At 36.2% G+C, this 72,089-nt stretch overlaps 1 protein-coding gene across 2 annotated transcripts; it reads left to right on the top strand.

The window, feature by feature from the left end:
• Nucleotides 1–49,269: 49,269 nt before the first annotated feature.
• LOC131062614 (pentatricopeptide repeat-containing protein At4g13650-like) lies at nt 49,270–52,540 on the top strand. Of its 2 annotated transcripts, XM_057996319.2 has the most exons (2): nt 49,410–49,542; nt 49,673–52,540. In XM_057996319.2, exon 2 carries the CDS (start codon nt 49,759–49,761, stop codon nt 51,763–51,765), a length of 2,007 nt encoding a protein of 668 aa, XP_057852302.2. In that variant the 5' UTR covers nt 49,410–49,542; nt 49,673–49,758; the 3' UTR covers nt 51,766–52,540. The 2 variants fall into 2 exon arrangements, with proteins under 2 accessions (XP_057852301.2, XP_057852302.2); XM_057996318.2 differs by having other exon boundaries at nt 49,270–52,540.
• Nucleotides 52,541–72,089: the final 19,549 nt, after the last annotated feature.

Here is a 72,089-nt window from a genome sequence, read left to right as displayed (position 1 = left end):
CATCATGTTCCATTTCGATGAAAGTATTCTTTCAGTGAAACTCCTTTTGAGATGCTCGATATGATATTTTGGCCAATGATCTTTTAGTTTTCACGCTTATGGGAAGATTTTTTTTATTTCAAATATAGTGTTCAACAGGTGACACATACCTAAAATCTATCAAAGATTTTAAACTGTTCAATGATCGTAGATCAATGGATGAAGTTTTATTTCGGCCCAATTTTTTGAAGAGAACATAGCTCACCAGAAAGTGCCCAGAATAAAATTGGATTCAATAGACACATATCAAATGTCATGAATCATGATCGATAATTTCGTTCATTTAATATATATTTTTTCACTAATTTCAATCCACTTTGTCCCCACGACTTCCAATGTGATACTTGCCAATTTGGTACCAGTTCATAGTTGTTTCCATTTTTGCACAATAGTGCATTTATGGGAAAGATTTGCAGAGATACGAAAGATTTAAAAAAAATTATAGCAGTTAATACTGTTAAAGAAGTAATTATTACAATCAAGAGCTTCAAAAATTTATATATGATCTTTGCTTCTTTCATCTTCAATTAGCCTTTTCCATTTGGTATATAAATCATCAGAGCTCACGGTATTTTAGGTTTATAGGCTCACTACTCAGGTTGTTTAATTTGTTAATCTATTTTCTCAAGATGGACACTCCCATCCACTTGAGAAGTATTTCTACAAAGGACCAAAGGGCCTTTCTAGGCTCCGTTAGAGACCCAACCCTCCAATCAGTCTGCAAGGAGGTTGGGTCATTCACCAATGAGGCTATACGGATGGTGCTGGGTAGAGAATTTCTGTGAAATGAAAATAGGTACCATGTTAACACAGACCTTACATCCCACTTCTTAGCATCTCTTCTAGACCTAGGAGGAGACAAGGTGGATATGCTGATGCTATTAAGGAAGGTTTTTAAGGAAGATTTCCTTGGAGATGACATTACTCTTATCGTTCTTGCAAAAGTAGGGGTGGGGATCCCTTGGGTGAGTGATTTATCTAAGCTTCTCCTCCCTCACCAAACAATGTCACTGGCCAGGCAACCGTTTCTCCTAAACGTGAATGTAGAGCAGCTGACGCATCACAAAAAATGGGAGTGGGTTGGCAGGGACTTCCTCCAAAAATGGTTCCTCCTGGACAACTTTCCAAACTACATGTGGCTTGAAGAATTTTCTCAGCTTATGTAGTCTGGAGAATTCTACATGGAAGGAGGGTCGGATTCTTAGGGCAAAATTGTAAACAATTCCATTACCTGTGCCTTAGCCCCGCCCCCCTATAGTTTTTTTTTCCTATGTCCTCGAACCCTAACAGGCTCAGTGTCAGTGGCTCACTCATTTTGGCTTTTAAGTTTTTGGGGGACTCAAGTCTCAAACGAAAAAATTGTAAATTTCAAAAGCATAAATATTAATGATAATTTTTCAAATTCCAGTTTGTTTTAGTTTGCCTCTTACAGTCTTATGGATATAAAAATGCTTTCTATAATTATATTTCATTTTTATTAATTTATTTATTTCAAATTTTTTTTGTATATGAGATACATTATTTCAGTTATTTGTTAAACAATGGAAAAAATTTAATATTGTGATCTTTTTTATGTAATGCTATAAAAAAAAAATTCAGTTCATTCTGTTAATTATTTGTACATTGATTATGGTTGATTATAATTTTATAAATATATACTATATAGTCATTCAAAATACAAAATTTCAAAAGTTTCAAGATACAAAATTTGCAGTCATTCATGCATAAACGCAGATAGAGAGAAAACCATACTGCCCACAATTTATAACAAGCAGACAAAAAAACTAGTTCATTGTCGATAGGCTGATCACTCAATCTCACTATCCCCCTGGGTCGCCTCCTCCCAGTCCCTTCCCTCCTCGGAGGTCGATGCTTTGGCTTTCCCTTTTGCCACTTCAACTTTCATTTTTGGAATGCAGTTTATGCACCCGAAGCTGGGGTCGCCCTCCAAGCCTGCCAGTAGTTGTATGGCCCTTCCTTCTTCAGCCCTATCTCTCAATTCCCTACCAACCTCCATCCTTGCCACCACATGCAAAGCCTTCAGGACTTCATCCACCCTGGTTAATTTCACAAAGATTTTCATTGCTTCCCACCCCACTCGGGCACGTTCACGGCACTGGTATTTGATTTCATCCTCTGGGCCATGAATAAAAGGAAGCAATTCCTCCTGGTCATCTCCTTCCTTAATTTGAATGTCAATTCTCGGCACCACCCACTCCAAGATTGAATCCAGGTTAATCAAAAAGTCCCCATCAATCAATTTGACCAATTTGAGTTTTACCTTTTCCACCTCTGATTCGAATTCATAGGCCTACGCCAGAATTAGAGAGTAAACCTCCATGTTAGTTCGATACTAGTTATTGATATGTGCCACCTCCTCCGCAAGCATCAGTCGAGCTGCCGCCTACAACTTCTCCTCCTTAAACCTGAATAGTCCTTGCATTTGTTTATCAAATACTTTGCCCAAAAAGGGCACCAACTTCTTGTTTGTTCGAAGTGTGAAATTGGCCTCCATGGTCAACTACAATTTCAAAATCACTTCCAGCAAAAAATGTCTTACAGAAGGTATGATTCTACGAACTACAAATTTGTTCTGCTTCAAAGCAAAAACTGGTACACAAATCAAAAGGTAATAAATTCTTCCTCCGTCTTATAGGTCGGGTAATGAATGTGCATGATAAGGCATTAATTCCATGAGATCAAGAAAAAGATTTCCTACCATCCTCCCCTTCCTCCATTCGTGCGACATGTCGCAGACAACTCCTTCTGCAACAATTAATCGCCACCTTGGCATTTGTACTTCCCAAATTTGCTCACCTTAACAAGTTGAGGACTGCACATTTTTTTAAATTAATACACTAAATTTATGTTGAACTTTTATATATATTTTTAAACTATTTTTTAAAATTATATATCGTAAACATATTTTCAAAGAATTTTGTTAAACTTTAAATTAATATTTTAGATTTAATATTGAATGTTCTCTTTTTTATATTAAACTTTTACCTTTCAAATTGTATATCAAAATTTATATTTTTATTTAGTTATTTGTTTTATTCTAGAAACTAAGTTTCATGTTTTATACTATTTTTTGATTTCAAATTTTTACAAATAATATTGACATTATATTTAATAGTTATCTCAAACTATTGCACATCTTTAAAATTTAAATGTCTCTTATTATGGGACCGACGACATCTGACAACACTCAAGTTCTCAATAGGTATCATCGTCCATTAGATGAGAAAAGATCAACGGCTTAGGGTGGATTTCGGCCCAAATGTGGGTAGTGAACACATTTGTGAGAACTTCGCCTGGAATTGAACATTTTAAATTTAATTAAATAGAATTAAGTCTATAGTCTATAGACTATAAATCTCATTTTTCGGGTGGAATTTTAAAATGATTAAATAGACTTTAAAAATAGACCCAGAAAGTGACACGAGTATGGTGGTGTGCCAGAAAATGGCAAAAGTCATGGGACCCACTTCATCTAAAACCAAGTACCATCGACCACTGGATGAACAAAGATCAACGGCTAGGGTGGATTTCGGCCCAAATGTGGGAAGTGAACACCTTTCTGAGAACTTCGCCCAGAATTTGACATTTTAAATTTAATTAAATATAATTAAGTCTATAAAACTTTTTTTTTGGGCGGAGGTTTAAAATGATTAAATAGACTTAAAAATCAAACTCAAAAAAGTGACACGAGTATGGTGACGTGCCAGAAAAATGGCAGAAGTCATGGAACCCACTAGATCTAAAAACAATTACCATTGATCGTTGGATGAACAAAGATCAACGGCTTAGGGTGGATTTCGAGGCGAATGTGGGAAGGGAACTGATTTCTAAGAACTTTGTCCAAAAAAGTGACACGAGTATGGTGACATGCCCGAAAACTAGCAGAAGTCATGGGACCCACGACAACTGACAATAGGTACCATCATCCGTTGGATGAGAAAAGATCAACGGCTTAGGGTGGGATTCGAACCGAATGTGGGAAGTGAACACATTTGGGAGAACTTCGCCTGGAATTGAAACATTTTAAATTTAATTAAATATAATTAAGTCTATAAAGCACTTTTTCAGGCGAAAGTTTATAATTATTAAACAAACTTAATAAATGGACCTATAAAGTCACAACAGGTACCTTGGTCCCTCGTCTGTTGGATGAGCAAAGATCAATGACTTAAGGTGGATTTCGGCCCAAATGTGGGAAGTGAATACATTTGGGAGAACTTTGCCCAAAATTGAAACATTTTAAATTTAATTAAATATAATTAAGTCTATTAAGCACTTTTTCGGGCGGAAGTTTAAAATTATTAAATAAACTTAAAAAATAGACCTGTAAAGTCACAACAGGTACCTTGGTCCCTCGTCCATTGGATGAGCAAAGATCAATGGCTTAGGGTGGATTTCGGCCCGAATGTGGGAAGTGAACACATTTGGGAGAACTTCACCTGGAATTGAACATATTACATTTAATGCCCTCAAAATTTATATTGAAGTAGTGAATGTTTTGTCCTTCAGCATCGAATAGCTATTAATAATAATTAATAAAATTACAACATGATTCTTAATGTCCTCAGAATTTATACTGAAGTAATGAATGTTTTGTCCTTCGGCATCAAATAGTTATTAATAGTAATTAATAAAATTACAACATGATTCTAGATATTTTGCCCTTTAGGTTTTACTTTTCTACTTTTTAGAGTTTTCAAAATAAGAGACTCGTAAATCATAATCATCTTTCATTTCTTGGACAAACCTGTAAATCAAGGGAGATTCAAAAATAGCTACTAGATTGAGGAATGCAAGTTGGAACAGAGACTATCTGCGCCAGTCTAGTGAAATAGAAATTCCAATTTTCGGGTAAAATCTAGAACACCTACATCCCACCTGTTTTGCTTTTGGTAATCTCATGGTCCAATTTGAGGGTTAGCATTTTCAAGTTTTTATCTAGCATTATTTTGAATTATTAACAATAATAGTGATGGGGAAAACGGGAAGCAGTAGTTCAACAAGAAGCCAAATGAAAAACAAAATGTACCTAACCAAACTGGTTAAAACACCAGGTTTCACTGATGAATACCATGATATTTATGACCCTGCTATCCATGGTGAAAAGTGTATAATAGATATTAGATATACATTGTCTAGTAAGGTGAGAGATGCATCCAGGGAAAAATTTACTATTTTCAACCCAATGTTACAACAAAAAACAAATAAAATCGCATCGTGGGATGTTGGATTGGGAAGCATAGTGTTACCTGAAGTATTCCCTTGCCCTGATTTTGTCATAGTCTGCACCGAAAATTATGATGAAGATAAAAAAGCAATTGTCAATAAAAATACAAAAGAGGAAATTCTATCCATAAATGAGGGAGAATTTGCTCGTTTGTTGAACCTAGGATTTGAAGCCCAAAACTCAAACATCCAAATTGACCTTGAAAAGCTGACAGGGAATTATTAGAGCCTTGATCCAAGTCGCAGAGATTCATTTGTCAAAGCTCTAATAAAGTGTGGTACTGGTATTGTGTTGGATCAGAATCACAAGCCTCCTTATAATTCTAAAATTTTTGTTCCATGGGTTGGGGATACTATTTCCTTGTTGTCCTTTTGCCTAGGATTGGAAAATGATAGGGAAGTGGGTGCAAGCCTTCTTGAAATTATTTATAATATCCATTGTGCAGGTCAACCAGTAAGATATAATTTTATTGAGCACATTGTAAAATCCATACAAAAACAATTACTAATGATCAAAAAATGTTCATGTAAGACATTTAGGTTCTCATCCTACTTGTGCTATCTCCTTCTATCCAAGTATCATGTAATATTCGAGACCAACAAGCTTCAAATTGTGAGCTATAAGATTGATGAGAAGACTAGGAAGAGAACAGAGTGTCCAATATATGATTGGACACCAAAGATAAGGATGCATGATAACAGAAAGAACTACAACCATTTTGTAGACTTATTTTTGGCACCAATGTATAATGAAATTACAAGCACTCCAATGCCTAGGTTGCCTGTGTCTTGTAGAGATTGCATTCAACTCAGAAGTCAAATAGAATTGGCTGACTGGTTCTTCATGGAAGAATTCATTGTGTTAAGGTTTTACGAATCGGCAGTAAAACCATACAAACTTCCAATACATGTGACAGAGAGGGTATTTGCATTAGAGTATGTACGGCAATTGGAGAGCACAGATAGACACTTCCATGGTCAGCAAAAGAAGAGCATATTTCCTTCCTTGCCTTTCTCATGTGGAGGGTTCACATTTGAGAGAAAGCATTCAATGTGGCACATGGTTTTTTGATAGTTTTTAACTTTGTTGATGAGGGTCTCTGGCAGTATGATCCAATCGGTGTAGTTCAAGCAAGGCTTAAGAAAAATGGGAACTCTTTAGCATTATGTCAACATGAAAGTAAACCATTGCTAGAAAAGCTTAGAAACATGGACTCCTGGGATGAGGTTAAAAAAGAGATGGAGAAAATTGCAGCTGACAATAACATTTCAACAGAAGAAATTTCATCACAAATTATGGCATTGCAAATGCACACAGAGAGGACAACAAAGGAGGGCCAGGGCATCCAAAGTAGGAGGTCCTACAATTTCTACCTAAAATCTACTAATCCATCTAACAAATCTATTCCCAAATCAATTTTGCATGAATGTAAAGAGAATTATTTCACTCAAACCAAAATAAATGTTTTTTGGAATATGAGGAGGAATCTCGGTGAACCAAAGACAAGTGCAGAATTTGAGAGCATCGACGAGGATGCAAAGTTTAGAAAATTGTGAGATATGGAGCATGGCAAGACTGAAGATGATGATGAGCATGAGGTTGTTGTTGAGCCCCCTCCAACAACTACTATAGTCCCTAAAATATTAGGTGGAGTCAATGAGTCCATGAAAGAAAAATATAGCAAAGGGGCAAACCTTGTGGAAAAAATGGGTTTTGAAGGTGGTGGTCTAGGTCCCAGAGGAGAGGGCATTTGATATCCACTTCAGGTAGAACTTCCATCACTATCAAAATAAAAAGGTCTTTATAAACCATTCATTGGACTTGATTCTTCAGTTTCATCAGGGATAGGTATTACCCATTACCCTCAGGGTCCACCTACATTTGTTTTAGGTTCAAATCCACAACCACCACCACATCATGGTATTCCCATTGGTGGTTAATCAAGTGCCACTGCCACTGGTGGGGAATCTGGGGATAGTATTCTTATTATTGTTCAGTCAAGTGCTGCTATGATTGGTGGGGTTGGCATGGGTACTACAACTGATACTAGTTGTCTTGGTGTTGGACAAGGGCAACAACAAAATATCTCTCGCAAGAGGCCACTAGAGGTAGATACTCAATCTCATACTATTGAGAATCCTATATCAAGTGCCACTGACACTACAAATCAATCATTTGTAGCTTCAGATCACACACCTCAAAAGACTATGAAAACTACACATGAAAGTGTTAGTAGGAGTGGGACAACATCAGGAACTATTGTTGGTAATCCTCATCAAGCATTAGTTAAAACCATAGGAATAAGTGGAACTGGAGCCTATGGTATTCCTATGTCACCTTTTAAACATTCAATTGCTTCAGCAAACCCCGATTTTCAATTTCATGATTACTATGAAAAATATGAACACACAACAAAAGCAAATAAAGAAAAAAAAAAAATTTCATAGGGTTTCCGTGTCTGAAGTTGTAAACAAACAGCCTGCAAGGAACAGGGTATTTCCAACATATGACCCATAGAAAGATATGATGGAGTTCATGGTTGTTATGCCCCCAGGCCCATTTAAAGATAAAAATCCACCACACAGTCAGATAGATCCCTCTCAATTTCAAGTTAGCACCCTCCAAATGGATTTTTCCAAAGTACATAATGTGGACAAAATTAGTGTGTCAAAAAGGACTAATGAAGTGGTCTACACTTCACTGCTAAAGGTGGAGAGAGAAAAAAATAAACTGGAGAAACAAATAGAAAAGTTATAGGTAGACCTGGAAAATGAAAAATCAAGGAGGAAAGCAGCAGATAGCAAGTGTAATGATTTATAGAAAAGGATAAAAAATTTGGGCTCTGCAGTAGAAATTGCAGAGCAGGAGAAGAAGGATGCAGGATTGAAGGACCTGACAGAAAAACTGGTTAAAAGCAGTAAAACAATTGTTGAGGAAAAAGCTAGTTTTCAAAAATTATACAAAAATTATGAGTCTACTGCCACTGAAATGAAAAAATTACAGGACCTATTGGATCATGGGAAGGAAAAAGAAAAACATTTGCAAGAGGAAGTAGAGGAAGAAAGAAAAAAATGTGCACAAATGAAAGAAGACCTGCACATAGCAAATGATAAAATAAAAACTTTGGAGGATAGATTGAAAGATAATATGAAAAATACAATGAAGTATATACAAGAAAACAATTTGCGACAAATAATGTAGAGGAGTGAGAAGTTGTATGAATGGTTTCAATCGACTGAAAGTATGAGACTATTTTTTATAAAAATCAAAGGGCACTATGAGAAGAGCACACATTTTTATTCAAAAGAGGAAAAGGCAAAAAAGATTTTGAAAGTAGTCTATAGTTCAAGTGACAACTACTTGGCATCCAAGGGAATTAAGATCTGCATTGATGCCACAGTTAAGACATAATCTATCATTCAAAAATGCCAGAAGCTAAGGAAAACAGCAGAATTTGTGGAAAGTTGTGGAAAAAAGATATTGAAGCTGCAAGAAAAGAAAAATAATTTGATTAAACTTGGTTTGCCTAAGCCTTTTGACACATCAAATAAATTCATTGGAGAAGAAGCTTACAAAAAAATCATGGAGATAAAAATGAAGTCTGATTTAGACTTGCTTCCAAAGGACACAACTCCCAAAAGCTTTCTGGATTCATCCAACCATTTACAACTCTAAATTCGGTATTGGATGAAACAGTGATGTCAAGTAAATCTTCTAAATATGGAATGTTGACAAATTTGGAGTTGAATCTCCATAGTTTACAAAATATTGACCTTCCATCAGATGAAGAGTGGAGCACCCTACAAAAACTAGCACAGAATTCTTAAGAATTATAGTATGTATTGCACAATTTTCTTCTTTTATTCTTAATTTCAAGGTTTTATGTTTTTTCTATTTGCTATTTTGCTAATCCAGCCTATGAAACTATGATGCAATTGCTATTGCTATTTTGCTAATCCATCCTATGAATATATTTTATGAATAGGGAAAAACAACACTCGTTATTGCTATTTTGCTAATCCAGCCTATGAATTTATGATGCATAGTGCAAAACTTCAGCCAATAAATTTGTATTCTCAAATTCTCCCTTGCTTTAACATTTATGCATTTCTCTATTTCTGATTAGTAGGTTTTAGGCACTGCTATTATCTATGTTTAATTTGTCATGGCATGAATTAATATTTAATTTTGAACTCTGTTTTTTGAACAGGAGACATCAAACATGTAGCAGATGTTAAATTGCTAATACGGCCTATGATGGCCATATAAATTTGTGCTGAGTTTGTGATTTTGATGTTCAGTCTTCACATGTTGCAAACTTGAAATTTGACTTGAAGTTGTTGTTGGTCCCTTGTTTCTATAAAAGGTAATTCAGGGTCATTTGCAAAGGGTTCTGAAACTTTGTATTCACGTTTACAATTGGCATGGAGAATCACACAGATTGGTATATTACTATAGAATGAATTGTATCATATGGCTATATTTTGAAAGAATTAATGAAAATCTAAGTTCTCGACATGTGTATTACTATTGAATTAATTGTATCATATGGTTCTAAAATGTATCACACAGATTTGAAACTCAAACATGTATAAATAAACAAAAAACATCTCTATATCAATAAACACATTATGGTTTTTTTTTTATTATGCTATTTTAAATCTAGAAATAGAAAGTTGAAAAATACAATTACAAATAAATATTAAATTCTAATTGCAAAAAGTAATATGCTTTTGTAATATGAATGATGAGATACAGTAATAATATTAATAAATACCAATCTCTTACAGTTGCCATTCATCCTCATCAAATTCAGTGCTTTCTTGATTCTTGTCTATGGTTTCTTCACTCTGAGTCTGCATACCTTCACTGAACTACATCTCAATGCTACCAGTAGGTGCAGTACATGAGTCAATAGTCCCACTTTGGTTTGAAGTGTTGCCCAAACCTCTTCTTTCACATTTGGACCTCCAGATTTGCAGTGCCCTATCATAAGGAAAAGTGTGGACATCATACCTAGATATATAGAGCCTCAAGCAATTTTCTAAATCTTTGTCTAGTTTGTTTCTTAGCTTTGATTTTAGGAAACCCAAAGCACTGAAAAATCTCTCATCTTCCACAAAACCCAATATCATGGTAAGACATAAATCGGCAAGCTTCACATATTATGGCATTGAATCATGCAACGTTGAGTTCTCAGCTATAGATTTCTGAAGCCTTGTTACTGATCCCTCTTCGCGGGGGTTCTCCATTTTGGCATATTGTTCTTTCATAGTGTATGCAAAATGAGATTATTTCTCTTGAAGATTATTTTGGTCTAATATTCCATTTATAGTTACTCCATTCAATTCTCTAGATATGCAAAATTGTTTTATTAAAGTCAGTAGCTTACTTTGAAAATCAGCTGCATTATTGAAGCTCCAATAATGAGGAAACACAATAGACATGGCTTCGAGTAGGTTGTCAGGAGGGAATATGCTTCTAATTTATGAGGAAAGATCATATGCAATTTTCTTCACAGAAGTAGTTACAGTCTCAACAATCTTGTCAAAATCTTCCCTAGTAACTCTTGCTTTTTGCTTCCTAGGGCGCTTTCTTGGTTCCTCGGGGTCGACCGTGGCATAGAAGTGCATTGGTATCTCAACTCCCCATACATTGGCACATACCTCCTCATCTGCACCGATTTGTAAAAAGTTATCAAGATTTTTCAAATCTGTGAGTGTCCACCACTTATCAAAGTTTTCATTAGATAGTGTTGGTTGATTTCGATAGAGATTGTCGAGGGTCATGCATGTCATCTTACACAGCGTAGCATATTCTGCAATATACATAGCTCTTTTTTGGGCAGCCTTCATAATATTCCTCATTTCCTCTAGCATGGGTAGAAGAGCTGCTAAAGTTAAGAGTGTCTCTAAATTACTTAACCTGCCAAGAAGTTCAAGAAATTTCGGTTGATTTGATTCATCGTGAGTTGTGTGAAATAGTCCAATCAAGGATGGATATTCTGAAAACACTCGATGCACTGGCCCATCCAAAGAGATCCATCTGGTATCATTATCCTTGAGAAGCTTGTTCCCATTAGTTAATCCATCAGCAAAGTGTTGAAATTCCATAAATCACTTGGGACTTCGACAAAAGTGTGAGTAGAGCTCTCTGATTAAAATTTCAATTTTTTAACTGAAGCAAACTTGCTCAGAATTCCAAAAGCTAGATTCATTCTGTGAGCCATGCGGTGAATTGCAGTAATGTACAATGCAAATGAAGTTTCAATCTTTGTACAAAGACCATTCCTGTGACCTTGCATTACTGAAGCTCCATCTGCTCCAACACAAACCATTTTTTTGGCTAACGTCATGTCATCCATACCTCCATATTCAATTAAACATCTCTTTACTAGTTGAAATAAATTTTTCCTTGTCGCACTCTCCTTCATTTTAGCAACAGATAGTAGATGAGGTTGGCGGGTATGATTCTCTACAATATAAACATGCATGCATACCCATGAAGTATTGTCTACTGTCGTAACTTCATCTAAAGAAAATGCAATGAAGTTTGACTCTCTTATTTTTTCTTGTACATCTTCTTTTTCAACCTCAGCAAGACAACTTGCCCATTCCCATCCACTATTTACTAACCAGTGTCAATTAAGATAGTTAGGAACTTTCAAAAACTATAATAAACCACTAATTGATGGGAAATCTATCATAGCATGCCCTCTACTCAAAATATGAAAAACTACACTTAACTGAACAACTTTTCTCAGTTGTTTTATTTGCATTGATTTTCCAAAAATAGCTTCAATAGAACCTTTAACTTCAGCAGGCTTCGTCTGTAATTTCTCATGAAAATAATACTCTTTGGCATTCCTCACATGCTTACATTCCTCCTTTTTTTTCCATCTTATCACTGATTTTTCGACCCCATCTATCATTTGTTTTTCATAAACTTTACCCATATGCTTTTCTATGGTGTCAAATTTTAGTTGCAACCTAATTTCCTTGTTATGTTTCCAAGTGCAAATCTTACACCTACATTCTATTGGAGGCTCTCCTTCAATTGGATTCTCCACTGGTTCAATGAATGGATACTTTGATGCCCAATTAATTTGAAAATTCTTCACTGACATATCTCACTCCCGATCCTTTTTTGATTGTGGTTCACCCTTTTTTGATATGGCTTTTCTTTTCCCCTTCCATGCATTATCATCAATGGCATTATCACCCAAGTCGATTATATCATTCTAGCTAACTTGGGTATCTACCAGATAATCTTCTTCAAGATCATCCTGATCTGAGATATCAGGTTTGTCATCATCTTCAACATGCGGTGCAGGTCACGAATTTTGTACTTGTACTTGTGATGATGTACCTTCCTGATTTTCACCACAATCTTTTCCAATGCCAAAGTACGAAGACAACATTTTTCTTTTTGTTCACCTCACCTGGTCTTCCCCACATTCAGGTTTCCTACCCCTCTTCCTATTCAACATCTCTAACAAAATAAAGGCTGCCAAAAAAATATCAATTTGTTGAAGAAGCAATAATAGACTATAATGTATAATATACCACTTCAAAAATATGGCTGCTCACCTTTAGGCTTTAGGTCACTAGCAATCGCCAATGTAGTCAACAACAATGATTTTCCTTGGTCTGAAACTTTTCTATTGATCAGAATTCAGAGCCTAGAACCCACCAGATTGTGTTGAGATAGATCTGATCTTTGCATGTATTTATACCAATACTTATATGGTGAATTCCGCGGGAATTTTGTATGGTATACAAATATTTGGCGAATCCCGCGTAACTATAACATGACTTATGTAATTTTCAAGGTGATTATAGGTCATCCAAATATGACTTATGTAATTTTTGAGGCGATTATAGGTCATCCAAATAATAGGCAAATACAATATAGTTGGTGAAAGTTGGGGTGATGTCGGCAAGATGTCGGGCGAATTGGGTCCCCTTGGCTAACAAATCTTCACATGCCTATAGGTGAATTAAGGTCATCTATTAAGGCAACCTCGAAGAGTGTAGGTGAAACAATTAAATTTACCATGTGTCCACCATATATTGTATTGGCAAAATCATCGCATAGAAGCATTTAATTGCATAAAACATATGGCAATCAGGCCGTGACTTTGATGGAAATTGATAATGTTTTGGCGACATGGCCACCCCTAGTTGGTACAAAATATTTGCCATTTTTGACATGGCCAACGTGAAAAATTCACCATTGGTGAATATTTGCCACTAAAGTAATCTCTGATTGGGGAGCTAGAATATTGGCACTGAGTGATTGATGAGGTAGACAGTGTGGTATGGAGGCCTTATCGAGATTGTGAGGAGTGGGAGGATGATGCAGTCGATTTGCCATATGTGTTTAGGAGTAGGTATCTAATCAGGATGACAGCATATATCATTGAGCGGTAGTTGATTGACGGAGTATGCAGGCAGTTTGGCAGGATCCAACAGATGCCACATGTCTCAGGGATGTATGCGTGGATAGTGGGAGATCGGCAACATTTAGGTTCATTATTGTCTTATGATCAGGTAGTAGCACAGATGTAGGAGATGGTTCCCATGCCCTGGGATATTTTGGCAGATGTGGAAGGTGCAAGGATGGATACTAAGTACAACGCATATTGGGCAGATCATTTGTTTCCACAGCTGATAGATCCATGGGAGCTGATAGAGGGTGATGGTGGGGATGGGGGAGATGATAGTGGGGATGGTGGAGGTAGAGGCAGATGGTGGAGGCAAGGTACAGTAGTAGAGAGGAGGGTATCTTAGAGGAGAGATAAAGGAGAGGAGAGACAGGCACATGTAGTCAAAGGTAGAGGTGGACTGCCTTTACAAGTACTAACAGCATAGGTTCTAGGATAGGGATAGGGACAGCCATAGGGACAAAGTGAGGAGGGAGGAGAGGAGGAGGATGAGCTACTATCCTTAAGAGAGATCTTCCAAGGAAAGAAAGATGAGATTCAGGATCTAGATAGGGATGTGGCTAGGATCAGGATACAACTATGGGACACTGAGCGAGAGAGGGATCAAACTATTCAGTGCTACACAGAGGCTGAGAAGGAATTGAGGGAAGATAGACGGACATTAGAGGATACTGGGGCTAGATATGCCTATGTTCTATGAGGAGGGGAGGAGATAGCCTACTTGAGAGACCTATATTATGGAGTGTTGCCACTTTATCAATAGGCTAGGAGCTTTTGGAGACCATCATGGACTACAACGACCACTGGAGGGAGAGATAGGAGACAGGCATCTACTAGTGGGGTCATGGGTCCTCTACCACCACTAGATAGAGGGGGCAGGAGAGATGATTCAAGGGCGGGGACTTCCAGGGATCAGACTCCGTCGAGGTTGGATGGCTCTAAGGGAGGGAGTTAATCATAACCTTAGATGGCTCCCTATGTATCAATTTTTGTACCATTTTTGTATGATGATGTAGACACCTTTGGGTGATTTTGTAGCCATATGAGATTTTGACATCATTTTATCATGACATTTTATTATTTTGATATATGAGATGAGATGATCCATCCTTGCGACAACTATAAGCATATGTATCTTTGTGATGTTGTTTCTATGTAATGTATGTTTCTATGTGTTAATGCAATTTATGATTCTATGATGTATGGATGATTATGAGATACATGTATCTATGATGTTTATGATAGGGATGTAGATATGTACATGATGTAATGCAATATTTTTGTTCTTTTATGTTTTTAATGTTATGCAAATGTGAATGTACGAAATGCAGATGAATATATAATGCAAATAATTATTTACACGATGAGAATGTAAAATGTGCTAACATGTGTTGTGTTATCATTTTGGCATTTTATGTTTTTATATGAGAATGTAGATACTAACTAATAATATATGCAAAATGCAATGTGATTGTGATATCTATATGTATGTATGAAATGCTAGTATGTGGTAATGCAGGTGCAAACTACATGAAATGCAAATATGTTTGGCATGTCATTATACTCAGTCATGTGATACCAAGCTATGTAGACTCAGGAAGGATGATGGAGGTCAATCACAAAAGGGGGATGGAAGGTAGAAGATATGGAAGTGAAAGAGCTTCTTGTGCTTTATCATCATTGAGCTTTATTATGGAAAATAGGTTATGACAATCCAGGTATAGGCTCGACCCAGAAAGACATTGTACCCATTTGCATGGAGATCAAACAGTGGCAAACAAGGAATGCCCTAGTCCACACTAGACTCATAGTGTCCTCATATCCTTGGACAAGTCATAGAATTACTAAGAGACAATCCACAGACAACAAAACAATAGGTGAACATATCCCATCCTCGCCTTTCTAGTCAAAGACATTCTAGAGATAGAATCTCTAGTCAGAGACATCCTAGAAAAGATAAAACACATGCCACCAAAAGATAAAATCAAAAGAAAACCAAGACTTGACACCAACATCCATTTTAGTCCTCAATTTTAGTGTCTCTTGTCACTTGTATAAGTCTATTTGATTTTGGTCTCAATGTTTACTTTCAAAAAAAAGATAGATAGCACTGAACCATAATGTTGTATGAGTCTAGTATTGAAAGATTTGATTTGTTGAAAGCCCATTACTGCTTGTGTCTCATCTAAAACTGACTGAATCCATGAAACTGATACTTTATTGCAAAGAAGAATGGAAATTTATTGTGGATCCATGATGTAAGTGTTGCTTTATTAGGGATTGTGCACAGATAAACTAAAGAAAACTAGAAGAAACTGTACTGTTCGGAACATGTGATTCTCTTAGTTCCACACCCATCACTAGACTTAGGATTTTCCTCAAGCACAGATAGGAGTTGATTTATTATGGATGGAAAGGGGTGAAAAGGAAGGATTATTATGAATCGCTAACCAATCTTAGGTACATCAGTAACAAGCCATGATGGGAATGGGTAAGTTTATTATGGATGGATAGGTTGTCAATGTGTGCAAAGTGAAAGGATGAGATTGAATCCTGAAGGAGGAAGGAACAATGTCTCTACACATGGCTCCAGTGACCCGGTTTTCACCATGGTACTTGCCCAGGGCACCACCGAAGTGGTTTTCGTTGTTGGACGAATTTATTTCTCTTTACTTTTTTTGAATTTTTTTTTGTGTCACAAGGCGCCTGTTTGCCAGGTTTTCACCAAGTAATGATTTTTTTTTAATTTTTTTGTTTATATTTTATGAATTTTTTGTATTTTTGATATTGGGATATGCTAAAGAGCTATGTGTAAAACTTGCGAAGGTGCATGTTTTTCATTGGATCTTCTAAAGTTTCTCCATCTGGGGTCAAAAGTTGATATGCACCTAATCCGTAGACTGTTGTGATGACATAAGGACCAAGCAAATTGGGCTCAAATTTTCCTTTCTTCTCTCAGACTTTCTAATTTTTAGGATTTTCTTTGAGAACTAAGTCACCCAGCTCAAATGTAGGAGGCTTTACCTTATTATCATAGTTGCGTTGTTCCTTGACTGAATGATGTGTAGCTTGAGCGATTGTCTTCCTTGATAAAGGAACTAAGATAGAATTACTAATGTGTGGAGTACATTGGCCCGTATGTGTTTCACCTAAAGAAGTTTGGGCATCCCTGATAACAAAGTCCCTCAAGGAAGCTCCATTAAAGGTCCATGATGTATCGCTAGAAGGGAAAGGATGTGCGGAACAAGTGGATGAGTGATGAAGGCTTATGATTGTAAAGAAAAGTGAAAGTAGGATAGTATGATGGAGAATTAGGATCAACAAGTATTCTTTTTGACTTGAAATTGTAGAAATTTTGCCCCCAGTTATTTTGATATTAGGGGAGATCATCTCTTGCTCTTTTTTCTTAATAGGATTTTTATCCTTGACTTTGATTTTTTCAAAGTCCAATAGCTTTTGATTTGGATTTGGACTTAAGGACTTTTCTTTATTTTTGACTTTTAGATTTTTCTTTTCAAAGCTTGAGTTTTTATCCCCAATGAGTAAGGGCTTTTGTAATATTTGTTGATCTAAGTCTAGGAACATAGTGGAAATGGAATGAGTGGATGATATGGTAAAGTTATGTGAGTTCTCACAAGGGTTGGCGTTACATTCAATAGATTCTTTTTTAGAACCACTCTTAGGACTATTGATATCGAGAGATGCTTGCACCACTAAAGGAGATTTACATTCATATTTAGTAGCCACAACACTAGGTGGTTCACACCCAATTCCTTGGTATTACAAATTGTTTGTAGATTTTTCTTGTCAACTGAATAACTTAGGAGATAGTGGGAGTTGATCAACATGAAATATATACACACCACATCCCATGTCTTTAATCTTGAACTTTTCTTTGATTTCTGCCTTTTTTGATGTAGAAGCTTTCAAGGATTCTAGATCAACAAATGTTGATGAAGGAACATGATCTCGATTGATTGGGATTGTTATTTTTGATCCAGGTCATAGATTATTGCAATATATGAAAGAATTTCGTTTGCCTTTGGTAGTCACTTCAAATCCATTGTGTGGGAACTTGACACATTGGTGACATGTTGAAGAAACAACTCTCATTCCATGAATCCATGGACATCCCAAAATTAAGTTGTATGTGAGTTCTATATCAAGGACTTGACATACCACATCCTTCATAACTAGCCCAACTCTAAGAGGTAAGGTGATCTTACCCTTGGATGAGCGCTCTTTGTCATTGTATGCTTTTATGGTGATTGCATGTGTAGAATTCATAGCCTTTTTAGAATATCCCAATTGTTTAATAGTATTCAATGTACAAATGTTTAGACCTGCTCCTCCATCTATCGGGACTCATTTTATTTGGTTCCTATGGACAAAGGCTTCGATGTAGAGAGGTGTGTTGTGTGGCTAGGTTATGGAGGCATCATCAGCTTCTGTAAATGTGAGGGTATGTGGAATGGAAAGGTATCCCACCATGTCTTGAAACTGGTCCACATTCAGATCAGTGGGTATAGAGGTTTCTCTTAGGACTTTATCAAGTATGGCTTTATGCGAAGGAGAAATACGCAATAGTTCTAGGATTGAGATAAGCATGGGTATCTTCCCTAACTGTTCTACTAGGTTGTACTCAGGTTTGGCCAATGAGGAAGTGGTGGTTGTAGCTGGAGCACCTTGCGAGGTTACTTTACCTCGACGAGTTGTGACATTACCTTCAGAGGTAGATTCAGAAGAAGGTCCAATGCCTTTTAGGACAACTTTGGTTCTTTGGGTATAACTTTCAGGCATTTTGTCTTTTATGATAATAGCAGACATGTAGTTGTCCATTGAAATGTGCTTAACAGTTGAATCATATTCATAGGACACTTTGGTATAGTTGGCTTCATCATATGTGGTTTTAGCTTTTCCCTTATCATGTTTAGGGAATGGTTCCTTAAACATCTCATGTTATTGATTGGATGCATGTCCATCGATCTTGTATACACCTAAAAATGGTCTGAAGATAATTAATTAAATAAGCAATTATTTAATTAATTCCCCTTCCTAATTTAATTGAATTCATTAGCAATTTGATTAAATTCTCCCTTTCATCTACTTATTAATAAATATAAGGATTTATTTAATAGGTTCATTTCAATAATCCCCTTTGATTAATTAATTCAAATTAATTAATCCTCCCCCATATAAATCAATTCTTATAATCCCCTAATTAATTAAAACAAATTAATTTATGAATTGTTGAGAGTTAATTAGCCTTTTCCTATTATTTGAATTTCTAAATTCAAATTACCCACATGCCTCCTAACTTCTAACCACCTAACCTAACCATCCCTCTAACCTAACCCATTCCACCTAACCTTGGGTTTCCCTAACCCTATCCTATCTTGCACATTCTAACCTTCTTATCCTAACCTCCTATGGTGTGGATATTCTTCCCTTGAGACACATGTCACTTTGGCCACATGTCTCCTCTCTTGGACACTTGCCCTTTTATGAGCAAGGCTCCTTGACACTTTTCACCACAAAGATGACAAATGTCCCTTCCTCCAACCTCTTCTCCAACCTCCTCCAATTTCACCCTTGATATCTTCAGACTCAATCTTGATTGTTGATTCCTGCCACCTCACCCCTAGCCTTGGAAATCCTATAAATATCCCCCATTTTGGAGCACAAAGGATCCCATCTCATTATCAATTTAGGCATTGTTACTATAGGCATATCATTTTGAGCATTATTATTATAGGCAATTGCATTAGCTTAATTTGATCATTTTTCTAGCATAATTATTGAATCATGTAGCTTAATCAATCTCTTTTCTAGTTTAATTGCATCATCATCATAGCTTAATCATGCATATCATTAGTTTAATTAGTCTCTTGGATCAATCTAGCATAATCAATCTCATCTTTGCACATCATTATCATTTCAAATCCTCCATCTAGGTGTAGTCAAGTCACTGGAATTGCTTATCTAGATCTAAGAGCAAATCCATACTCGCATCTCTTAGGAGGCGATAGGTCACTTTGTCATGGTTCATCCTATTGGTAGTGGGTCAGCATCCCTTGTATGGATTTACGACATGGTTTAACAGCCTCCTATGGATGCTATAAGTCTAGTGGTTGTATTGGGCATTGACAGGTCGATATTTTGGTGCAATGGCAACCACACTTGTAACAAGTGGTATCAGAGCTTGGTCATAGGTTCAAATCATGTAGGCCATGATGAGTGATGCTGGGAGGGGGATTTTTGGCAGTGGGTCAGCATCCCTTGTGTGGATTCGCGACATGGTTTAACAACCTTCTGTGGATTCTATAAGTCTAGTGGTTGTATTGTGCATTGACAGGTCGATCTTTTGGTGCAACGGCAACCACACTTGTAACACATATTTCATTTTCTTATTATTTGATAACCATGCTTGTAATGATCTATTGAGTGTTTGTTTTATAGCTGCAGGTATCACACTTCATAGGCGTGATATTTTGGCACCCACCGTGGGGCCAGAAATCTCATTTTTGGCCTCTGAACATCATCAAATTCTTAGTTTAGCAGGTTTCTGGCTGGGTCTGATTCAAAATTTTGTATGAGTTCCCTTTTTGTCTCGTACAAGCTCCTTTGTGTACTCGTATGAGTAGGTGATAATTGTCGTACAAAATTCTGCTTCTGTGTTTTCAAAACAGATTGCATTTTAGGGTTTTCATGCTTCAATTTGATTATTACTAATGCTAACCTTGGTCTATTTGTGATTTTTTCGGCAGCCTAACTAGTTTTTGAAGGATGATTTTCAAAGATTACGCTTTTCAAAGCTTCATTTCATCCAAACATCATGACTACTAATGTCTTTGTTTTGCAGGTTGCCTAGGAGGACTCAACCAAACTTTGTGTCTTCTTTAAGTTTTTTAGGCACACTTATTTTGCTAATGGAAATGAACAAACATGTCTTATGTGATTTGATGATAGGTGAGTATTCTCTCACCTTTCTTAGGTGATCAGAAAGCCAAACTCATCTTTTTCTTTCAATAGTGCATATCTTTAGTGGGCCTGCCCTTCCGAGGAGCCTATAAGGCCAAAGCCATTAAGGTCGGAGAGAGGGGAACGACCCAAGTGGGAACAGCTAACACCAAGTACTCCAACCCACTATAAAATAAAAATTATTTGATGAAAATCAAGTCAACGATAGTTCTCGATAATATCTCTCCTTCGTACCTTCGGGTATATCAAACCTTGGTTTTCAAGGCTAGGAGACCTCTTAATTGAGTTTATACCCCGACGTGTCGAATGGCTCCCTTACTAGTTCCGATTAAGATTAGAAGCTACCCAATTCACCTCCAAAAGGGGGATAATCTTTGTGCAATAGAGATAGTAACTCTCCCAAGGCACTTGCCATATCATGCCCACATTAGCGTTTGGAGTTAGATAATACGACATTGAGAATCCATTGCGTGACACTCAACGATCGTATTCTGATTAGCTATTGGGTGTGTACCTAAGTTTGCAAGCAAAGGTTTTCTCTCTCAGCAAGCTTCCTTAGGTAGTGTGTTGTGCTTGAGGTCACTTATCATATCACCTATTTGTTGTGTCTTCATCCCTAAAATAGAAAATCAGACATCTAAAAAACTAGAAAATAGAAGCAAAACATCAAACTTCATTAATCAAAAATCTCTCCAAACAAAGTTTTTGTTTATGTTTTGTCCTCTGTCATAAGATTTTGTTAGTTTGTCATACAAAGCATCTAGTTTATCATCTGGTCCAGTGAAGATTGTCGTACGAGTCATCTTAGTAGAAAACTTTGTGTTATCTTTCATCATCTGGTCCAATGGGAATTGTCGTACGAGTCATCTTAGCAGAGAATTTTGTGTCATCTTTTGTTGTCTGGTTCTATAAGAAAGCTCATATGAGTTCATGTCTTTTGTCATGTGAGATTTATGGTTTTTCGTATAAGCCTATTTGAATTGTTGTTCGAGGTTGTATAAGGTGTCGTACAAATTTTTGTCTTTGTCTGTCCAGAATTGTCTTCTTGCATGTCTTTTTTAGATCTGTCATTTTTGCTTGGTCAGTTTATAGTGAGCATAAACACCTGTTATCTATCATTTTGTGCTTAGATTGTCTTCTTGGTTTGCTTGGTCAAGTTATCATCTATCAAATCGGATTCTAGAAATAGGCACCTCAAGATTTTCAAGTATTCACCTTCAAAAAGTTCAAGATCTAAACATCTCAAAGTGCATTATAACCCTCTTTGATAAGCTGATCACTCAAAACATAGTTTCTCATCAGGATCTATCATCCTCTATCATGAGGCTACAAAATTTGGTCAAGATAATCTTGTCCCACATCATAGAATATATCGTTCCTATTGGACCTGGTTTTATTAAAATCATCATCATTGCACTCCATAACCGAAGATTGAAAAAGTTGCAAATTTAAAAACACTCAAATCATATTTTTGTGTCATATCACTCTATCACATTTACATTGACAATTGATCACTTATCGAAGTAACTTTTGGACAATTGAATCCTAGCACAATATCTAACACACGTGTATGGTCGTTTTAACTAGAGCGCAAAGACAAAAGATCGCAGAGATGGAAATCAAAACATTGGAAATAACTAAAGATTATAGAACCATGGAACCCAAAAATGAAATACAAGAAGAAGGGGAAATAACAGAGCAACATCTCTAATAAATCAGACAAGATCCTAAATTCGATAAATTTATGGAAAAAATATTGGAGGGAGAAAAAGAAAAACACTTCCTAACGTTAGCTAAATCTGGTGCTACACTCCCCCAAGATTTTGATGTGAGCAAATTAGCACAAAATAGAAGTGACTCTTCCCTTGATAACAAATGACATGAGGATATTTTTGGTCCTATAATTAATGACACATCGATTCCTGATAACATAAGAACTAATGAGGAAACTTCCATTCTCAAAAAGGATGACATAGAAATTTTCAACCATGTTAAATCTAATGAAGACACAAGAAGGGTTCGAGATGACACAAGAGGAGATCAAGATCATACTAGAACACACACTCATACAAGGACAAATCATGTTGATAATCCTATCATAGCTCTTACATAACAAATTCAAATGTTGCAAACACAAATTTAATATATGTAGAGAGGAACTGTCAAAAGATACTCGCTTCAAGAGATATGTCCTTACCCCTTTGATAGAAATATAACCATGATACCATTTCCTACAGGTTGTGAAACTCCTTGATATGATAAATATAATGGAAGCACTGATCCCCGGGATCATATACAAAAATTTTGCACATTGAGTATGGAGTTTGCACATGAGGATACCTACCTGATAAGATTATTTCCAAAAAGCTTAAGTGGACTAGCTATGGAATGGTTCTCAAAACTTCCACCTGGGATTAGATCATTCGTAGAATTGGTGGATAATTTTGTTTCATAGTACTCTTATAACATCCAACATGAGGTTAAAATGTTCAATTTATGTAACACTAAACAAAAGAGTGGAGAACCTTTCATGACATTTCTACAGAGATGAAGACAAATAGCTTCATGATATCCTTGAACGGTGTCGAAATACGAGAAGATAGACATATTCATTGACAACCTAAATGGACAAATGAGTTATCATCTAAAAATGTAATGCCATCAAAATTTTGAAAAGTTGATCGATAATGGTATCAAAATAGAAGAAGCTATGGTAAAGAAGGGTGAGTTGAAGCTATACAAAGAAGGCGTTAATCCTCCTAACAACAATGTTAGCAACAATAACAATGATAAGCGTAAATTTTAAAACAAAAATCAAAATGTTGTCAATGATGGAATAGTGGATAACAACAATGTAAAATCAAAGAAACCAATTTTCAATTTATCCACTCACTCAGCAACAACTCAACAAAACAACAATCACCAAAAATCAAATTTCGACAACTTCTTTCGAAGGAAATTTACAAACATTGGTGAACTACTTGGGTCAGCACTAAAGACACTTCTCACAAACAAATTGATTACTTTGCCATAAGAAAGGAACTACGAACCTCAAGTAAAACCCCCTTGGTGGAATGATAACTATGATGCTAAAAATGTGGTATATAGGAGGCATACACACATAATGAGAATAAAATGTAATTGAAAAGCTTAATTAAAAACTAGATTAGAAATGCAAACCATAAGCCTTCCTTGAAATGTCCCATTTTCCTCTATTCTTGAGGACCTTGAAGGTGTTGGATTGATGGGCTCTCCGTGGAGCAATGACCTCCAAAGTGACAACTCAAGAGTTGAGTAGCTATTTGATCATGATTTACTATGGAGATGATATGAAATGCATGATTTAAGAAACTAGATTAACATGCTATGATTAATCCAAAAGCTAAATTCTAGATAATTGAAATGAAAATTGCCTATAGTAACAATGCCTAAATTGATATGAGATGGAATGTTTATTGCTCCAAAATGGGGGATATTTATAGGAATTCCAAGGCCAAAGCTGAGGTGGCAGGAATCAATGGTCCAGATCTGATCTGAAGATATCAAGGGCCAAGATTGAGGAAATTGGAGAAGAGGTTGGAGGAAGGGACACTTGTCATCGCTGTGGTGACAAGTGTCAAGGAGCCTTGCTCATGAGAGGGAAAATGTCCAAGGGAGGAGACATGTGGCAAAAGTGCCATGTGTCTCAAGGGGAGAATATCCACACCATAGGAGGTTACGATAAGGAGGTTAGAATTTGCAAGATAGGATAGGGTTAGTTAGACCCAGGGCTAGGTGGAATGGGTTAGGTTAGGGGATGGTTAGGTTAGGTGGTTAAAAGTTAGGAGCCATGTGCTCATTTAAATTTAAAAATTCAAATAATTGGAAACTGATAATTAATCTCAACAAATTTGAGTTTGTTAATCTTAATTAGGGATTAGAAGAATTGATTAATATGGGGAGACATTAATTAATTTAGAATTAATTAATCAAAGGGGGATATGAAATGAACTATATAAATAAATCATTTAGATTTATTTACTAGTAGATGAATAGAGAAATTAATCAAATTTCTTGTGAATTCAATTAATTGGGAATGGGAATTAATCAAATAACTGTGTATTTAATTAACTATCTTCAAACCATTTTTAGGTGTATACAATAACCATTATTGTGATTTCCATCGAAACAAGGGACATCACACGGATAATTGTTAGTGGTTGAAACATGTCATCCAAGATTTGATTGATAATGGAGAAATAACTGTGGATGGACACACAACAAATGAATCTCATACAGCTTTTAAAACTCCACTTCCAAACTATGAGAAGGGTGAATCATCATAAACAAATAATGGTAAGGGTAAAGCAAAGGTAAACTATGCTCATACATATGATAATGTGGTAAATGTGATTGTAGTTAAGCCAAAGTTTTTTTGTTGGGTCCTACGACTAACATATCATCCACTGCAAAACAATATAATGTAGTGGAGCAATTTCAAAAAATGCCCACACAAATATCCATCTTAGAACTTTTCAAGCTTTCACCTACACACAAAGAAATTCTTGAACGAGCATTAGTAGATACAATAGTGTCTAAAGATCTAGATATAGATCAATTTCAAACCATGGTGGGACACCTCACAACCCCTTACTGCTTATCATTCACCGAAGAAGCCGACATGTCCTTGCAACATCCCCATAATGCTCCCTTGCATATTGAAGTCATCATTCATAAGATGCAAGTTAAACGTGTCCTAATAGATGGAGGAGTTGGATTAAATATTTGCTCTTTGAGTCTTTTCCATGCTCTAGGTTATTTAGAAGATGCAGTTGATCCCCGAAAAAAGATCACCATCAAAGCCTATGATGAAGAAGAGCGTTCCTCTAAAGGAATTGTGATGTTACCCATCAGAGTGTTACCTTTACAGAAAGACACATCATGCCAAGTTCTAGACTTGGACTTATCATACAACATACTCTTGGGAAGACCTTGGATACATGACATACAAGTTGTTCCATCAACATATCATCAGTGCCTAAATTTTCCCTACAATGGGCAGGAAATCACAATCTTAGCAGATTCAAATCCATCTCAGTACTGTAGTAATATCAAACCAGTTCAAGAAGTCATTGTTCCGCATAATAGGGAGGCATCATCTTCGCACACACAATCCAAAGAAAAATCATTTGCCTCAATTTTGTCAAGTATGGAAAAACAAATGCATCTAAGAGATCGAGAAAATGGAGAATATTCAATATCACAATCACCACTCTCTCCTAAGTCCTATGGAAAACCATCAAACTCTAAACAACAACCAAATGTGAAACATCTTCCAATATTTGATGGAGCATTTGTTAGTGTTGGGACCTTATCAGAGGAAACATAAGACAAAGATGTACTACAATGGCTATACAAGGATGAAGAAGTCCAACAAAAGACCAACAATGTTCGCATACCTATAGAAAAGTATAGAAAATGATTTAACATTCTTAGAAAAATGGGATACATTGGAATAGATCTATAGGAAAAAGAAAAGAAGGTATATCAAAACCTATCCAAGCATACACTCAGCAGGATACAGACAAAGAAATCTTAGGGTATGGACAAGTTAATCTATCAGAAGACACATATTTTAGCCAACAACAAGAGTAATATAAAAATAGACAAGAACAACTGGAAATTGAAAGAGAAGAAACACCAGCTAAGCAACAAGCACAAGCAAACATAAAATGGGAAAAGAAGCAAGCTTCAAATCAGTAGGAAAAACAAACTAAAAGCACCTCCCACGCAGCATTAACTCTCAATCAAAATAAGCATGAACCTAGTACTACTCAAGGAGAACTCATAGAAAGGTTGACAGAACTCAATCTCAGTCCAGAAGAGGTTGAATATGAAAGAAGAAAAGATATAGAAAGAAAAGAAGAAGAAACAAATCAAACACTATATGAACAAATCTGTAGATTACAAGCTGCAAGTGAGACAGATTCTAATGAATGGGAATGGGATTCATATCATTCTAAAGAATCAGCTAAAGAAAATTGCTTTGAAGAAGATGTAGGAGTTGATGTAGTTCACACATATGTAGGGAAAACATTAAGAACTAGTTCACTTGAATTAGAATCACATTCGGCTGACTTGTACTTAATGAAGGACGATCAAGAGCTTGTTGTCCAAGGTCATTCTAATGAGAATACCATTCTAGACATACACATACATATCAAAAACTTTGATACATCCATCATGACCCTTGATACTCTCAAAACATCTCAACCTGATGACCCCTACCTCTAATCCACCCCAAACTTATTGATTGGAAAAATGAAGGATATACTGCCATTGATATCTTTTCTAATGACCACACCATATCTATATATCTTAATGCAATTGAACCCATAACAACTTTAACTAGGAATTTCAACAATGCATCTTCCAGTCAAGTGGGTGCCAAATCTCCCAGTTGCAAAAAGGAAAATAAAGAAAACATTATCAGGTCTAATGTTGAAAACCATTTCTTGGCAACATTAGATCAAGAAAAAGTAAAAAGAAAGGGCGCATCTAATGGTGAAAACCTCGTTGAGGCATCGAAAGATGGGAGATTTCACACTTTACTTGTGCACTATCAAGAAAGGTCATCCATTTTGATCGAACCAATAGAGGCAGTTAACATTGGGACAACAGAGCAACCAAAAATTCTCCATCCAGCAACTTCTCTGTCAAAGCAAGAAATGCAACAATATATGGAATTCTTCAAATGACGACAAATCAATTTTGCCCAGTCATATGCAGACATGCTAGGGTTGGATCCAGAGCTTATTATGCATCACTTAAATGTCAGTCTAGGAGCCAAACCAGTGAAACAAAAATTAAGGAATATGCATCCACATATTGCTCTTCTAGTCAAAGCAGAACTAAAGAAGTTACAAGATGTCGGATTCATCAGACCTATAGCTTATCCTCAATGGGTATCCAACATTGTTCCTATTTTCAAACCTGATAAAAGTATCAGAATATGCATAGACTTCAGAGATCTTAATAATGCATGTCCTAAGGATGGTTTTCCTTTGCCTAACATTGACATCATTGTGGATTTAACTATTGGACACTCCATGTTTTCTCTAATGGATGGTTTCTCTAGATACAATCGGATTAAAATAGCACCTGAAGATCAAGAAAAGACAGCTTTCACATGCCCATGGGGTACTTTCTACTGGGACGTCATGCCTTTTGAACTAAAGAACGCAGGTGCTACATATCAGAGAGCTATGACAATGATATTCCATGACATGATGCATACATTCATGGAAGATTATGTGGATGACACCTTGGCAAAATTATACAACAGAGAAGACCATATAGGAATACTCGAAAAGATCTTTGATAGGTTAGAACAGTATAAGATAGGGCTCAATCCCAAGAAATGCTCTTTTGGTGTCACTTCAGGCAAGCTATTGGGATACATTGTTTCAGCTAGAGGTATCAAAGTAGATCCAGCTGAGGTCAAGGCAATCATGGAAATTGCATCTCCCAAGAATATCAGTCAACTAAGATCACTTCAAGGAAGACTACAGTCAATCAGAAGATTTGTTTCTCAACTAGCAGATAAATGCCAACCATTTACTCATCTATTGCATAAGAATGTTCATTTCAGGTGGGACCATCAATGTGAGGACGTGTTCAACAAGATCAAGGCCTATCTCATGCTACCACCTGTCCTAATGTCACCAATTCTAGGAAAGTTGTTATTACTCTATGTATCAACCACTGAAGTATCATTAGGAGTTCTACTTGCACAAAAGGATAATGAAGGAAAAGAATGAGCCATCTACTACATTAGCAGAACACTAGTAGGATACGAAATCAACTATTCACCAACAAAAAAAGAATACTTGGCGGTAGTTTTTGCTTCTCAAAAATTAAGACACTATCTACTATCACACTCCATCAAGTTGATTGCTAAAATCGATCCATTGAAGTATATACTCAGCAAGGCAATATTAACAAGACGACTAGCAAAATGGATCATGATCCTGAGTGAGTTTGATATTGAGTATGTTGACAGAAAAGCTATAAAGGGACAAGTCATTGCTGACCAACTAGCAAAGGCACCACTTCAAGATGATCGTCCTTCATAACGGTCACCACAAAAACAAGGCAATTATACTTTTATGGTTCATATACACAGCATGGATTAGGAGCAGGTATTCTATTCATCACGCCACAAGGTCATACAAGTCTAAAAGCATACAAATTAAGCTTTCCATGCACCAACAATACAACAAAATATGAAGCTTTGGTTATAGGTATCAAAATGGCTATAGAATGGAACATTACACAACTTCAAGTCTTTGGAGACTCTCAGCTCATCATCAATCAAATCAATGATGATTATCAAACAAAGGATGAAAAGTTAATGCCTTATGAGAAGATGGTTGATGATATCAAAAAATAATTTGTAGAAATAACATTTCAGCAAATTCCAAGGAATGGCAACAAAGCAGCAGATATCATGGCAACACTTGCTTCTCTCCTTCCGACACAGGAAAATAAAGAGCATTACGAATTCCTAGTGGAAGAGTTGTTTTACCCTACTCATAAGTGTCCTGATTCCCAAACTATCTGTCACTTTGTTGGGCACGATTCCTCTCGTTATGGCCAAACTTACACTTACCTAAAAGATAATATCCTCCCTCCTAACTTATCAAAAAACTAAAAGAGAAACTTTATTTTCCAATCCTCTCATTATACTCTTGTCGCAGATACCCTTTTTAAACGAGGTCTAGACGGTACTCTTTTAAGATGTCTCAAACAAGAAGAATCTAAGAAGGCCTTAAATAAAGTCCATAACGGTATTTGTGGCACTCATTCAAGTGGTCTTACCCTTTCAAAAAAACTCATATGCTTGGGCTATTATTGGCCAACTATGGAACGAGATTCTTTTTAGATAGCTAAAACATGCAAACAATGTCAGATCCATGGGAATTTGATTAATGCACCAACACAAGAACTTCATGCTTTGGCAACATTGTGTTGGCATTTTTGATGTTTATGTTGTGATTGTCATTGATGGACACACACTTGCATTGAGATCCTCTTTATATGTATGAGTTAGAGCACAACCGGTATTTGTTCCAACCGGTATGTTGTATTATAGTCTTTAGATTATTGGTGTTTTGTAGAATGTGTTTCCCGGTCTGAAGTGGCATGTTGACCCCAAGCGGTTCGTGGATACCAAGTGGTACGAGGGATTAAAGTGGCATAACACATTTTTACCAGTGTTCATTTTTGTCAAACCGGCAACCAGCATTTTGTATAAACCGGTAATACTCTATGATGAGTTACCAACTAGCATTTTGTGATGAGTTACCATCCACCAATTGTTTGATGATGCCGACACCAAAACGGTGCTTTTTGTGTCATGGTACCAAGTAAGTCAAAGTTCATTAAACCTAGGAAATTGTTATGTAATCCTATTGGACTAACATGAAATCAAATTCCTTTATAAGGACATCATGTCTAGGGTTTTAGCTTGTTGATGTGGATATAGTGAAAGTTTATGTTGTTGCTAGGGTTTAAGGTGATTGAGGAGTTAGAGAGAATATGAATGTGTAGAAGACTGAAGTAATGCTAGAATGCATTAGGAACGAGCTATCAAGGATCTAACCGAGTAGTCTATGCTATTAGCTAGATCAAACACTTGTTGATTACTCACATCTTTGACAAGTCTGTAGCCCTTAACCGGGTAGGCCCAAAAGCCTTTTGTAAATCCTCTAACAAGGTGGTTCACATCTGTGGATCTAAAATCCTCTAGTAAGGTAGTCTTTAATCAGACTTATCTCCTAACAGAGATTGAGATTCCTAATAGGATCTGTTCTAGTAAAGAACATTGTAAGACCTTAACCGGTCTGGTTCCTATTTTGCAGATAGTTACTTGTGAGTTCCATCTCACCATGGTTTTTCCCATTTGGGTTTCCATGTCAAAATATCTTGTGTTATGGTGTTTTTGCTTCTGTGGGTGAATGCATTAATGGCTATTTCGTTTGCATGTGTGTTAACCAGTTTGTCTGCTAAACTGTTTTACCGGTTTACTATTAGTCTTGCAAAGTGTTTAAGTGCAAAGATTTTTGGCATACTAATTCACCCCCCTCCCCCTCTTAGTATTCATCAATTGGTATTAGAGTCTACCTTTCTATAAGTTTAACCACTTGGAAAGAGATATGGGGGAATTCTCTATAAGGGAACTTACACATTGGCTCACTCAGTCTGAGCAAGCCTATGATGATCTTATGGTCAAATACAAGGCATCTCAAGCAAAATGGAGAGAACATGCTGAAAAGTTGATGGAGCTATCCGAAAATAGTTCTTCAGATGAAGCAGACATGGAAGCTCTAATTGCAGAAGTAAATAAGTTGAATGAATCAAACTCCAACCTGAGAAAGGAGTTGGAAGGACTGACTATCCGGATGTGTCAAGAGCTTGAGAACCAGAGGAAAGCTAAAGATCTGGTGAAAGAAAGAGATCATGAGATCTCCAAGCTAAAACAAGAGATCAGTGCCCTAACTGCTCAACTCCATGCAAGAAAAGTGGAAAAGGAAGACATGCCAAGAGAAATGAACATTGCCATCTCTGAGAATGAAAACCTCTTGGAAACAAATGCTGCTATTTCCAAAGAACTCTTTTAGTCAAAGGAAATACTTGCTAAGTTCAACAAGAGTACTGTCAAGCTAGAGCAAAAGCTTGAATCTGCCAAACTAGTCAAGAATACCAATGGACTTGGTTATTCCGGTCATGAGGAAGGTGAGACCTTTGGTACAAATGTTGGAACGTCAAAGAAACAACCGACATCAAAGGATAAAGGTAAGCAAAAGTTTAGACCTGTTTGCTTTAACTGTCTTAAAGAAGGACATACTGCAAATGTGTGTAGGAGTAAGTCTTACAACAATTTTCCTTATTTCCTAAATGATAAGCCTAGATCCTATAGATTCAATGGTAACTATTATGCATGCAACAAGTATGGGCATAGAGCATCTGAATGCAGGTCAATTATGAACAAAATTGATAGATATCCTTAGAGGACCCAAGGAGCTGGTCCTGAACCTTTTGTGAACCAGAATCACAACCGGTTTAATGCCTTCAATCATCAGCAAAGAAGTGGTGGCTATCAAGCGGCAACCGGATGGAGAGAAAACTATATGGTCTGTCATGGTCATGGTCACAATGCTGCAACATGCAGAAGGAAGAATGGAAGCATGAACAATAGACCTTGGAGAGCACCTAGATTGATCTACTATCACTACAACAAACTGAGTCACATTGCCAGATTGTATAGATCAAGAAAGAACATATCTGATGATATACTGGTCACTTCGGAAGGAAACATTGATGTTGACACTATTCAAGCGGACATTAACAAAACCTGGAAGAAGAAACCAGCGGTGATACAAGAGGAACCAATTTCTGCACCTAGTGTGGAAATCACGGAACCGGCAAACTAAGCTTCAGAAAAAGCTTAGGGGGAGCAAACGGCAAAATGTTTCAAACCCCTGGTTTACACCAGTAAAAGACCTTAACCGGTATGTGATACCTGTCATTTGGCAGAAGACCGAAAATGGTAAAAAGGCAAATTAGGGTTTGCACCCTAATGGAGGAGCATTAATTGTGGTAGGTGAGAAATATGCTTAAAAGGATTTTTCAAATCATTTCTCACTATCAGTTTTCAAGTAAAGAAAAGTTTTTCAAAGAGCAGAGCGATGAAAAGGCGATTTGAGCTGAGATTTCAAGAAATTGAGAAACCGTAAAGGAGATTCAAATTCAAACTGCAAATGGTCAAGCGGAGAACACAAAGTGGTGGTTCAGCAGCTGACGGAGTGTGAAGTGAAGGAGAATCTACAAGCCCTAAATTCACGTGTTTCGAAAGGTATTTCTCGAGTTCTTAAAATTTCTATCATTGCTTCCGTATCTCATACCAGTTCTAGTGCATCTGTCAAGTTTGCAAGTTTTATTCAATGAAAGTCTAAGTATAATGCCCTATCACAAGTCCCAGCTAGTGTGATAGTAGAAGAAGGAATTTCTGACTACATAGATTGCAAGATTGAAGACCTAGGGTCTCTAGCCATCCACTCCCAGTTAGGTTTATTTTGTGGAAAGAATAAGAAGATCAAACCAGAGTATGATATTTTGGAGAAGAAGAAGCTCCACAATGTTGTTTACTTCCTGGAGGATTTCATAGAGGATCATATAAGGATCATTCTAAGCAGAGTCCATGGTGACAAGATGTACTTAGAGAGAACACATGATATCACGCCACAAGCAATTCATGCAGTCACCGGATTCTACAACACAAGGGAAGTGCCAGCCTGGATGGTTGTCCAAGCTCACCGGTTTAGTGAGTGACTCACGAGGCATGATAGTCAATTCTATCAAGGATGATCTGGTTAAGTATGTCTGCATGGTGATAGGCTATCGGACATTCTCTACCAGCAGAATTAACTCGGTATCTACTGCAGTGGTAAATGTCACTTACCGGATGATAATGGAGTATGCATCATTTGACCTATGCACTGGTATGCAGAGACAACTCCTATTGAATCTAAATTTGATCAAACAGGATAACGCACTAAGGTTCAAGTTTGGACAACTACTGGTTGGGTTGTTCTTCTATTTCTAAGGCTACTTTCCAGGAGTAGGAGATGTCCAGTGGTCTGTTGACCAACTAGTGACGAAGCAAATTAAGGAAAGCATTCAAGCAATTGGAACCAGTTACCCAGATGTTCTGAACAAGTATTTTGATGAGTTCAGATGGAAAATGAGCCAAAGAATGAGAATATTAGGTGACATCATCAAGAAATATGAGGACGATATCTATTTCACCATCAAGGTGGATCAATGCATAATGGGAGGTTGTTGAGCCTAGAATGGAAGAAGTGCAACCAATGGGCTATAACGTGATGAATGATATGCTAGAAGGGTATGCCTCTACCCTTATTGCCTCGCCACTTGATCCTAAGGCAAAGAGGACTGGAACCTATTTGGAAAGAGTTACACCGGTCGAGGAACCCATTGCAAAGAAAGGAAAAGAACCTGCAGTGAAGAAGGCAAAGGCAGTGCCTACAACATCAACATCGGTTACAATAGCAAGTCCAAAAGTGACCAAACGGTCACCGATCAAGAAGAAACTGGAAGCAGCACCGGCTAAAGTCTTCAAGAGGAAAAGGAAGACAAAAAGCACTACACTAGATTCAAAGGAAACTGTGTCTGAGGAGCAGCCCAAGAAGGCGAGACAGACAAGAAAGAAGACAAAGAATGAACAGGCATCATCTGCACTGGTAAATATTGATATCTCCTCCTATAAACCTTTGACACATTGTCAAAGAATAATAAAGAATATTAGGAGAAAATTGCTTCATCATTTAGTTGAGTATTTTGATGACTTTAATGATGATGAAAAGGAGGTGGTTGAAAAGGAAGTAATTCAGTATCTATGTGTTAAACACCAAATTCTTTGTATAAGTCCTTAGACAATAAATGGTGCATTGTCATAGAGCAGGAATAGGAAATGAGAGAAAAAGTTTTTGCTGAAAATTTTCTTGTTGTATCAAATTTGGAACTATTCGATGTATTAAACAAATACAAAGGTCTTTTCTTCATGAGAAGAAGAAGACTCCTGTTACTAGAAGGGAAGGATAAGGAAGTGCTCAAGGATACACACACTTGTGCTCTACAAGCTCTGAAGATGCATCGAGTAGCTAAAGCCAACCGGCAAGCTAAGAAAGAACTAGTTATAACAAAACCGGATGAAGCATTTGATGGTGAAGGAAACCCGGTTGATGAACCGGTCAACACTATTGATGTCGATGCCCTGGACGTAGAAGATGTTACTCAAGAAACACCATCTGAGACAACAAGACATGAGCAATAGGCTGAACAGGTTGATAAGAAAGCCGAGGACAGACAGGAAGCGGCAAAGGAAGAGGCTGAGAAGAAGAAAAAGGATGAAGAAGAGAAGAAGAAAAAGGATGAAGAAGAGCAGAAGAAAAAGGATGAAGAAGAGAAGAAGAAGAAAGATGAAGAGGAGAAGACGAAGAAGGATGAAGAAGAGAAAAAGAAGCAAGAAGATGAAAAGAAAAAGAAAGAAGAGGAAGACAAGGAAGAGGAAAAGAGGAAGGAAGTAGAGAAGAAGAAGAAGGAAGAGGAAGAAAAAGAAGAGGAGAAGAGGAGAGAAGCAGAGAAAAGGAAGAAGGAAGAGGAGGACAAAGAAGAGGAGAAAAGGAAAGAAGCAGAGGAGGATAAGGAAGCGAAGAAGAGGAGAGAAGCAGAGAAGAAGAAAGTAGGAGAAGCGGAGAAGAGCACCTAGATGGAGACTCTGAAGGCAACCAGGAGTCAAGCCAAACCGACTGATCTCACCAGTCCTATCGATCTCCAGTCTACAAGTGAAACGGAGCTAATGCAGAGCATCAAGGTTGCTCAAGAGCACCTTGAAATTATTTGAAGGAAGAAGGAGCAGGATGTAATTCAAGCGGCTGCGAAAACTCTTACCGGTTTGATACTTGGTACAAATCTTCCCAACACCAATTCATCACTAGCTAAACTTAAGCTCCTATGCACAATAGTGGATGATCAGGTGCAGAGCCTAGAAGAGGCAGCAGAGGCAAATGTCAAGAAGGAGCATCAAAAAGCTCTTAATATAGCTCTAGTGAAGAAGTTGAATGAGCTCCAGTCTAAACTGAAGAAAGAACAAAAGGATATAAGGGATGCTCTAGATGAGGAGAATCTGCTACTCAGCAAGATCTGCCAACCCCATCTATTCAATGATGATGTGATAGCTTAGAAGCAAAAGCTTCAAATGGATTTACAGTCCTACATGAGCACATTCAAGCCACCTTATGATTCCTTTACAACTTATGGGAAAACCGTTCACCAGTTTCACATCAGTCAGCAAAAATGGAGCAAGAGATCAGCACCCAGTCTAGAGATTTGCAGGAGCTACAACTGGTTCTACTCCCATGATTGCAAATTCTTCATAAGTGCTATCTAAACCTGGATGCCTTAACAGTTACATAGGAGATGAGCACAATTGATGCCATGGAAGAACAGGTCTCCCAGATGCAAACAGAAAAAGAAGTAGCCACCTCCCTACTTGAGTCCTGGTCTTTGTCGATGAAACAATTCTCGCAGGACTTTAAATCTATTTTTGACAAGTTTCATTCCTTATTGTCATAAATTTTTATTATTTTAATATCAAATGGAAACAGGGTTGTACTTTGTCATTATTGGCAAAGGGGGAGAAGAATTCTATTTGGGAGAAGTTTCTGGTAATCAAAATTTTGATATATGCTCTGAATATCTCAATGTTCATCCTCTTTATGCAAAATTGTTATACGTTGTATTGCCAAAGGGATAGTGTATATGCCTAGGGGGAGCAATTTTGCTAATGGCATGATTTTGCTGTAAAACACTTAGATGTCAAAATTTTATTTTCCTAAGTGTTGCCATCAATGCCAAAGGGGGAGATTGTTGGCATTTTTTACGTTTATGTTGTGATTGTCATTAATGGACACACACTTGCATTAAGATCCTCTTTATATGTATGAGTTAGAGCACAACCGATATTTTTTCCAACCGGTATGTTGCATTATAGTCTTTAGACTATTAGTGTTTTGTAGAATGTGTTTCCCGGTCTGAAGCGGCATGTTGACCCCAAGCGGTTCGTGGATACCAAGCGGTACGAGGGATTAAAGCGACATAACACATTTTTACCAGTCTTCATTTTTGTCAAACCAGCAACCGGCATTTTGTATGAACAGGTAATACTCTGTGATGAGTTACCAACCGGAATTTTGTGATGAGTTACCATCCACCAATTGTCTAATGGTGCCGACACCTAAACGGTGCTTTTTGTGTCATGGTACCCAAGTAAGTCAAAGTTCATTGAACCTAGGAAATTGTTATGTAATCCTATTGGACTAACATAAAATCAGATTCCTTTATAAGGACATCATGTCTAGGGTTTTAGCTTGTTGATGTGGATATAGTGAAAGTTTATGTTGTTGCTAGGGTTTAAGGTGATTGAGGAGTTAGAGAGAATATGAATGTGTAGAAGACTGAAGTAATGCTAGAATGCATTAGGAACGAGCTATCAAGGGTCTAACCGAGTAGTCTATGCTATTAGCTAGATCAAACACTTGTTGATTACTCACATCTTTGACAAGTCTGTAGCCCTTAACCGGGTAGGCCCAAAATCCTTTTGTAAATCCTCTAACAAGGTGGTTCACATCTGTGGATCTAAAATCCTCTAGCAAGGTAGTCTTTAATCAGACTTATCTCCTAACAGAGATTGAGATTCCTAATAGGATCTGTTCTGGTAAAGAACATTGTAAGACCTTAACCGATCTGACCTTAACCAGTCTGGTTCCTATTATGCAGATACTTACTTGTGAGTTCCATCTCACCGTGGTTTTTCCCATTTGGGTTTCCATGTCAAAATCTCTTGTGTTATGGTGTTTTTTCTTCTGTGGGTGAATGCATTATTGGCTATTTGGTTTGCATGTGTGTTAATCGGTTTGTCTGCTAAACTATTTTACTGGTTTACTATTAGTCTTGCAAAGTGTTTAAGTGCAGAGATTTTTGGCATACTAATTCACCCCCCCCCCTCTTAGTATTCATCACATCTTGGCCTTTCTTCCAATGGGGCCTTGATCTAGTAGGAAAGATAAATCTTTCTTCATATAATGGTCACAAATTCATCCTTGTAGCTATAGAATATTTCACAAAATGGATTGAGGTAGTACCTCTCACAAATATCATAGGAAAACAAAGTGTTGCATTTATCTTTAACTACATCATCTATCACTATGGAATACCCATGACCATTATTAGTGATAATGGGTGACCATTCAAGAATCGGGATGTCCAAGAGCTATGTGACAAATTCAAGATCCAATACAGATTTTCAACACCCTATTATCCGCAAGGGAATGGGCAAGCAGAGGCATCAAACAAAACCATTCTGAAAATCCTCAAAAAGATAGTGAATGATGCTGGAAGAGATTGGCATATTCAATTGAACCCTGCTCTATGGGCCTACCATACTAGTATCCGCACACCAATAGGTGCCACACCTTTCTCTCTTGTTTATGGATCAAAAGCAATATTTCCAATAGAAGTAGAAATACCTTCTCTATGAGTATCATTAAAAAGTCATATCCCAGATGAAGAACAACGAGTATCTCGATTGCAAGAGTTAGAATTAACCACCAACAAAGACAAAATGCCTTAGTTTGAACCAAACTGGTTAGGTCCATTTGTGGTCACAATAGTATTTGGGTCAGGAGCATATCAGTTATCAACACAGGATGAGGATCAGCTCGAGGAACCCATCAATAGCATGCATCTAAAGAAGTTTTATGTCTAAAAAAGCAAAAAGTCCAAAAACAGTGAAAAAGCAGAAAAAATCCAAAAGCAGTGAAAAAGCAGAAAATTCAAAAAAACAATGAAAAAGCAAAAAAATCCAAAAATAGTAAAAAAATAGAAAATCCAAAAAAAAATCAAATATGAGAAAAAGTGCAATTAAAAATAGATGGTGAAAACCTGGCAAACAGGCGCTATCTGTCTGTTATCTCTTCCATTTATTGGTTCATGCATCCTTCCACTTGCATTCTTTTCCATCAACGTTGTTCATATCCATAATAAAGTCTTTGAACATACGCGGGCATCCCAGGTGGCTTATCGCCATGGTTTGGATCATTGGGTATATCATACTGAATTTGTTTCTAGGCTTGGGGCAAAATCCTGCACCTAGCTGGGCAAAAAAATAATTTGATCATTTTTGAGCTTAATCAAACAGGGAGAACAATAGTCAAGCAACTCTTATCAAGCGAAAACTGAGACACATCCAACGTTGAACATGAGATCAAATTGTCAACCATCCAACTATCACATGTCAGTCTAAGCATATCACACACTTTTCAATGGATGATATCTTTTGGATAATGATTTTAACATGATTGTTCAACTTTTCTATCTTGATTATGTGCTATCATGATTTCTGAGTGACTCCAGGATGTCTCTGACTAGAGGAACAAGGAAGGAACATGATATTTTTCTTGTCTTTTGTTTATAAATTAATCATTAATGTGTGCAAATTTTTCTGAGGACATGATCATCAAAGTATCATCGAAGACATTTCTGATTTGCGTATTGAAATGGTTAATACTGCCTATTTTATGCAAGCAACATTCAAGTCATATTGGTTCAATTATACCTCGATGCTTGTGCTAACTTACAATATCAAAAATCCAAGAAATTAGTGCTCAGGTCATCATGGTTTAATTATAACATCAATGTTTGCACTCACTTCCCACATTTTAAAAAGCTCAATGATGACAAAACGCAATAACCCAATGACTGGTTTGGTCGTAGCTTTGCATTTCATTTGCATTTAGCTTGCATTTCATTCTTGCATGGGATCCCACAGGCTCATCTTATCCAAGGTTAAATCTATCACAAGCATCATCATGGTATCATCATAAGTGTATACGCAATTAGACAGATGACTCATCTCTCTCCAGATATTATCAACCCATCACAAATTTTATGTTACTCCCTCAATAGAACGAGCATCAGCATATCTGAATCTTCCTGCAACCTGATATCAACAAAATGTCAGTTCTTTATCCAATCAACCTTATCAATTCTATCAGTCGATCGCATGTGATATATTCTATCATGTCTTATACAAGATGTATCTTTCCTGGAATCAGGCGTTTTGATCAAGTCTTATACAGGATATATCGTTCCTGAAACAAGACGCTTTGATCATCTTTGTCTTATATAGGAGGTATCATTCCTAAAACCAGACTGAATCTCAATCTTATCAATCTAATCAATCAAGTTTTATCAATAATCAAGAACCACATCATCATGAACGTAGAACTCGCACTTTCATCAACCACAGTTGCAGAAATCAAATCATTTCTAATCAGGATATCAATTTCGCAAAAATTCACACACTCCAAAGGTCAATTATCTCAATTGATCTCTCAAGGGGGCATCATCATATCATAATTTATCAATCAATGTCTGGGGCATCCTATCGAACTAATATCATAATCAAAATGAGATTATTCTTTGAATCAACATGTCATCACACCTCGCTTCAAAGAGGGGCAAAATGTATACGCCTAAAAATGGTCTGAAGATAATTAATTAAATAAGAAATTATTTAATTAATCCCCCTTCCTAATTTAATTGAATTCATTAGCAATTTGATTAAATTCTCCTTTGCATCTACTTATTAATAAATCTAAGGATTTATTTAATAGGTTCATTTCAATAATCCCCTTTGGTTAATTAATTCAAATTAATTAATCCTCCCGCCATATAAATCAATTCTTCTAATCTCCTAATTAATTAAAACAAATCAATTTATGAATTGTTGAAAGTTAATTAGCCTTTTCCTAATATTTGAATTTATAAATTCAAATTACCCACATGCCTCCTAACTTCTAACCACCTAACCTAACCATCCCTCTAACCTAACCCATTCCACCTAACCTTGGGTTTGCCTAACCCTATCATATCTTGCATATTCTAACCTCCTATGGTGTGTATATTCTTCCCTTGAGACACATGGCACTTTGGCCACATGTCTCCTCTCTTGGACACTTTCCCTTTTATGAGAAAGGCTCCTTGACACTTGTCACCACAGAGATGACAAGTGTCCCTTCCTCCAACCTTTTCTCCAACCTCCTCCAATTTCACCCTTGATATCTTCAGACTCAATCTTGACTGTTGATTCCTGCCACCTCACCCTTGCCCTTGGAAATCCTATAAATATCTCCCATTTTGTAGCACAAAGGATCCCATCTCATTATCAATTTAGGCATTGTTACTATAGGCATATCATTTTGAGCATTGTTATTATAGGCATTTGCATTAGCTTAATTTGATCATTTTTCTAGCATAATTGTTGAATCATGTAGCTTTTTCAATCTCTTTTTTAGCTTAATTGCATCATCATCATAGCTTAATCATGCATATCATTAGCTTAATTAGTCTCTTGGATCAATCTAGCATAATCAATCTCATCTTTGCACATCATTATCATTTCAAATCCTCCATCTAGGTTTAGTCAAGTCACTGGGATTGCTTATCCAGATCTGAGAGCAAATCCATACTCGCATCTCTTAGGAGGTGATAGGCCACTTTGTCATGGTTCATATTTTATTTGCTTATTATTTGCTAACCATGCTTGTAATGATCTATTGAGTGTTTATGTTATAGATGTAGGTATCACACTTCACAGGCACGATAGATCTCAATGTCACCTCTATCAATAAGATCATGTATAATATTCTCCAAGTGATGGTGATTTCCTATTTTATATCCCTTGCTCTTGTGATATTCGCAATACTCATCGTTATTCCACCAATTTGGTTTGAATTTTGGCTCATATGTAGGATTATTTGGAATTGTTATTATCTTGTTTGCCACTAACTTCCTAAAAGCTAACTCAAGTGGTTCTCCCAATTGGGTGTATTTCCTTCATGGTTTTGAAGTTCCTTGAGTATTTACCCGGTTGTTTATAAAAGAACTTGGTCTTGAAAGAGTGATTTTTGGTCTTACTGTGTTATCATCAACAACGCCATCATTTACTATATTCTTGTTCTTGTTCCAAAAATCATGGCTTGTCCTTTCCTATTAAATCCTCTTTATTTTCTTTGAATATCTTGATGATTCTTTTCTCAATTAAGACCTTCTCTATTTCTAAGTCTTTCTCAATGACCTCCTTGAAAGTGGACAAATAGGCTTTCCTCAAGTCATAACCAATTTCTCTATTGACATTCTATGTAAACATCTCTACCATTTGTTTTTGTGGAATTTCACAAGAGCATCCACTGGCTAAATTACTCCATCTTTGTAGGAATGATGAAAATGACTCCTCGTCTTTCTGTTGGGTATTGCACAAAGTATCAACTGATATATCTGTCTCTATGTTATATGAGAAATGTTGTATGAAAGCTTCTGCTAGATCACCCCATGACTTAATTCTAGGTGGAAGTTGGGAGAACCATTCCATATCTTGTTCACCTAAGCTTTGTGGAAACAATCTCATTAAGTACGTTTCTTCTACTGGAACCTCAATGAAAGCTGTGAAAAACTATCTTATATGTGTCTTAGGGTCCCCTTTGCCTCTGTATTTATCAAACTTTGGTGTTACGAAGTGTGTAGGAAATGGAGGCATTGGAATGCTTCTATCAAATGGATAGGGACATATATCTCTCATTGTGTAAGCTAGTTTTGGTGTATTGATGTCCTCCATCTTCTTTTGTAAGTCCTTTATTTGCTATTCCAAAAAAAAATTGGGTGGATACCAACTTCTTGGACCATATCCCATGCCTGAGCCACTGGGTGGAGGAGGAGGATACTGCATATATGGATGGTATTGATCATAAACATGCTCATATGGAGGAGGTCTATAATGATAATATGTGTAGGGACCACTTGATATAGGGTCATAAGGCATATCATGAGTTTTCTCTTGTGTATTGCCCCCAAATTTGACACGAGGTTTTCTTGTGTCCAAATTTTGAGCATGCCTCTAGGTATCCAATTGCTTTTGAGTTGGGTCCTTAGTATTGGTATGTGATTGAGTGTATTTATCCGTATAAGATTTCTATAAGGGTCTGCGTAGACAGAGTTGTTCATGAGATTTTCTTTCATGAGTATCATAAGCTTGACCATGTGTATTTGGGATCTTAGGTTTTTGAAACAAGGATGATGGTGACTCAGGCACAAAACGTGTTCCTCTATTACCTCCACTATTAGGTCTCCTTTGATCCATGTTGACTTGACTTTCTTGAGTAGGTCGATTTTCTACTATTTGGGACATGTCAAAATCGTGAGGTATCTTAGCTCCACTTTGTGCCATCACTTGTAGGAAATATTGTCTATCTCTTCTCATGATTTCTTGTATCATCTTGTTGAAATGAGGATCCATGATTGCATCTTCCACCTCTGCTGAGTGTACTGAAACATTGTCCACATTGTCATTTTGTGCATCATTGTTGTTTGTATCATCCAGGTTCTCAACATTCTGACTGTTTCTATAGATGTCCATGTCAGGTAATGTGGTATGATCAGAATTGAAAAAGATATTATTGTCATACTCATGGCCACTTATGTTTGTGGACTCTTGAGCCTCTTTAGCTTCCCTCCTAGATTTTTAGGAACAATTTTCAATCATAAAATAGGTCTTGACCAAGATGTGTGAGACTAGATGAAAATGGAAAGAGTATGGAAGACCAAGAGTTGGATGGAATGCAAATGAATCTGAAGTGTACTTGCAATGTCCAAAGTGTAAGACCATGTATGTATGTAGTAGAGTAGGTGTGACTTCCAAGGAGATGATAGATCTCTTGATGAGGTAAGTTGACCTTGACTCCAAGTAAGACCAAATGAGACCCAAAGGTGATAAACCTTGATGAGGGACCACTTATCGAAATGTTGTTGTATGTATTGTGTTGACCAAGCAAGATGAGGACGAGAAAGTGACCTTTTGTCTCAAGTTTAGGCAAATGTGAATGTAATGCAAAGTGTAAAGCAATGATGAACTATGTGAGACCCAAAAATAGGCTGAATTCTAGATGGAAACACAGAGAAGTAACTTAGGAAGCTCAAGAATTCTGAAACTGATTGCTCTTGTTGATTGGATTGTAAGTTGCCCCAATACTGAACACATACATGCCTATATACACAGAAGCGGTTACCCAACATAGACTTGATTAGATACAGCACAAACATGTTTCTGAGAATCTTGTGAATACTGTTTGCTATGATGACACAGACATGTTTCTATCCTACACAAACACAGTTACAGTACACAAACATGTTTCTATCAAACATAGACACGTTTATAAAACCTGAGTGCAATTTTTCCAATTTGTGTAGTTGTTGTTGTGACCAAATCTGAATTTGTGACCATTTTTTGTGACAAGAGAACACAATATCGATGAGGACTCAATGTTTGCAGATGTTTAGACTCAAAATGACTCAAAAGAAAATGTGTTGTTTGATGTAAAAATATTTTGCATACACTTGAAGATACAAAAGACACAATGTTGTGATGCTTGGTCTTAAATGTTCGAATGTTTAAAAGAAGACATGCACAATTCCTATGGTTATCCAGGACAATAGTTATTGATCCCGCATGGGGTTTCTCTCGAGGCTACCCTATTCAAAGCGGATACTTAGGTGCTTGACCCCACTAGCTCCACCCTCGACACTCACTTATCTGGGGCAGCCAAGCACCAGTCGCCACGAAAACTCCCCATGGTGAACTTTGTATCTCTACTAAGAACTGTATGTGTGTGGGCCGCTCCAGAGGTCTGACCTCCTACCCCAACAACTAGAAGGATTTTGGCTTTCTAAAACAAAAAGGTGTTAGTAAGGGAATCCGCTCGTGTGGCCATACATGCAACACTTTCAACTTTGTAATTACAGAAGGCTCCTAGCCGATAGGGGTTATGCCCTACTATTGATCAAATAAATTTGATCAAATGGGTTTATGGGGAGACATAGTGTCAGTATGGACTAATCAACACACATTACCCATGGCTTCACCATGGATACAGTTATTTATAGTGGTTCAGAAGAGGGGGGTATTGCCTCGCTACCACTTGGGTCGTTTCCTCCTCACTAGTAGTCCTAGTGACCACACGGGGAGGCAGGCCCTCTAAAGATTAAACACAAAGAGCCTATTGCTCAAGAAACAAAAGACACTGGTTCAATATTAGTGCATCGATTAAAGTGTTTGCTAATCTATGAATACAAACCACACAATGAAAATCAAAATCAAACCCTTTCCAAGGTCCTGCAACAATGATTTGTTAATAGTTTGGGTTGTTTCAAATGATTACCCCTTCCTGCAAACAAACAAGTTAGGTGTATTTTAACAAAATCCCAAAACACTTTGTGAAAAATAGGGGCCTTCGATGCACGATTTGCTTCCAAAGACAAGCCGCACCACTTCGTTAGTTGGATCACAAGATATTAGCTCAAATAAACCAGATTTGAAACCCTAAATGCAAGATGGAACGACAAAATAAAAACCCTAAATGAGGAACTGAAAAAAAATGTAGAATAAAAAACAAAGAGAACGCAGACGCGATTTAACAAACCATAAACGTGATTTTAACACACGGACGTGCCTAAAGACTTCACAAACACGATTCTTGAAAAAAATGCAAAACAAAAAACCCAAAAAAAATACAGACACTGCTAAAAAGATCAGAAACATGCTTTTATTTCGCAGACACAGTTATATCTCTCACAGACGCGAGTATAATGAAAAACCTACAATCTAGAAATAAAGAAGCTATCAAAAACACAGACGTGATTTTGGGACGCACAGACAAGACAAAAAAACAAAAACGTGATCTCAAAAGTCACAGACGTGAAAAGTCGAAATGTCATCAAAAAATGTCAAATCTGCACTTCAAAAACACAAAATCTGCAACCAAAATGTTAAATGCAAAAGGGACAAGAGTCCCACCTGGCATGCCAAAATGTGTATGGTGAAAAGTGGATAATGGAAACAACAATATCGAAAGACTAAATGAATTCAACCACAAAACCCTAGCCTAACAACAACAAAGATCCACCATAACATATGAAGATTACCTAAGACAATGTAAATCAACAAAATCAAAAGATTATACCATCACATGTCCACTAGGGTTTGAATCTCCATTCTTCCTATCTTCATTGATCTTGCTTGATATGTTTGCTCTCAGATTTTATGTGTGCACAAGAGCTCAATAAAGAACGGAAATATGGTTGGTAGCTTGATCACATAAGATTGATTAGAATGTTCATTAGCTGATTAGAATGTTTAGAATGCTTAGAGTTGATAATGAAGGAGAGTATCCTCTTATATAGAAGACACTATAGGAAATGGAGGGATAAGATTAAGAGGTGTAAAAGATAGATGGTTGGCTAGGATTAAAGGGTAGGTAGATGAAATAAGAAAATAATGAGAGGGTAGGTAGTGTAGGAATTAAGAGATGAATGACATGTGTCATAGGTAAAAAAGGCTAATGAATTAATTAAATAAATAAAGATTTATTTAATTAATAGAGGAAATGGGGTCAATTAAATAAATAAAATATTTATTTATATTAGGAAAAGGAAAATCTAAATAAATAAAAGTATTTATTTAAATGAGAAAAGGTTTAGAAGAGGATAAATGAATTAATTAAATAAATAAAGATTTATTTAATTAATAGAAGAATTAGGCTTAAATAATTAAATAAATAAAAATATAAAAATATTTATTTAATTAGAAAGGACAATTTTAGGTGTCTACAGGAACCTATTGGATATTTCTTCCTCCACCATTAATGTGATTCTATGGAGTTCAACCACACACAAAAAAGGTGCACAACTAAAATGATGTATAACTGATTATAACAAAATGGCAATAAGCATATTAGTCAATATTTACCTAATATAGATCTTGACATAAAAAACACACACAACTTAAATATTGATTCAATTATAATGGAAATGATGTTTCTCATCATCTGTATAGCCTTCAAATGTGCCTTTACTCATTGCAAGAAAGATAATTGCTAGTATTTTAGAAGAGACTTTGTACATGTTACAACCCATCCAATGCATTACATAAAAGCAACAATATAGTTTATAAAATCTAATTTATTTTTTTATCCAACTTGTTCCATTGATTTAAATGGAAAATAATCTAAAAAAGGGTTGTGCAAAATGAGGACAAAACATGGTGTCATTTAAAATGAAAAGCTACATTTACAAATTGCAATTATAGATATGTACTTCAAATCAAAGTAGTAGATCAATAGGTACAATAAGGGTTATATCTTTTAAAGAGATAGTTATTGACCTCATTCGTATGTTTGCAAAATACTTATACATGCTACAATTCAAACACAACTAAAAAATTGACAGGCTATATACAACCAAAAGTGTGTTTTTAAAATATAATCTCTCTTCACCATCTTAACTACATTCGGTTCCTAAAGAACAATTAAAATTGACTATCACCAAAGTTGACAAGATAGTTTTCATTGTAAAAGAAACTTCTTATTGGGTAGACTCAATGAAATATGCGATGATAACACCAACTAGATCTACATACATTGTTTATCACTTGCACACACATATACCTAAATCATGATGTTGTTTTATACTTCATGATAATCATATATCAAATGGTTCTCAAATGAAGGAAATTGTAAACACCATTGTATACAACTCAAAATATTTTTTCACATTAATTTTAGTGTTTTGTAATTATATAATTTAATTTTGGTTATAAGTATTAATAAAGCAACCTATTGTTTGCTTTATTTATGACAAGTTCTACCCTTGAAAATTCTCAAATTGAACCCTCTAAAAATGAACTTCAAAATCTAAAATGTCATAAAAGAAGATAAATATAAATTATGCTTGTCATAAAGAGGAAAAAATTGTAGATAATATAGGCCTCAACAAAAAAGTTCTAACCTAATATATTCACACTTTCATGATGCACGGTTGGATGCTTGACAATCATATACCAATGCATAAAGAGATTTCCCTATATAATAAATATTATATTTTATTTTCAATATATATCTCTAGGATAAAGACATGCATACCTTTATGATGGAGAGGTGGGAGGATGCTTAGAATTTTCTACAAATGAGTTTACAAATCAACAAGCTGATACACCATTAGGGAGATCTTTCTCCCAACTAACCTAGCCAATTAGGCCTCCTAGACCTAAGCCAATCTGATCAAACTTAGTGTGGGCACACAAAACTCTTGAATCTTTAAGTGAATTCCTTTAAAAAACTTTAAGACATTGGTAAAAACCTTCCCCATGCATTGGCAATGCGTTTTGATGAGTATAATGATGACTTGCTTCATAACCTACCCTACCACCTAATAGCCCTTTGAATGGGTTTTTGGTTCACAACTTGCCAAACAATGAGGATAAGCACTACAACCATATATGTTTGGATGCCTAATGATGGGCCATACAACATGTATGAAAGTCACTATAGGTTCCTTTGGGGCACATGGATCAAAATGGGACTACCAGTGTTTTTAGGGCTCAAATAGCCCTCTTTTACAAATCAACCCTACTAAAATTGCATTCAAATTTCAAGCCAACACTTCCAAAAGTTGGCGTACAATTCCAAGCTAATGTTTTAACAAGTTTTGGGCACCCAAAGTCTTCAATTTATCTTAGGTTTGTAAATACTTTATCACAACCTTACTTTTCAGCCAGTCACATGGAGATGCCAAGCCTAGGGCTTGTATTTTCTCTCTCCAACCATGACTTCCTACCATCTAACCACAAAAATCTCAAAAAAGACATCTAACCCTAACATTACACCTAGTTTGAGAGTTTTGCCATGGTGGAATGTGGAGGAAATCACATTTTTGTCTCCAAACCCTAGGTAACAAGGGTTTTCAGGTTGTTTTCACCAAAACGCTTGTATCTCCCTCAATACTTGATGGAAATTCACCAAACCGCCACCAAATGAAACTAGACTCACTCTACTTTCCAACCATGTGAGCCTTCAACCGAGAAAGTACTGTACAAATGAGTACAAATTGCTGCAACATGAAGGAAACAAGAAAATTATAGGAAAATCAAAATTGTTTGTATTAAAACTTCTCCAAACTTCACCAACCAACCTTGCCTCGACCCAAAGGGAGACATTTAAATATGAGAGTAACAGTTTCCAACAGTCCCCATCCACTTTTCAAAATGGGTAACCATTGGTTACATGTTTGCATTTGTTTTTACATTAAAACTTGTAAAGGTGCTAAGCAACTTTTACAAGATTTTGACAATTTTAGCCAAACTTGACCCAATGACCCCTAATGTCTTCAAATCACCTTAAATACTTAAATAGGCTCAAACAAGCCTTTTTATATCATTGGTCGCCCTAGGTGACACTTTGACCACATTGAACAACAATATGACAACTTTTCACAAATAGGGCCAATGACCAATCCAACTCACCGATTGGGTTCCAAACTCATTAGAAATGGTCCATATGACCTTATTGACTCAAAAACATGACAAAACACATGAACATTACATCAACAAGCCTTATGGAGGTATAACAACCCTTGAGTGCCATTTGGGTGCTCCTACACCACTTTATGACATGTCTAATACCTTTATGTTTCAATCTATAAGAACCAAAAAAACAAACAAGATAAAAGTTCATTCTAGAATCATTTGAAAAACAAAAGTAAATAAAAATCACATTTCAAACAAAATAGAAGTCATTACAAACTATTCCTTCAATTTATTATAAACAAATATACAAATACAAACATATTTTAAATATTGTAAAAAAAATATTGTTTACACTTTACAATTCTATTTCAAAATTATAAATTAAATAACATCTTCGAATATTACTTCTAATCATTAATAATAAAATCTACAAAATAATAATAAACCTAAAAAATTTATTAAAAAAATCTACTATATTTATTTATGTATTGCTTAACATAAAAAGAATAAGAACAATGTCTCAACATAACTGTTACACCTGCTTCAAATGCAACTGTTGCCTGGCATTTTTCGCTAGTACAGACCTCCTCCTGCCTCTGAAAGAAACAATTTAGATTTGAAATGCCATTGCCATCCACTACTCATCTCAATCTCACAGCACTACGTAGACAAGGCCAGTTGAAGCAGGCGCTGCACATTCTGCTTACTACGTACAACCCCCCTGAAAACTCCTCTACATATCTTCAATTATTGCAGGCCTGCATTCTCAAGAACGCTCTTTCACAAGGGAAAAAGGTCCACTCTTTCATCGCTCAGAGGCGATTTGCGTCTCCTACAAGTAGAACTTTCCATAATAACCTTATCAACATGTATGTCAAGTGCGGAAGTTTGTTTAATGCTCGAAAATTGTTTGATGACATGACAGAACGAGACGTCTGCTCATGGAATACCATAATTGGAGCATACCGAAGTAATGGGTATCCTCACGAGGCGGTCACACTGTTTCATCAAATGCAACGAACAGGTTTTCAACCCGACCAGTTCACATTTGCCAGCGTACTTCCAGCCTGTGCGAAAGTGGGCGCTCTGGAACAGGGTATGGACGTGCATCAAAGTATAAACGAGAGAGGAATTTCGTCAAATGTTGTAGTTGTGACTGCCCTGGTAGACATGTATGCAAAATGTGGAAGCATAGACAAGGCACGTGAAGTGTTCGACAAAATGCCTCAAAGAAATGTGGTTTCTTGGAATGTCATGATTGCAGGATATGCACAAATGGGATATAATGAAAAGGCTTTAGAAACTTACAAGCAAATGCAATTGGCCAGTGTAAAGCCAAATTCTACAACCTTTGCTAGCATCCTCCCTGCCTGTGCCAAAATCGGAGATCTGCAACAGGGTGTGGACATCCATCAAAGCATAAAGGAAAGAGGAATCTCTTCAGATGTTGCCGTTGCAACTGCCCTGGTAGACATGTATGCAAAATGTCGAAACATAGAAAAGGCACATGAACTGTTTGACAGAATGCCTAAAAAAGATGTCATCTCATGGACTGCCATGATTTCAGGATACGCACAACATGAGTTTGCTGAGAAGGCTTTGCAAATGTTCAAGCAAATGCAATTGGCAGGTGTAAAGCCAAATTCAAAAACCTTTTCCAGCATACTTCCAGCCTGTGCGAAAATGGGTGCTTTGGAACAGGGTATAGACATCCATCAAAGCATAAAGGATAGAGGAATTTTGTCAAATGTTGTAGTTGCAACTGCCCTCGTAGACATGTATGCAAAATGCGGAAGCATAGACAAGGCACGTGAACTGTTTGACAGAATGCCTGAAAGAGATGTCTTCTCCTGGAACACAATGATTGTAGGATATACACAAAATGGGTTTGTTGAAAAGGCATTAGAAACTTTCAAGCAAATGCAATTGGCAGGTGTAAAGCCAGACTCCACAACCTTTGCCAGCATCCTTCCAGCCTGTGCCAAAATGGGAGCTTTGGAACAGGGTATAGACATCCATCAAAACGTAACGGAACAGGGTTTTTTGTCAGATGTTGTAATTGCAAGTGCCCTGGTGGACATGTATGCAAAATGTGGAAGCATAGACAAGGCATTTGAACTGTTTGACAGAATGCCTCAAAGAAATGTGGTCACATGGAATACCATGATTGCAGGATATGCACAAAATGGACTTGTTGAAAAGGCTTTAGAATCTTTCAAGCAAATGCAATTGGAAGGTATCAAGCCAAATTCCACAACCTTTATCAACATCCTTCCAGCCTGTGCCAAGATGGGAGCTTTGGAACAGGGCATGAACATCCATCAAAGCATAACAGAAGAGGGATTGATGTCAGATATTGTAGTTGCCAGTGCCCTTGTAGACATGTATGCAAAATGTGGAAGCATTGAAAAGGCGCGTGAACTGTTTGACAGAATGCGTCAAAGAGATGTAGTCTCATGGAATGCCATGATTGCAGGATATGCACAAAATGGATTTTGCAAGGATGCCCTCAAAATCTTTGAATTAATGAAGCACTCTGGAACATATCCTAACATTGTAAGCTTTGCTTGTGTTTTATATGCATGCAGCCATGCAGGTTTAGTGGATGAGGGCTGTGCATACTTCAATCATATGAGTAAACCTTATTGCATTACACCTACGGTAGATCATTATGTGTGCGTGGTTGACCTTCTTGCCCGTGCTGGCTATCTTGAAGACACCCTTAACTTCATCATTAAGATGCCAGTTAAACCTGTGGCGGTTGTGTGGATGTGTTTTCTTGCTGCCTGTCGATCGCATATGAATATCGGCTTGGGAGTATATACAGCGATGCTGCTTTTTGATTTGGATCCTACAAATTCTGCAACTTACATTCTTCTCTCAAATATCTACGCAGAAGTGGGCAGGTGGGCTGAGGTTCAGATGGTAAGGAAATTGATGAAAGAGAGGGGAATTAATAAGATCCCTGGATGTAGTTGGATTGAGGGCCAAGGTCAAAACTTGTTACAGATGAATTAACAAGATCCCTGGATGTAGTTGGATTGAAGTCCATAAAATGGTACATGCTGTATGTGGAGGAGACAGATCACAACCAATGACACGCAAGATCTATGCAAAGTTGGGGAAATTGGCTTCCGAGATGAAGGCAGAAGGGTATTGCCCACATTCAAGACATTTACTTGATGTGGAAGTGGAGGAAAAAGAACTATTTCTCTGCCACCATAGTGAAAAGTTAGCAGTTGGATTTGGTTTGTTTAACACACGCCCTGGAACAACAATTAGAGTTGTTAAGAACTTTCGAGCATGTGCTGCTTGCCACACTGCAATAAAATTCATCTTGAAGATAGTTGTGAGAGAATTTATTCTGAGAGACGCAAAATGTTTCCATCATTTTAAAGGGACAATGCTCTGGAAGAGATTATTGGTGATGCGAAACGAAGCAATCTGAAAAATAGGCGTGCACTGTAATAATGTGCACCATAGTTAGACCTGTTTTATTTATTGAATTGTTTTCAGGAAAACTTGAAAACTGGAGGAGGTGGTGGGGAAAAAAATTCAGAAGGTAAGAAACATTTCAAGTGAATGGGAAGCTTGACCAGCATTAAATGGTAGGAGGGTTCTCAATCAATCTTTTCTATTTTGCAGTCCGTTCGATTTTGTAGTTCTTGTCTTTGGATTAATTGTATTAGCTTTGGATTACATCAGGTCCACCATTTGAGATCGGATAATTTTATGAGTACATGTAGTTTTGTCTCATATATGGGTAGATTTTTCTAATGGTGATTCAAATCCATTTGCTTCGTGAGATAGCTAATTGATTTGTGAGTTCACAAATACTTTTTAAATTTATTTTGATTTCTATTTATTTCATTTTAATCAGAAACAATCCATTATAGTTTATATATGAAATAAAAAAATTCAAGTGCGTTTATGCTATAATTAGCAGATGTTCATGACACTTGAAAAACTGCATGATAAAGTTTATAGATTGATGTTAGAGAGGAGAGGAGAACATTAGTATATGTAAAATAAAATAACAATTTGTATTGCATTTTACTCACACATTCATGATATTACAAAATTGTACGTAATGAGATTTATAAATTGATACTAATGAAATGAGTATTTGGGGGAGAGGGCAGGTAATGTAATGAGTATTTGGAGGGGTGATAGGTTTAAAACAAGAGAAACTCAAAATGATCAAGGCTATAAGAATTTCAGAGAAACTAAATGGAAAACAATCATAGGATTAAAACTATATTACAATTATGTTCATAATATGGTCAAATCAACTACTTTATTCATGTATGACAAACCAAACAAATGGTAGAGAAGGTTAAATTTTGTTTAATAAGATATTAATTGAATGCATTTTCATTAGTTCCATACCTAGCAAATGCCACTAAGATTAAATTATATGTGCCACATTGAAGGTTTCTTTGCATTCCTTGACCAAAACTACTAGCAAATTGATGCAAGACAACCTACTGGGTTTTCTTCAAATTGAGTATAGTTGCAGCAATACCAAATTCAAGTTTCAACACTACCACTTAATAATCAATGCAAAAGTTTGTAAATGAAATCTGCAAACTTATTGATTTGGCCAGGCACAAGTTGCTTTTGGGATGTGAAGTCTGACTCTTCATTTCATCTTCCCCATCTTTGTCCTTTCGTCTTCTATTGAAAACTATTGTATAAATATGAGGGTAAATTTCTATGTATGCAAACTGTGATAATGATAAAGATCTCTACTTTTCTTTTCTTGTGGATGTAGCCAAATTGGTGAACTACGATAAATTTTTGTGTGTGTATAATTTCTGATTTTCCAATTTATCTTTTGTTTTAACAATTGGTATCAAAGCTTAGGAGAAATAGGAGAGCAGGTTAGAGAGGACAAAAAGATTAAGTATAGGGTAGACGTTAGTCACGTCCAAGGTAGAGAAGCCCATTGAAAAGAAGGTTGCAGAGGGAGAGGAAAACAGTGGGACAAGAGACTCCCACAGTCGTGGTCGAAGTGAAACCCTAGTTGTCCTAGAGATAAATGAAGCTAAAAATAGAAGCAAAGTAGATCTGTAATGAAGGGTAATGATGTATAGAGTTGTGATTGTCTCACAGTTTATACCCACAAATCGGTGAGCCACAGTCAAGGATTTATGGCTCGATTTCGATAAACTTGCAAACTATGTCAATGGAAAAGATGCAACAGAAAATTCCTTCAATGATGTCTATGGTTATGGCGATGATTAAGATATGGAATTTGAAGATTATTAAGTAAGATTGGTGGATCCAATTCCTTGTCATCAAAATTTATGGACTATAAACCAGAAAGTCATATATTCAATATGGTACATGAATTATTTGACAAAATGTCTGCGAAATTGAAAGATTTTGAGGGAAACATAGCCGGTGAACATGTTTGAGAACAAGATAAGGCTGGGCGTCACATGCAGTAAAAAAGAAAAAGAAAAAGAAGAAGTTGCCACCGCTATTAGAGGGGTTTTGTTTTTAACCCAAGCCTTCTGTCAACCCTGTGAGGCACGGTTATTGGCGACAAGATTGGGATGGTGCATATTGTACCATGTGAGATCACGAGCAAGAATGGACCTAAGATTGTCATGATGGCTCCGAATTGTGGCCACCTGTGTGCCTATGACTTTGCGTATAGAGAATGCACACAATTTGTTTGCCAAAATGCCTAAGTGAGATGTATTGTTGGTTATGCACAGGAAGGGGATGTTAACAAAGATTAATTTCAAGGATGTTGGGTGTAAGGAGATGACAATGATGGCAAGGAGATGTATCGAGATGTTCCTGAGGCTAATCGTGGAGTTGCTAAAACAATTGTATCCCTAGCTAAATAAGACCAACATGTTTCTCAACGTTGTCATGTGGCAGAAATCAACCGTTCAAAAATTTCGATTGGATTAATTTGTTGTTACATTTTTCTCAGTGTTCACTTCTTGTATTGGTGGAGTGTTGTTGAGCTCAAGAGGATGGTGTAGGGGAAGCTAGGACGTGTTGATTTGGTCGAAAGAGGTTGCAGCTGGTGATAACATGATTGTGAAGATTAAACGAATCAAGACCCTGGGTAGACGACCACGGTGATGGTTTGGGGTTCCAATCAGCTTGTGTTGGTTGAGGCATAGAGGATTGCATGACGCCCTGTATTATTGTGAGGTGTCTCATTAACAAGCGTTCTTGATAGCTGGAGGTGGTTATTGCAAAGGACCAGACATGAATTGTTGGATTTTACCTGTAGGGTATGCAACAATTGTAGTTGTAAGTTATAATATCATTGAGTGGGAGTGTTTTTATTTGGGTAGTGAGTTTTTGTCAAGAGGTGGTTATCTTCATGTGATTGGAGATGTTGATTCTTAGGTGCCATGGTAGGCTCTTGATTCTAGATAAGAGCTTTGGTATGATACAGGTTCTCTTGGCAAGTTATGCTTATTGGAGTATGTGGTCCTCATTTGTGAAGATGTAAGATCAAGTTGTCATGTTGTGTTCCTAGGTAATGCAGACGTGCAGTGGGATTTTTGACATTGGTTTGGTTAGTGCTCTTAGTATCAAGCACATTGGCGGATTGACCATGGAGGTGCTTTTGAAAGCTAAGAGGCTTGGGTGAGGCTAGAGTTCTCTTGGGATTAGAGAACATTTGTTGAGACGGTATCTCTTTAGAGGTTTCGGCAAGAAGACCAAGGAGCCTACACCTAATGATGGATGTGAGTTCATTATGGACTTAATGCATCGACAACTCTATTCAATTTACCACTTTTATACTTCAAAGCAAAATAATAACTTTGTAGAAACTCAATCCACTTTTGCATTTTTTCACTCAACTAACTTTGGCTATTGATGAATTGCAATGCATGATGATCATTGTACAACACAAACTCCTTCGGTAACAAATACTTTCTCCAATTCTTGAGTGTTTGCACAATTGCATAAAACTCTTGATCATACATGAAGTATTTCCTTTTTGCCTCATTTAGCTTCTCACTGAAGTAAGCTATCAGTTTGCCTTCTTGACTTTTAACTCCCCCTATCATTGTCCCACTTGCATCACAATCAAAGTGCTAACATGGGTTGCTTCATCACCTTTGCCTTCAGAATATTAAAAATCCTCCTTCTTGTAGCTATCCAAGCATTTTTTTATATATTTCATTTCATTGTCTCTGTAATTGGTGCACAAATCCCACTAATTTTTTTGATAAACTTCTTATAGAAGCTTGTTCAAACATACTCTTTAGTGAAGGCCCATCACCAATAGTTTTTATTTTTTGGGGGGTTCATTTTTTAGACCATTACTAGAAACCAGAAAACACAAATACACCAACTCTTCATTCGTGAAATTACACTTTTTGAAATTCACCATTAACTTTTCTTCTTAAAGCCTTTGCAAGATTACACTAACATGTTGCAAGTGCTCCTCTTTTGTTTTACTAAATATCAAGATGTCATCTAAATATACAATCACGAACTTACCAAAATATGGCTTCAAAACTTCATTCATCAACCTCATGAAAGTGCTTGGTGCATTCATCAATGATCAATTCAAACGACATTGCCAACCATTTGTGCAATCCATCTTTGGTCTTCAACGCATTCTTTCATTCAACCCCCTCTCTTATCCTTATTTGATGATAACTTCTCTTTAAATCAATCTTAGTGAAGTATTTGGCTCCACTCAAGCAATCCATCATATCATCCATTCTTAACAATAGGAACCAATACTTGATGGTTATCTTGTTTATTGCTCTTAAATTTGTACACATTTGCCAATCTTTGTCCTACTTTGGTGTCAACATTGCTGGAACAACACACATAATCAAAATTTCTCTAATCAACCCCTTTATCAAGCAACTCTTGCACTTGCCAATTTATCTCTCCATTCTCCTTTGGTGACATTCTTTATGGTGTCCTATTTGGAAAACTTGCATCAGGCATCAAATCCATACAATGGCTAATGCTCCTTACTGGTGGCAATCCAACGAACAACTCCATCAAAATTTTTGCATATTCCTCCAAAATTTCTTGAACTTCTTATTGCATTTCCTCTTCTTTCTTCGATGGCCCAACTATTGCAAACTTGGGAACTATGGCAAAACATGGGCTCTCTTTCTTGAATTCTCTCAAAAATTTATTTCCGAAAAGCAAACATACCTTTAGTTTGTTTTCACTCTCCTCTTCTCTATTCTTTAATGGATTCAAGATGTACTCTTTCCCATCCTTCTTAATTGCATGTGTATTCATTTCACTATCATGAACAACTTTTATATCAAATTGCCACAGTTTGCCCAAGAGAATATGATACAAATCCATTGGCATTATATCACACATGAATTCATCGTTGTAGTTTCCAATTTGAAAATTCACCAAGCTTTGTTCATTCACCAACAAGTGATACTCATTTTGCAACCATGAAACTCTATATGGGTTGGGATGCTTAATTCTTTTCAATTCCAGTTAGCTCACTGTAGCGTTGTAAATTGTACACCTTTAATTAGGGTGTCCAATTTCACACTCTCCTAACACTCATTTCAGTATCTCTCATTCCTCTATGCATTATAGGACCTTTTATTAATTTTAATTAATATTATGGGTCTTTTCTTAATTAAATCTCACATGGACCCTTATATCATAGGTGTACAATTTAATTCTCTTGATTAAGATTGTAAAGATGAAGCTTCTTAAAAAATTCATCTTCTTTAGTTAATCAAAACCAACACCACTTACTCTCATCTCATTCAACAACAAACACCTCCTACTTAATGCATCAACAACTCTATTTGGTGCACGACCCTTCAATTTGGTGCATGCATACTTGACCTTCTAATCTTGTTCTATATTTTCTCTCCCTATATTTAGGTTAACCATAAACTTGTAATTTATTTTTTATATTTTGAATACATAATGCTCTTATATTGCCAATATAAAAATGTGGATTTTACATAATTTTTGAAATGAATTTGGGCAAAGTTCCATAATAACTTGGCTAAAAAAAACATCAACACAAATTGGTAAACAAAAGCAAACCAAAATATTAACTCTATCACCAAAACATAAATTTTATTATCAATTTGTGTTGCCAATCGACTCAGATACTCCGACATCACAAATTCTTGTGAAGATTAAATTATATGTGCCACATCAAAGGTTTGTTTACAATCTGTATGAGATTAGAAATTCAAAATCAGCATGAAACATCAACAACCAACCAGAAACCCTAAGAAACACACTATTGTTCTCAATCTCAAACAATTAGAGAAATATATGTATGCAATGCAAGAAATCAAATGAAAACAAGCAATAATACCTTCAAGCATGCATCAATGTTACCTCCATTACTCTTCTTCGCTTTCGAGTATGGGTAGTATGTTGCTCTCAAAATTGTATCTTAACACTATTTTAATGGTCTGATTGCATGAAAGCTCAAAGGTTGTGGTTGTTTACAATGATGAATGAAGATTGTTTTTATAGATTTATGATATCGATTAATGATAGTGATCTAATGAGAAGATGTGATGGTTAATGGATGAGATTCAATGAGAATAATTGATTGAGAGATAACTGATTGCATGATGGAGATAGACATAATTGATTAGTTAAGTGAGTTGATTAATCAATTAACCTTGAAGTGTGTGGTGGTTGAGAGGTGGAAGGGAAGATGTAATTAGCATTAAATTATTAAAAAATACTTAATTATTTTAATAATGTTGGAAGAGAAATTAGAATAATTAAAAGTTATTTAATTATGAGAAAAAGGAGGGAAAGTTGATTTTCAAATTTGAATCAGAAGAATAGAGTTACTTTAATCAAATAATTAAAATTATTTAATTAATTAAGAAGAAAATAAGTAAAATGTTATTCGTAGGTCATGGACAATTTTGGGTGTCTATACAATCTTGAACTAAAAGTACATTAAAAAATATTGAATTTTTGAACTTGTTTTATGTCAACATTTTATATTATGACATTCAATCCATAATGTTCAAAGGCTTATGGCTCATGAGGCATACAATTTTTATTTAAAAATAGCTTGCATGTTTGTATACATCAATGGCAAGAAAATATGATTTTTAGAGAAATTAGAATGATGAACTTTATGGTTATAAGGAAACATATTTTTCATTTCATACAAATACAATGGATAATATTTCTAAACCATCATAAGTTTTAATAATGAGTGTATTCAATGTTTTACAACATGAGGGAATTTTTTATGAAGTACCTTTCATTTTTATAGAGACTAAATTGCTTTGTAACTATTACTAGTAGTATCACATTTAATTCCCATGATATATTTAAAATTATAAATAAATATGATTATATGTGCATTATAATACTAGTTTGGAACATTTGAACGAAGCAATTCAAATTGTCATTAATATTATAAAAATAAATATAAAATTATCCCAGATATTACATTATAAAAGTGGCCAATATGATAGTGGTTCTTTAATTCATAAATTTATTGTTAATAAAATCAAATAAATTATTAGCTACAAAATAGGCCAATATTCAAGTTATAAGAAATGCTAATTTTAAATATAAGGAAATGTCTACCAAACATAAATAAAAAAATATAAGAGAGAGATAAATATCAAAACATCTAATTAGGGTTTGCAATAGCCCCCAAAATCAAATATTCAATATTTTTTTTGATTAATTTGAAGGAAAGACTATGTTTAAAACACATACAATGCAACTCACATCAAAGGAAATCTCCTATTGATGCAACTCACATCAAAGGAAATCTCCTATTGATGCTGGGGTTTCTACTCTGGCTAGATCGGATTCTTTAGTGATAATGAAAGATTCTTCGGCTGCCACTAAGGATGCTTCTATGATTCATGTTGTTGTAATACCGAATGTTGTTGTCCCCTCTACTAAAAACGGTTTGCTGGCCTGCTGGTTTCTTCGAGCGTTGATACAACTTTTGTCCCCCTTGTTAGTGGTGATCCTGTGTTCGCGACGGTGGTACCTCTTACCTCGTCGACTACTTCAAAGGGTGCTGGCATAACTTGACACTTCCTTTTGATATGTTTAACAATTTAAAGGTAATATTTTGAAGGTAACATTATTTTGAAGGTAATATTTTTCTAAGTCCAAATTAACAATATGGGTGAATACACTTGACACTTCCTTTTGATATGTTTAACAATTTAAAATAACATAAAGCTCAATTATAACTCCCTATCCTAACAATATTGTTATTATCAACTTTTAATCCCTAAATAATTAAATCCATAAATCTATCATATCTTCTTCCCAATTCAAAAATAAACCAAAAGCATAGTGTATAGCTTCTAAAACAATACTCAACATCCTATTATCTAGGAACCTGATAAAATACCACAGTAGTAGACAGTAAATTACACAGAAGCCTAATGTAAACAAGGTGGCATTCAAACTATGGATGAAGGGAAATCAATAATTATACTCCTACCAAAATGATAAATTAGAGGCCCAAAACCTAAAGAGTTGCTTCCACTTATCTGTGGTGCCCAAGGATCTGGAACATCTCCTTCATTACTTCTTGGAATTCTAATCAACTTCACAATTCTTTAGCGAGGCAATTTCCTATTATGAATCTTCTTTTAAAGCTTGCAGAATTGTTTTATGCTTACGGTCAACCAGTAATCTTTTCTCCGTGTTCTCATTGATCATCTGCAAATTGTGAGGCATTACCATTTGTTTAAATTTTCTTACTTGATATTATTTATATCTTCTAAACCTCCTTCGATTTATGCATAGTTTCTATTTAATCTTTTTTTTGTTAATGAATTGCAGCAATTTCATTTACATAACTTTTGAACTTCCCTATTGTTTATTTCTCTAGTTTAATATACTGTAGAAATAATTTTGATATAACCTATACAAGTTTAATATTCTGTAGAAATAATTTTGATATAACCTGTACAAATATTTTCAGGTGATTCTATGAAATTGCAAAATCTTTTACACTAAACTTTTTATGCCTTTAATTTATGCAGTTTATGTTGGAAGTGAAGTCCAACAAACTCCTTTCCTTTACCGTCAAAAACTCTTAGCTCTTCAACTTCTATTTGTGAGCTCTTTAAGAGTTGGTTGCATATAATTTTGTGTGATGAATTCTGGAGCTACTTGCAGCTATGTGTGTACAAACCAGACTTGGCTATTAATATATTAATTCCCCTGCTTTAAGTGTGGATGTAGGCAATTGTCAAACCATGATAAATTTGTGTGTCTCATTTGTCTATGTTGTGAATTCATAATTCTGTTTTTTCTGCTCTTCTAATTCGTTTCTAAATCCTAACAATTGGTATCAGAGCGAGGTTAGATCGCTATTAAGATTTCGGTGGTTGAAATTCCAGAATCATGGAAGAAGCGAAGATAGAGAAGTTCTCCAGTCAGAGCTTTAGGTTATGGAAGGTGCATATGGATTCTTTGCTGATAAAGAAAGACCTTTCACTTGCGCTTGAAGGGAAAGCAAAGAAGCTAACTGTGATGGCTGATGAAGAATGGGAAAAATTAAATAAGAAGGCAAGAGCGACAATTTTTCTCTCGCTGTCCAACAATGTTCTCTTTAATGTCATGGGTGATGCAACAACAAAAGATGTATGGGATAGACTCACAACCATGTATGAAATGGCATCGATTGCCAATAAAGTGTTTATCATGAAGTGCTTGTACAAGCTTAAGATGAAAGAAGGTTGCACTATGGCAAACCACATCAATGAATTTAATGCATTGATTAGTCAAGCGACTTTGGTGGGGATGACACAAGATGATGAGAGCAAGGTTGTTCTTTTATTATGTTCTTTGCCAAGACTCATGGTGAAGTGGGAGTTGCAATGGTGATTGAGGACAACAAAGCGGATCTTTGGCATCAAAGACTTGGGCATATTAGCAAGAAAGGACTCCATGTTATGCACACAAGAAATCAGCTTCCAGGCCTCAAACTTGTTGACTTAGCCTTTTGTGAACATTGCCTTTATGGCAAACAAAAGAGAGTCAGTTTTTTGAAAGGTGGGCGTGACACAAAGACAACACCGCTAGAGCTTGTATGCTTGGATGTTTTTGGGCCTACCGAGGTAACCTCCATTGGAGGAGCTAACTATTTTGTCACCTTTCTTGATGATTGTACAAGAAAAGTATGGATTTATATGCTTTCTAAGAAATTTGAAGTCTTTTCAAAATTAAAATTTTTCAAGGCTTTAGTTGAAAATTAGATTCGGCATAAGATTAAGTGTCTACAAATAGATAATGGTGGAGAATTTTGTTCACATGAATTTGATGATTTTTGTGCTGATAATGGGATTAGTTGAATTAAGGTTGTTCCTTTCACTCCTCAAGAAAACGGTGCAGCCGAGAGGATGAATAGGACAATTATTGAAAAGGCACGATGTATGCTATCAAATGTAGGTTTAGGCAAGGAATTTTGGGCAGAAGCTTGTAACACGACAGTGTATTTGATCAACCAAAGTCCCTCATCTAAATTAGACTTTGGTATTCCAGAAGAGGAATGGCAAGGGAAGAGGATTTCATACTCGCATCTTCATGTGTTTGGATGTGAAGCCTTCTTGCATATACCCAAGGAGAAACGAACCAAATTGGATCCAAAGTCGCTGAAATGTATTTTTGTGGGGTATGGTGAAGAGAAATTTGGTTTTAGATTGTGGGATCTGGTTCATAGAAAGATTGTTCATAGTAGGGATGTAATTTTTCATGAGACTTCTTTCCCCGCGCTACAAGGCTCCAATAAACCAGAAAAAGAGTATGTCCCTATGTCTCTGTTTCAAAATTCTGCTACCAGTGCTCTGCCTCAGGTCTTTCATCCAGTGGGAGCCCCTATGTCATCTACCACGGTTGAGTACAATTCTCAGACTGAGAATGATGAAGAAGAAAGTTTTTATCATGATTGTTCACAACCATTTGAAATAGCACACCATGGAACAGAGGGTTCGGATAACACCTCTCAAACTTCCTCCGAACCATCACGGGCTTGCAAGAAGACTGTTAAAGATGTCTTCAACCCGATAGTGCCAATGCCTACACATCACCATGTTGCCGCCCTCTCCAAGCACACTAGCTCACATACTCCACAACACGGTGGTCTTTCATAGCAAGGAAGGCGGTCATGTGAGGCTGGGCACTCACCACCGCTCACTGGGCATTATCCACAACCTATTGATCGGTTGTCACGCCTACCCCGAGATTCCCTTCACACGGGTTCACCACCACCACAAGTCTTCACTACAGACGGTGATGGTCTTGTGGAAGATCATTCACGTGGTCGTGGGCTCAATGTTGGAGCGACCTCCTCTACGAACCGACAACAGGGGCATCATCCTCCCATGAAGACCATGGGGGACATTTCTGCAGACCCTTACTCCTGCAACCTTCCTTCACACAACATGCACAAGAATCCACATACCTTTGATCGCCCTGAGGACAGTGAAATCCACCGTGGGAATCAATCATCAAATGCAAGCAACACTGATTTGCATAAATAGATAACACATAAATTGAATGATTCTACTACTCCAACAGAGAGTCAATTGAGGAAATCTACCAGACAGAGGCGACCTCCTGCAAAGTTCTCTAACTATGACTTATTATTTTGTGAAGAAGATGAGCCTACTTTACTTATTTCTGATCAAACAGAGCCTGCAACATACAAAGAAGCTTGTAAAATTGCAGACTGTGATAACTGGCACGTTGTAATGTGTGAAGAAATGGACGCACTATCGCAAAATCAGACATGGGATTTGGTGTCACTTCCGCCTGACAGAAAGGCATTAAGAAATAAGTGGGTGTATAAATTAAAAGATGAAGTCGGTGGTTGCAAAAGATTTCGAGCAAGAGTAGTTTTCAAGGGATATGCTCAGTAGCAAGACCTCGATTTCAAAGAAATTTTCTCGCCAGTAGTCAAAATGACTACCATCCAAGCAGTATTGGGATTTTTGAGAATTTGCCAAGATCTAGAGGCAATAGAAAGCACAAAATAGAGAGACAAAATATATGATAGGAATAAACTGTATTCTATCAAGATGCAAAATATGATCAACTGGATCATTACAAGATATGATAGGAATAAACTGTATTCTATCAAGATGCAAAATATGATCAACTGGATCATTACAATATGTTCAATGATTTCCAATACAAACAATGTAGATGAGCCTGCTTATATAGGCAAGGCTATGTGGATATGTGAGCACACAAACATGACATGTGGCTCAATAAGAAACAAGGGTAGGTAGGAGAAACAATAAAATATTCCACATGAGGTGGAATGTAACAACAAGATAAGATCAACACCATAAAAGGTGGAAATTCTCCTACACACACTATCCCAATGTGGCACAAACACCCAAGTGTCTCATACCCAAACTACTATTAAATGCATGTACCTAAGTAAACTTAAGTAAAGTGTAATAATATCCATGATGAATAATTATTTATACCAACACCCCCCTTAAGTGCAACTTAGGGGAATGCACTAAAGTCTACAATACAACTAAGCAATGTAAGATAGGTCTCGGCTACAAGGCCATGTTAGGTACCCATGTACAAATGCAAATGCAATCTCCCATAAACGAAGAAAGAGAGAAAAACCCAATAGGAAAAAACCCTCCCCCAAAAGCGAGATGATGAAAGCACACAATGCTCTCAATGATGAAGAAGAGACCATGAAGCCCTCCCTCAATGTCGAATCTCCTGCAAGGATTGTAATAACCCACTTAATCCAAAAACTCAACTAATATATATTTTTTTTTTAATATATAAAAATATTGATTTCTTATTCTTACTTATTCTTATTTACTTTTTTTTTAATTCAATCACATACTCAGGTACATCTATCCAAACGAGATAGACATCCATCCAACCGGGATGGGCATCTAACCATACGAGTTAGGCATCTATCCATACAGGACTAGGCATCTAACCATACGGGTTAGGCATCTAACCATATGGGTTAGGAATCTGTCCATACAGGACAAGAGGTTTCATCTATCCAATCCGGGATAGGTATCTACCCAAATGGGGTAGGCATCTATTCATAAGAATAGGATATGCTCTGGCCAGAGACTTTAGACTCATCAAGACCATCCGGGTCTTGAGCCACTCTGTAAAGACTACACTCCCCTACTAGGAGTGCACTGAGGTCGCCGTCCTTAGGAGTATAAAAATAATTACATTAACAAGCTTGAGTTCTACCTCGGAATTCAGCCTAAAGCCTCGGGAAGTCAAGCGAATCCATATGGGATTCCTTCCTAGTATGCATTGAATTAATTTTAACATTTCAATTATTATTTGCACCATTTGATTAAAAGATCAAGGAGCTTAAAGAACCAACTACTCACCCATAACCAAATCCTAACCCCCATCCCCGAACGCCTGATTACAAGGGACAACTTCGTCCCTAGACTGCCTACATACCCGTTTCAGCACGAGATCAAGGCGTAAAGTATGTAGTTGTGGTTTCTAACTATGGTTTAACGTAAATTATTTGGTGGGTACACAACCCTTTCTAGGGTCAATGTCCTAGACATTTTCTCTGTGGTTGCTACCCACGATGGTAGCTCTATAAAAAAAAAGCTCAAGATGGCCTTTTTCTTGTGGCCTAAACAACTAAGTCCTATTTCCTATTAAATACTTCACCCTTAATCCGTTATCATCCATTGAAATCATCAAGATAAAATAAATTTTCAAGATCTTCACACACATCCAAACCCTAATGGGGTTATCTAAAGTTCAACTAATCGGATGTAAATTCATTTAAAAATTAATCTTTTTAGATTATCGATCCAAGGGGGATTACCTGCCCCTTGGATTTTGTTGGTGTAAATAATTATTCATCTTGAATATTATTACACCTTACTTAAGTTTACTTAGGTACATGCATTTCATAGTAGTTTGGGTATGAGACACTTGGGTGTTTTTGCCACATTGGGATAGTGTGTGTAGGAGAATTTCCACCTTTTATGGTGTGATCTTGTTGTTACACTCCACATTCAGTGGGTGATCCACCTCATATGGAATATTATATTATTTCTCCTACCTACCCACACCTATTTCCTACCTACCCTTGTTTCTTATTGAGCCACATGTCATATTTGTGTACTCACATATCCATATAGTCTTGCCTATATAAGCAGGCTCATATTCATTGTATGTAACGAACGATTGATGATCCAGTTGATCAATATTTTCTCTTGATAGAATACAGTTTATTCCTATCATCTATTTTGTTCTCTCTTATTTGTGTTTTCCATTGCCTCTTGATCTTGGCAAAATCTCACATGGTATCAGAGCCATTAGAGTGTCATTGGTTTGCTAATTGAGAGAAATTTGATGCTATTTGGGGTTGTGTATTTTGGAGTTTTCTATTGCAGGTTATTATTAAAGCTTGATGGGTCAAACCTGAGGTTACCATTGGATTGAGGAGGACCAAGAAAGTCAGTTTCGCCTTTTGTTTCATCCAAATCAGACTTCAGAGGCCAAATCTAGAGGCATTTGAAGTTTGACGCTGCGGCGGAAATTTTCCAGAAATTATAATTTTGCAAGCAATTTTCAAATAGAGATATCTCACTCATCCGGACTCGTTTTTTCGAACAATTTTTTTTGTTTTGGGGTAGAATTCCATGATCTGTATAGTGGTGTAGAATTTTTTTGATGTTCAGATACAGGTTTTTCAAAAATCGTGAAATCCTGATTTTCACAACTTTGGAGGCTTCGTTTGGGCTCATATGGACTCCTTTTCAGGTGTAGTTTTTTTTGAAAACACATATTTTTTCATCTACTTTCATAATCTGCCATCTGTTTGTAGTGATTTTAAGTAGAAATTGTACTTTCTGTATTTGGCCATTTTTGGCATATTTGGTACTTGCATTTTGCTTGGATATCAGTTTAAATCACTAGCAGTATTTGTTGAACTCTCTTAGATCTCATTTAAAGAAGTTGTAAATTGAAATCAGAAGTCCACTTTGCCTTGTTTTGCAAGTGGCCCATTGTATACGCACTAAGTATAAAGTGCCAAAATCACCATTTTGGGGGGATTTCTTGATTTAGTATTTTGGGGGGGTGTCTTGTGTGATTGTACCTCTCTCTATCTTGTGTTTTCTCATTTTGGTGCTATGGGTTCTCCTGAATTTCCACTTTTAACTCCTCATAATTATGCATCATGGAAAATTAAGGCATGAAGTAAACTAATGGAAAAAGGACTCATTCATTATGTAAATGAAACTACTACAACACCACCTGATCCTAAGGTTGATCCTAATGCTCAAATTGAATGGCTTACTAAGAATGCTATGGCACTTGGAACTCTTAGAAAGTATGTATTAGATGACCTCATTTTTCACATTGATAAGTGTACAACAATCAAAGAGGCTTGGATTTTTTTAAGAAATTGTATGGTCAAGTTGATGAGATTAAGGGCTACAAGCTTGATAGTGAACTCACAACTTTGGATCCCAAGGATTTTGATACAATCCAAGATTATGTCACAAAAGCAACTGAGCTAGGAGCAAAGCTAAAGGATTGTGGAATTGACAAAAGGGATGCTCAATTGGTTTATAACTTGTTGGACAAGCTTCCTTCAGAGTATGCAGCCTTTGTATCTAGCTTTCACACCCATAGGTTAGCTCAAGGTTCCTCATATACTTCTCCCTCATTTGATTCATTCACGAAGATGTTGATACTTGAGCAATCTAAGTTGACCATGATGGGGATTCTCAAATCTTCAAAGTCACAAGCTTTGGTGGCTAACAAAGGGAATCAAAGTAATCAAGGAAAAGGCAAGAATCAAAAGAAACCTAAGTCTAAACCACAACAAGATGGAGCACAATCTTCCTCTCCACAACAAGGTAATTCACCATTCTCACCTAAGAGGAAATCATATAAGGATAATCTTTTTTGTGGATATTGCAAGAAGTCAAGACATGATGAACATCATTGTTATAAGAAGGATATTGATGAGTTGAAGAATCTTCTTGAGAAGAACAGAATCAACCTACCTTCTAGAATGTCTACATCGACTTCTTCTTTCAAGGATAAAGGAAAGGATCACTCTTTTGGGACAGATAAAGGAAAGGGACAAGCTCTTTGTGCTACTACAAGTCATGATTCAGGGAGATGGCTTCTAGATTCAGGGGCTTCTCATCATATGGCATCTTTGCAGTCTATGTTTTCTATATTTGAGCCTTGCCACATGCCATAGATGTTGATGGGCAATCATACATACATGGATGTGATTGGGAAAGGATCTATTGCCATTGGGGATAACTCCTTCAATGATGTGTTGTGTGTACCCCACTTGACAAATAATCTTCTTTCCATCTATCAAATCACACATGGGGCAACTAGGAAAACTATGGAGTTCACACCTGATTCAGTTATCATTAGAGACTTGGAGAGTGGAGCTATCATTGTGACTGGGGTGGTTGATCATGCATCTCAGTTGTACTCTTTTTCAGATTTTGGTCCTATTGATAAGGTTGGTTCTTCCTATGTTGATGATTCAGATTTTGAGGAGAACTTTGGGCATTTGAACTTGGGGATTCTCACATGTGACCCCGTTCTTGACCCTTGCATTTCATCTCCTTCTATTGATATCACACCACCTATTTCACCTAATGATACACCTAGTGCGACAGTTTTGCCTTCTTATGATTCAGTGCAGCAAGATATTTCATGTCTTCTAGCTTCAGTTGATTGGGATGCCTACTTGACAGACATTGCAAGTTTGTTTGTGGACTCCTATATTGCAGATTTTGGAGACACCATTGATGATATTCATCTTCTCTTTGATGAATATGATCCTTCTTTGATTGTTGCGAGGGATCACTCTGACCCTCTTGTGCATTCTCTACATGATCAATCTTTAGAGGTTGACATGATTGTGGATACTTTTGTACAACACTTAGAGGAGGTCTCTTTATCTTTTGAGGAGACATATGAGTCTTTGGATATTGTTCTACATTCATCTCCACTAGATCTTGGAGTGCCTTTTTCAGCAGTGTGGCACAGTTTACCACCTTTGGAGGGGGTACCTTTCAGCATCGACATGGGGACACTTGAGCAGTTTTTAGAGATTTCTTTCATCATGAGTATTTTTTCTCCATCTTCCTTTCATGGATGGGAAGACTTTTTGGATACACCTTTGGTTTTGTTTCTTCCTAAGGGCAGGAACGTGGTTCAACGTTCATGGAGCAGTTTCTTCATTCATCTTCGAGCTTCTATCATTGGTGCAGATTCCAAATTGAGGGGGGGCTTCCTAGTCTCTCTTCTTCTTCTCTCATATGGGGGGACTTTTTCTTCACATGGGGTTTTGTCCTTCACATATTTCTATGAGAGTTCTTTGTATCTACTTTTCATCTCTCTTTTGGGGGAGGGTTTTTTCCCATTGGGTTTTTCTCTCTTTCCCTACTTTGTGAGAGATCTCCTTGCATTGGTTTACATGCATTTGCATTTGTACATGGGTACCTAACATGGCCTAGTAGCCGGGACCCATCTTGCATTGCTTAGTTGCATTGTAGACTTAAGTCCATTCCCCTAAGTTGCACTTAAGGGGGGGTGTTGGTGTAAATAATTATTCATCTTAGATATTATTACACCTTACTTAAGTTTACTTAGGTACATGCATTTCATAGTAGTTTGGGTATGAGACACTTGGGTGTTTGTGCCACATTGGGATAGTGTGTGTAGGAGAATTTCCACCTTTTATGGTGTGATCTTGTTGTTACACTCCACATTCAGTGGGTGATCCACCTCATATGGAATATTATATTGTTTCTCCTACCTACCCACACCTATTTCCTACCTACCTTTGTTTCTTATTGAGCCACATGTCATGTTTGTGTACTCACATATCCATATAGCCTTGCCTATATAAGCAGGCTCATATTCATTGTATGTAACGAATGATTGATGATCCAGTTGATCAGTATTTTCTCTTGATAGAATACAGTTTATTCCTATCATCTATTTTGTTCTCTCTTATTTGTGCTTTCCATTGCCTCTTGATCTTGGAAAAATCTCACAGATTTGAACTTCCAAATGACCCTTATTTCTCCCCAACGATTTAGAGGGATGATGCCACAGACGTCGTTATTAGAGCTTTATTAGGCATTAAGTGCAATAGTTTAACACGACAGCATTACCCGTAAGTGTGACCCAGAGGCACCATAGATACCGAACGCCACTAATTTTTTGTTTCAACTCCTCTTATTTAGTTATCTAACTAGGAATTTAACTTTGGAATCATGAATCTTAAATGAAGCAATATACCAATACAATTATGAAAAATAAACTATTATATACAAGGAATTATCGCTTGAATTTAAAAACTATAGTATGAATTTTACGTAATTGAAAGGAGCATAAACAAATCGACTACTTGGAATAGTATTTTCTCCTAAGGAAAGTTATGATAATTAAAAATTTGAAAACTTGAACTAAATACATGAAATTACTAATTGCTTGGAAACCATGATACTTTCAAAGATAACTTATAAAAATGGTTTGAATTACTTGCAAGATATAATTGTTTTGGGACAACCCATTACATAATAAGTATGAATCCTAGTACTGATTTGCTTGAAAGAAAATTAAAGGATTGAATAGAAAGAATTTGGAAATGAATTTTAACACCTACTTGTTTGAAGTGAAAAGTACTTAATAATAATCCCAACTAATTCTTCCATATGAAGTAATACAAATTTCATCTACAAATGATAACACTACTTTAAATGTGAATCCTAATACTTGAAAGGTACTAAATTGCTTGAAATATAATTTAAATTATCAAATAATTATACTTTGGAAATGAATTTAATACTCACTTGTTGAAGGGAAAAGGAAACAACTATTCAACAATAATCTTCAAACTAACCACATTATTCTTAGTTACTAATTGTTTGAAAAAGAGATTAGATAAGAGTGTAAACACTTGCTAGTTAACCAAGTAAATAATACTAAGTCTCCTAATAAAACAATTCTAATCAATAAACTTCTAGTTGCTTTTGAACTAATACCTTTGCAAGATTATAAAGTGATAACTAATTACTCCTTCCACTTGAAGTAACATTAACTTTATCATTGGATACATTCTAAAAGTAATAACTTTATCAATTTCAAATACTTCAAAGGGAGCTAATGTTTGCTCCTTAAATTACCCTCAATTAGAATTGTTATTAAATTTTCTAAGTGATCACGGAATAGGTTTCTTGAAACTCATTTGCTAAAACAATTTCGGTTTTGAATAAACTCTCTTTGCATCCTAATTAATTCTATTACCATATGAATATTTAACTATGCAATTTACCTCTAATTTTAATGTTAATTAAATTAATCCTTACTAATTACTTGTATTATTAAGTGTAACTTTTCCTTTTTACTAGTCTTATGTTTCTTTTAGCTGGAAGGTAAATGATTTTAACTATTAAAAGAAGTGACTATACTCATATCTTGGAATCTAATAAAGAAACAAATCAAATAATCAACCTTTCGAATTGAGGCAAAACTTTGTCTAACATTAACTCATATTGCTGAAATACCTAAAAGGGTTACTATGAATCTAAACACATCTACTTGTTAGGTAAATTCCTTTAACATTTGATACTTGTACAAATTGAAATATACAAAAGTTAGTTTTGAAATCCAATAATTAAAGAACTTAAATATTTGAAATGTATTGAATGTCTTGAGGGAACCCACTTACTATTAGGATTTATTTATTTGATGAAAAGATCCAAAACTATGAAATAAGTGTATCATTGGCGCAATAACATTTTCCTTTGCTTTGTTTTTCCTAAGTCAATCTAATTTGTTTAATAAGGAGATTTAACTATTGTATCTACATCCTAAGATGGATTAATTCAAGATGATAGATCTCTTAATGCTCGATTATCTATTGAAATTCTCAAGTATTAATTGACCCTTTTGCCTTATGCAATATTTATCGTTTCAAAACTCAAGGGACTCTTTTCCAATCATTGAGGAGATACTAAGTCTTTAGAATTTAAAAAGAGTTCAAATTTGCAACTTAATTTTCCATAATTAAAATTCCAATAAGGTATCCATTAATATGGGTTAGACCCTCTTTGCTTAAATTTTCCTTTAATATATTAATAATCTAATTCTTAAAACTAGAGATGATATTTTAAACACATTTCCATTAATTTTAATAAGGTTAGATTATAAATAGGTCTCATTAATCCTTTTTAAATAGATATCAATAAATAAAACCATTTTTCATTAAATAGACCTCAATAAATAAATCCATCACTAAATTTGATTAATTTTTAATTATTAAAATTTATAATTATAAACTAATCCTAAATGATTTTTTA

Source organism: Cryptomeria japonica, chromosome 6 (assembly GCF_030272615.1).
Source record: "Cryptomeria japonica chromosome 6, Sugi_1.0, whole genome shotgun sequence".
In the NCBI taxonomy this organism is placed as follows: domain Eukaryota; kingdom Viridiplantae; phylum Streptophyta; class Pinopsida; order Cupressales; family Cupressaceae; genus Cryptomeria; species Cryptomeria japonica.
The sequence above is the reverse complement of the archived record's forward strand: the minus strand, read 5'-3'. Positions and strand labels throughout refer to the sequence as shown.

Coding starts and splice junctions, on each gene's coding strand:
- LOC131062614 (XM_057996318.2), top strand. CDS start 49,369: ATGCCATTGCCATCCACTACTCATCTCAATCTCACAGCACTACGTAGA.